Source organism: Gossypium raimondii, chromosome 10 (genome assembly GCF_025698545.1).
Source record: "Gossypium raimondii isolate GPD5lz chromosome 10, ASM2569854v1, whole genome shotgun sequence".
NCBI classification, from domain to species: Eukaryota; Viridiplantae; Streptophyta; class Magnoliopsida; order Malvales; family Malvaceae; genus Gossypium; species Gossypium raimondii.
In genome coordinates this window covers 10038736-10110279 of record NC_068574.1, presented here as the reverse complement: position 1 = coordinate 10110279, position 71544 = coordinate 10038736, and the positions used below count along the sequence as shown (strand labels likewise).

The window sequence follows — 71544 nt, the reverse complement described above, 5'->3', positions numbered from 1 at the left end:
TTATGAATTACCAGCTTGAATAAACCCCTAGGATGTTTTTTGACTGATGATAATGAAGAAAATATGAAGAGAATTCTAGATATTACAATATGGTCATATTTTTATGTTAGTAAAATTTGTTATTTTCCCATTTTACCCTTATTTCAACAATTCTCCTGATTTTTCGTAGCTTATGCCGCCCAAAATATCTTCTTTTGGGCTTATTTGCAATTTATGTCCCTCCTCATTTAACAATTGAGCTATTTAATCATTCTAGTAACTTTTACACATTTTTCAATTTAGTCATTTTCACTTAATTGACTACCCAAACATTAAAACTTTCTAACAAAATTTTAGTACCATATTACTAACATTTCATAAATATTTATAAAAATATTTTTGACTCAGTTTTACGAGATCGAGGTCTCGATACCTTGTTTTTACCCAATTTCTTTAATAATTTCTTTTTCTAACTAACCACTAAATCGGTAAAATTCTTCTATCTATATTTTCATACAATTTTCCTATCATATCAATATTCATGCAAAAATATTAAAATAAATTTATCTTTAAATCGGATTTGTGGCTACGAAACCACTGTTCCGATAACCTTGAATTTAAGCCACTACATTTTCAGTTAGCTCGTCTTATTTGGTCATTCTCTTCATACAAATGATTAAACTTCGAAGATAGACTTGAAGATGCATTTGACCAAAGAACGACCTAAAGTCTCTCTCATTTTTTTTCTTTTGAGGGGGAAAAGAATGACATTATGATAGGGATGCGTTTGGAACACGATCATAAGTTTGTCCAAGTGGCAGATTTTGCCTAAGGCTCCAGACAAATGGAGGAAACTTGGAGTTTGACTAAACCTTAAACACAAACAATCCAAGTTAGATCTAATTAAAGCAAGAAACAAATAAAACAAAATAATAAAGAAATTAAGAACAAAGAAAATCGAATTAAATTAGGATTCTTGAAATAGTGCCCAATTTAGTTATTGAGAGACTTGTTCTTGATGAAATTTAACTAAATAAGTTGCTAGTCAAGAAACACAATCGGTTAGAAGTGAATTGAAAGATTAAGTGCTAAAATCTAATGAAATCAAAGAAAAAATAGAAGAACAAGGTTTGACCAGCCAAGTTTAATGATGAACCAATCAATTGAATAAGAAAAAGTTTTCAAATTGAGATTAAAAAAAAACAAAACAAATTAGTTATTGGATAAAATTGAAAAAGAAAAAGAAACCTAAAGGCAAAGAAAGAGAAGGGAAATAAAAAAAAGGTCCAAGACTGATGAAACTACGGTTTCTTGAGTAAAAAGAAACAGTTCTTAAACTTCAAGGAAGCCCCCAACCAGATCTGAAAACAAGAGAAGAAAACGGATTGTCAGAATGATGAATTAAGCAAAAGAAAAATTGTTTTGTAACAAATGAATTCAAATAACAAGAAAAGAACTCCTATTTTTGAGTGATTCTTGATGAACTAAGATGGGTGAATGCCTTTTTTGATGTTTTATGACTTGAAATTAAATAAATCAAATATTAGAAACAATTTAACAAGAATAGAACAACAACTAAAAGAAAAGAAAGAAAAAAAATGGAAACGAAGGAAAGTGGCATATAGAAGTCCTAAGTAGCTTTGGAAACAAGATGAACCTAGAATCCCCTTCAAATAACTCTAATCTCCCCTCCAAGAAAGAAATCTCGGTAAGAAAAAGCTTCAAGATGATTTTCACAATTTAAAAAATTGTTAAAACTTCTTCTAAAAAAAACTCAAAAGAAATTCTTGAAGAGAATAACTCAAGAATTTTATTAACTCAAAAGAGAATAAAAGAATAATGGAGAGGCCTTTATATAGGCTAGCTAATTACATCAAATAAAACTCTTAAGTATACTAAAACTCTAATTAATTTAAACAAGAAGTAGTTTTAGTGGAACTAAACTTTCTTGTTGACTAAGAAATATAAAACTCCTAAACAACTTAAAATTCTTAAAATATCCTAAAATATGGAATAAATAAATAATAAAATATAAAACCTAATAAATAAAATATTGGCCTCGTATATAATCAAAATTAATTCTAAAATCAAACCCAATATGATTTAAACTCGAATTAAAGTCTAAAACTTGTAATTTCCCGTAATAACCTCATCCATAAATTCTAGTCGCATAGTCTTCACTAAAACAGTCATAACTTGAGCTTCCAAACTTCAAATCAGGTGATTTAAAGTGTGTTTCGAAGATAAAAGATAGATATTCAAATGTTATGAAAACATCTTAACCTAAAAAGGCTCGGATCCCATCCAAAAAGTAATTGCAATTCGACTAATTTTCTAAACTTGAAAATTGACAGCTTTGGTGAATGAATTTAATTAATTTTACCTCATCTGTGCATGTATCATTCCCCATTTCCTCAAAAAGATTCATCCTCAAATATTGTCTTTGGACAAATAAGACAGAATCTTTATCATAAGTTGAATGGTTTGATAGAGCTTCTCTCAAAGAATCAACAAATTCTTGAAAGAAAGAAACAAGTCCACTAAACAAACTCAAGTTAAGGGTAGTGAAAACATAATCATTTCTCTCCTCTGTACATGTTCTTTCTTTCTTTGTGTTCTCTTTTTCAATGTGAATTTAATTCTCTAACTTTACCTCATATGAATTTTCACTCACCGAAGTTAGACTATCAAATTGACTTTTGTCGCTCAAAGTCTCTTTCTTTCATTCTTTTATATGAATCATTCTCACTTCTATTTAACCACTGAAAAAAATTTTGAACATTGAATTCATCATCACAACCTTCTTTGTCACTAAAAGAAATCTAAACAATAGGAATAGGATCACATAGATTTTTTTCACAAACGGCGTCGACATAACTTTCTTGTTGACACATATCATCATCTTCATGGTAGTAGTAGAAGAAGACTCCTCAATATGCTCTGTGTCATACTTATGTTCCTCGATTTGCAAGGATCGTATGACTACTAGCGTCAAATCAAGTTGAGGAAGCATGGATGAGAATTTCAAGGATGTTTTCTTGAATGAATATATTGGAAATTCAGAGTCCTTGTGATCCTTTGCATCATACTATATGCACTTGCTAGCTCATTCTCTTCACTTTGTCATAAGTCGTTTAAGTGTGTGTATCTCATTATGACCCTTGTTCAAATGTCTTTCTTGACAAATCCATGAACAATAGAATATGTTTGGGCATTGGAAACATCATTTTCGTGCAAATTTGATAATCATATAACATTTATGCTTCGCCATTGAACCCACATAAGAATCTGAAAACACAAACACTCAAGCAAGAAAATTGATAAAGTAAAATTAAGTCTCACCTTTATGCACTCACAATAACAAGCAACTATTAGAGAAAAAGAAAATAATTTAAGAATCTCTCATTTGTAAAATTTAAAGAAGTAATCAAACTTAATATGAAATCGTGGGAAGTACTCTCTAGCAAAGTTGTCCTATAGCTCTAAGACGCCAAAGAAAAGTTCGACTCCAAACAGAATTTGAGTTGCACGAATGAATGAGAGGCAACTCATTTTGTACATATTAACACAAGAAGCAATAATGTGTTAATATGCGCAATAGAACAAGAAAAGGTAAAACAAATGAATGTTAATAACGAAATAATGGAAAACAACTTGAATTTTCTGTTTAAGGTGTTCCTGATGTGCTAGAATCAATAAATTTAAATTGTAGCCTCTTTATATCATAAATAACATATCTGGAATTTTTTACATGAAATTCAACCCAAAAATATTTTTTTATTTTATTTATTTTTCAAAAAATTCTTTCTATTTTTTGTGGGAAATATTTTTTAATGTACCAATGTGCCAAGAAACAATATACAAAATTTTACCGAAAAGAATGGTTTTTTGAAAAATTTTCTGGGTAATATTTTTAGAGGCTAATTGAATGAAATAAGAAAAATATTTTGTTTAGCACAAAGAAACAACTCAAAACGCCTAACTCTGATATCAAACGATAAGGGGAAGTAGACCAATATCATATTCAAGTTGTTCGACTCGAGAAATATTCAAATTTGCCTGAAAGAAGAATTAAATCAAATCAGAAATAATGGAAATAAAGAGAAACACAAAGCCTAAAACTAGGAAAAATAAATGTTAGGGTGAGATGGAAAAAATATTGGGTGGAAGAAAATGAAAATAAGATGGATGATGGAAAAACTATCCCCTTGATGAACAAAGTTTCACTAAAAACAACCAATGGTGATGAAAAGTCCATGTCCTATAAAACCCTTTGAAGAATGACATTCAACTAGCTCTACAAATGGCTCTAACCAACCCCCTATGGCTGAACACTAGTAAATTTGAGGGTGAAGAGTTCTCTCGCGGCTTCAAAGAGAAACAAATGAGAAAACCTACTTCTAAAATAAACAAAAGAGAAATCTTATAAAGAGAAATAACTCAAAGAGTTGAAATTTATTAATCAAGGTATGTCAATAATGAATAATGAAGAGATCTTTATATAGGCTACTAATTACAGCAAAATAAAACTCTTGCATATAATGAAACTCTAATTAATTTAAATAAGTAGTTCTAGTGGAGCTAAACTTTTTGTTGACTAAGAAATATAAAACTCCTAAACAACTTAAAATACTTACAAATATCATAAAATTTGGAATAAATAATAAAAATATAAAACCTAATAGATAAATATAGGGCTCATATATTATCAAAATTAAGCCTAAAAATTGAACCAAATATGATCTTGTCCATAAATTTTGCTAACACAATCTTTACTAAAATAATCATAACCTGAGCTCTAAGACTCAAATTTGAGAGATTCAAAGTGCATTTTGAAGCTAAGAGATAGAATTTCAAACTTTATAAGACATCTCAACCCAAAAATGTTTGGATCCCATCCAAAAAGTTTTTGCAAGTTGAATGATTTTCCAAATTTGAAAATTGGTAGCTTCGATGAATGAAATTTAATAAATTTTACCCTATTTGTGCATGTATCACAGTACTTTGAGCTTTGCCCATAACAATAAAAACTTCGAGAGAAGGTTCCACTGGGGCTAAGGCATGAGAATCATTAACATGAGCTATATGTTCTACAGAATAGGAACTAAGATGTTAAAGTACAAACAAACTTAGGACAACACTCTAGAGTTTCCACATGATTTTTCACAGGATTTCCGGCAATGGGTAACTTAGCATTCAAGTAATCTCGCACGTATTGGTGAACAAAATCTAAAGATTCCATCTCCTCTCTAAGCATCAGCTTCGCCAAGAGATCCTTTCAATAGGATGGCCACATAATATGTGACATGGGTGGAATGCCAATATTTGGCGTATAGAAAATCCTAGCCACCTCTTTTGGAGTCGCATTAATGGAGATATATGTATTGAAACAAAACATCCAAAAGTTACTCAATGACTATACCTTGCTAAATTTCACTTTCTTTGTTCTTAGGCGATTGGTATGTTGAAGGGAGAGGCTAAAGCCTTGCCGATGAATGGAATCCATTTCAAAGGAAAAGGAAAGTCTTCTAGCTTATTCTTTATCCAAATATAATTGTAAGGGGATAAAAGCCAACTTTTTTGGAGGGAAACCGTCTTGCACTTAAAAATTACTTACGCCATAAGAACCCTCAAAAGTAACAGTGAACATATACTTAGAGCTAATTGAAGAAGGGTTTTTTCGACGCTTTTTACATTAAATAAAAATAATATTAACAAACACTAAGTATCCCTTAATATCTATCTAGTGGCAACATTGTGCAATCATAGCATCTTTACCAAATTATGAATGAATGGGCAAATGAAAGTTCGCTTCAAAAAGATGTAATGGAGATAAAAAACCCCTTTCATCAGCCATAACTTCACTCATCTAGTGTGGTCTTAATGAAACCAATAACTCATATTTATAGTGATATGGCTTGAGACATCATAATAGCAATATGGTTGCCATGTCTTCTTAGTAATGATGTATAAATTATTCTTCACCTTCCACTAGAACATTGTCTACTTGAAATCTTGAAGGATCAACGACCATTTTGGAAGGCAGAATGACACATAATGAAAAGACAAAAAGATAAGAAGAATCAATTTTTTTAATAAAAGATAATATAAGATAATCAAAAGAAAAAAAAGAAGAGGTGCGAGCCTTAAAATCATAAAAGAGACCCTTTTATAGGTACTTGGGCAGGAAATTAAATCGACACACCAAGCAAAATAACAATAACAAAAAAATGATGTATTTTTAGAAACTCGCAATCAAAGACAAATGCGCATCCAAAAGAATTTAATATAAAGGCACAATTATTGAGGCAGTAATTACAACATTTTAAACTCTTTACAAGCCTTGCCAAGACCCTCAAGAGCCCCATCAAGGATCTGATTCAACCCAGATCAGTTTGTAATTATACCTCGCCAAACTACCTAACAACTATGCTTAAAGGGAAAACAAAATGAAGTTTGGCCTTGTGGCCTTGCCAAGAGAATAGTTCTTGTCTAAGCCTCACCTCACCAAAATATTACGTCATATAAGGCGAGTCCACATGATCCCCAAAAGATATATGGCAAAGAGTTCTTGTCAGCACTTGTTAATCCATTACTTCTCTAGTCTTAATGATGAACATATGGTCATCTCACATAATTCCCTCCAATTGACTCCAATAATGTCCCTAAGATGAAATCTCCTACTTTACCCTCCGCACCTATGAGATAGAGTGCTAATAGTTGGGACTCATGCCAAGTCGATCTCTATCTATAAATACCATTTTTAGCACCAAGACATAAGACAACAAGGGAATAAGAGACAAGAGAACCTATATAGCTAACACTTTGATAAATACACCCTTCCAACTCAAATAAACTACCATCTTTAGTGGCTTTCCACACCACTTACGATGTGAACCACCAGCATCTTAGTGGCTCTCCATATTATCTATGGTGTGAACCACCATCATTGTCACCTCTAGCATCTTAACTTAATTGTGATAACAAAAACAATCATAAGAACTAAACTTTAAATATAAAAATTAGTTTATTTGACAAAACATGAAATTTTTTATTTTTTTGAAAATGATAATTTTGAACATTTAGTATTTTAAATGTGTTTGATAATCATATCAACTTTTTACCTAATATCAATATTTCAACAAAAAAGTGTTGAATAAGATAGGTAAATAGTTAGTTACTTATTACTTAATTTTGAAAATTTTAAGTTGAAACCTACATTCGTTTGGTTGAGAGGTAATTATTACTTAATATTGAAAATTTTAAGTTGAAACCTACATTTGTTTGGTTGAGAGGTAAGGAGTTTGATGTCCCTTAAGCAAAGTTTCCAGTTCAAGTTTTGTAGGTGAAGAAATAGCACAAAGAGAGCTTTGTCTCCCATTTAGAGATCCAACTCAACTCCACTTTGAATTTAGTCTGAGCTTAATGTGACTATAGGATACATTAATAAGATTAAAATTAATAAACAAAAAAAATCAATTCAAAAACTTAGCATAACTTTTTAGCACCTAATTCTTTTAGTATATTTAAACACTTAAATTTCAAACTTGTGATGCATAACTAGACAAAAAAAATCACTACAAGGGACCAATTGACTCCAACAGTGTTCCTAAGATGACATCTCCCACCCTTCGCACCTATAAGATAGAGTGCTAATAGTTGAGACCCATGCCAAGCCAACCTCTCTCTATAAATACTCCTTTTTAGCACCAAGACATGGGTCAATAAGGGAATAAGAGACAAGGGAACCTATATAGCCAACACTTTGCTAAATACACCCTTCCAACTCAAATAAACTATCATCTTTAATGGCTCTCCACATCATCTATGGCATGAACCACCATTATTGTCACCTCTAGCATCTTGTCTAACTTAATTGTGATAACAAAAACAATAATAAGAACTAAATTTTAAATATAAAAATTAGTTCATTTGACAAAACGTTGAGTTTTTTTACTTTTTTAAAAATGATAATTTTGAACCTTTAATCTTAAATGTGTTTGATAATCATATCAACTTTTTACCTAATATAAATATTTCAACAAAAAAGTGTTGAATAAGACAAATAAATAGTTAGTTACTTATTACTTAATATTGAAAATTTTAAGTTGAAACCTACATCTGTTTGGTTGAGAGGTAAGGAACTCGATGTCCCTTAAGCAAGGCCTCCAATTCAGGTCTTGTGGATGAAGAAATAGCACATAGAGAGCTTTGTCTCTCGTTTAGAGATCCAACTCAACTCAATTTTAGATTTAGTTTGAACTTAATATAACTACCGAATACTTAAAGGCTCTTGCAATATTTAACTGTACTCAAAATTAATATACAATATTATATTAATAAAATTAAAATTAATAATTTCACCAAAAAAATTAAAATTAAAAAAAAAACCAATACGAAAACTTAGCATAATTTTTTAGATTTAAACACTTAAATTTCAAACTTGTGATGCATAACCAGAACAAAAAAGAGTCAACAGTACAAGGGACCAATTATAAAGGTCCCTTCTTCACATCTTAAAGTTGAAAACCTATTGACGTAATTCTCCTCAATCAAATTATAATTTGACTTTGTAGTTTGCACCCAAAAGAAAACAGATGAAAAAAAGTTTTTGTAACACGAATTATTCCTTTCACAATATCAATTGAAGTATTAAGCAAAAGTGAGTATAAATTTGCCTGCCGAGATTGAATCTTGCCTTCAGAAACCTCTCAAAAGTTGAAATTTCATGAATGAGTACTCAAAAACTAGGGTATGTGGCAAGCATGATTAATTGGCAAGGGTGGATCACTAAATGAACCGTTGATTATACGATGAGCAACCCAACGATTGGCAGCCTCAGTGTAGTGGACACCATCCCAGCTGATAAAGTCGGAAGGGTTTTCACAAGAACCCGCATAGATTTCAGTTCCATTTATGTTTTGTTTGTGGCCACAATATACTTGAATCTCGTCTTCATGAAAACCGCAGCAAATATTTGCAGCTTCAACAAATCCTACCAACCGAAACAATTTTGTATTAAGTGTTGAGAGCTAAATTTAACATTAACTGACAAAAGAATAAGGCTATTTGTTCGGAATAGGAAACCATTACAAATATTAAGACTAAATTAAATATGATAATTTACCTTGCTTTTTTGCATTGCCAATTAGTTCATACTTTGCAGCATAAATATCCACATATGTGAGAGCAGCATGTGGTAACTCTTCCCTAAGTTTGATCACTCTGGACTTAAGCTGCCTATTGAACTCCATGGAATAGGCATTTTGGGCTTTTAGACAGCCCTGCTCGTCAAGTTCTTCAGGCTTAATATCATGATAATGAAGACTCACAGGCAAGCAACCAATTGGACCTGTATTATGTACCCAAAATGTCCTTGCCCCATGTTCATACAGATTCTGCTTATTACAAACAGGTGATTTTCATTAGAGTTCTACTAAATCAATATGTGTCAAACACGAGTACTAAGACATAAACTTACTTGAACTGCTTTAGCTAGCTGATCAACAATGTCTGGAACTGATGCATGAAAAGCTGAATCGTTCTTCTTTCTCAAACCAGCAGCAATGTCATTTTGGCCAATATCAAATATATAAAGAGCCTTGGAGAAGTCCTCTGGTCTGGGGAGATTACGGCGATGTCTGGGGTAACTTCGATTGTAGAAATGGCCGGTTCGATCCTTGAATTGGTCGAATTGTACAATCTGGATGTCAAGTGAGAATGGACTCACTCCATTTAAAGACATTGACTCATTTTGTGGCCTAATGGTTGATCCGCCAATGGCAAAATTAGCACCATATCTGAAACTTGTTCCAATGGAATCCAAGTAAGGACTCAAGTGAGGCAACCCAAGGTGTTCAGCTGCAAACATAAAACAACAAAAAAAGAACCTCAAATCATTGATCTGAACAATTAAAAAGACTAGAGATTTTGCTTGTTATGAAATACATAGAGAGAAAACCGAGATAGAATTTACCGATGAAGTCGATAATGAGACGTCCGTCACAACCCCGTCCGACCGGCCTACCGAAGAAAGTCTCGCCACATGGTTTCCCAGCAGGCCAAAATGCAGCAGAGCCACCACCAGTATCAGAATTGGAATCACCGAAGTTATAAACTGCTCCAAAATTACAGGTTTTCAAGTCCTTCAACCCCACACTTTCCACACTCAAAACTGAAAATACAGCAATAATAATACTAAATACTTTCACATTCTCCATTGCATCAAAAGTGAGTGATGAACATTCAAAGGACTAAAGTGCAGAACATATATAAATATTAAATCCAAATCAGAAAATGTGAACAGTGGGCGCAAATTATTGTATAATATTTAATATAGTGAAAGTAAAGAAAGCAGAAGCTATTATTTTAAAAATCACGTGTTGCATACAAACAATTAAGCTGCATGTATGTATCTTATGGCTCAACAATTGGTGCATGTTTTTCTTTTTTTATTAAAACAATCGCTGAAGTTGTCATGTACGTTTCTTCTCTTTTTTTTTTCTATCTTCTGTTTATATAATTTTCAATATGTTAATAATTTATAAGTGTAATACCTAAATTTTACCCGGCCCAAAATAATAAAAAGTCCATTATTTTTTTACATGTCCGGAACAAAAAAAGAGAGCCCAGAATACATGGCCCAATTTAAAACAATGGAGGCCCAAATTTCAATGGCCCAAAACGGATGAAACCCTAGGGTTTCTGATCTTCAACAGCGCCGCAACCGAGCCAAGCCGAATCCTCCGGATCTTCCCCGATTGTCACCTGCACAAAAATAGAAACAAACAATATATGGAAAAGGAAATCAAAGATTTGAAAATCAAATCAAAAAGGAAACAGATATTGTTTCTCCTTTTTATTTTTTCATTCGGCTATAAAATAGCCATTGTAACACTGTAATAGGGATCCGATTTTCGAAATAAAAATAAAACTACAACTTTCACAATATCAGGAGCAAAACAATCGAATCAAAAGGTTGTTATTTTGTAGTTTTTATTTATTCTCTATCGTTATTTTTTTACTATTATATACATACTGTTAATAAATAAAGAAAGGAGAGATACAACCTCTGTCTTGAGTCCTAGATCACCGTGGACGGTTGAGGGTGTCGTCTCCGATGAAAGACGACCGGAAGCCGAAAGGTTTCAGTGCTTTTGGGGCACTTTCGTTGGTGTTTTGTAGGATTTAAGCTCAGATCTAGGCTCAGGGGTCAAGAAGGTTGAAAAGGAAATTTTTTACTTTTTCCGGCCACCGCAGACGGTGGTGCCGGCGCCGGGGATCGGCGACCGGCACGGTGGCCGGTGACCGGCCGATGACCGTCCGATGATCGGCCCATCGCCTGAGGACAGGAAGGTTGAGAGAGTTTTTAAAAAAAAAGGGTTTTTTTGTTTTTTAAAAATGTTTTGAAATGAAATTTTTGACTTAAATTTGGCTTAAATAGGCCAATCAAAACGGCGCCGTTTTGGAGAGGGAGGATCCGCGCGTCGACCCGACCCGGACCCAGTATCCGCGTGTTTTTGCGCGGAGGGGAAAATTTCACTTTTAGCCCCTCCGCCTTTAAGTGTCTTTATAATTATTTTTTTATTTTTTTTAAAATTCGCCCTGTAATTTATTTTAATTTCAATTTGACCCTCCTTGAACGACACCGTTTTAGAGGAGAAGGGAAAATTGCCCTTCCAGCCCCTCTATGTAATTCGCGCATTCAATTTGGTCCTCCAGATTTTATTTATTTGCGGATTCGCATTTTTTTTAATTTCTGTTCCAATTTAGTCCTTTCACATATTTTTCTTAAAATTAGTATTTCAAATAATTTTTTTTGAAATTATTGTTATTATTATATGAATATATATAAATGTTTCTTTTGTATGTATTTATACCTAAAAATTAATATTTCTTGTATTTTTTTATACATGTTTTATTAATTTTGATACTATTTAATCATTTTAAATTTATATATTTTCTTGGGTACATGTATATTTTGTTTGTTTATTTCAATCATCTGCTTATTAATTTAGGTTTACATATTTTTATCTTGTCCATTTATTTAATATTCGTAGTCCATTATTTTATTTATTTGTTCATATATTTGTATTATTTTTATGCTATTGTAGTATTATTGCATTATATATTTAATATAGCATAACATTACATTTTTCACTCTTTTTTTTAAAATCAAACTTTTTCAAAATGGATATTCTTTTAATTAAAATAAAAGCTCATTATTGGGAATTCAACACGTTGTGTCCTAACGTATTGGATGTGGCGCATTGATTTCTCGAAATGAAGATTTTTTTTAAAAAAAATCATAAAGGAAATTTTCCGAGTTTGAGATTCTAAAGGAATTGTGCCCTAACGTATTGGGTGTGATTTCTTAAATCTTGGATAAGTTGATTTTCTTTTAAAGTAAAGGAAATATTCCGAGTTTGGGATTCTAAAGGGATCGTGCCCTAACGTATTGGGTGTGGTTTCTTAAATCTTGGATGAGTGGATGTTCTTTTAAAGTTTTATTGTTTAAGTATTCTGACCTAATTCATTTTGGAGGAAATTAGAATGTTGTGCCCTAACGTATTGGGTGTGGCGTTTTTGCTTCTTTGAATCGAAAAGGGTCTTAATATGCAACGCTTTAAGTTTTTTAAAGATTATATTTTTCCATATTCTCGACCTTAAGACACTAATTAATTAACTAGGTACCAATTTTGGGCGTTACGAGGGTGCTAATCCTTCCTCGTACGTAACTGACTCCCGAATCAGTTTTTCTAAAACTCATAGACCAAAGCCGTTTTTTTTAGGTGATCCAATCACACCCTAATAAAAAGATTGGTGGTGACTCCCAATTTTCATTTTTTCGAAAACCTAATTTTTTTTATTTTTCAAAAAAAATAGTTTCGACAATAAGTATAGATTTTTTATTTCTTTTTTAAAAGCAGATTTTGACTTTTTATATGTTAGTGTGCTGCTCCTGTCGCATTTTAATTATTAACTTTATCACCTATATTTAAGATTTTTAATGAATAGACTTGTTATTCTGTCCAATTCGAAGATTGATTCGGAAAGTGAGAAGATTTGGATAAAAATATAGTATTGAAAAATAGGTTTGGACAAAAACAATAATGTTCATTTAGAAAATGAGTCGGATCTTGGATAAGGCTTTTTTAGCCCAGGCCGAATTTGTAAAAAGAAAAAACTTACATTGTTTTCTTGTTGGTTTGTTATCATTTCACTATTATGTAGCTACTATTTTGTTATTATTGTATTGATATTGTATAACTCTTATTTTATTCATAAATTTACAACTATTTTAGAGGCATTTGCTTGTTATGTTGCACCTATATTAGTATTATTTAATTATAATTTTTTAATTTATTTTCAATTTGTTGGGAAACATAATTTTAATGTTTTTAGTATTTTTGATGTATTATATTTTTAAAAAATTATATAAAAAAATTAATATGGTCAGACCGAGCTCAAATTTTAGCACTTTTTATCTGGACTGAGTTTGGGCAAAATTTTAAACTCATTTTTTAAACTGGGCCCAAACCTATCAAACAGGTCTAAACTTTTGTCAATACTCGGCCTGGTCCATAGATATATCTAGTTCTAAGTAGATAATTTATCAAAACCTTTTAATTTTATAAAATAATAAATATTATTTTGACAGCAATTTTACTTATCATATATAATTTAGAAAAATAATTTAAGACGGTGGGATTTGAACTCAAAGTTAGTATTTAGTATTCTCATAATGTATTTTTTTAATTTCACAAATGACTTAAAAAATTACAATGTATTCTATTTATTTTATATATTTATTTTTTAATATTTTACTATACTTTATAGAATATCGTGAATCAACTTGTGATCTTTATCCAGTTTGTAGAGCTTAAAACCTTAATGAGAGTGTAATAAATATTTTCTATTGAATCTAAAACATTATGATTTTTAATAATTCAGTTTTACTATTTAAATAAAAAATCATATTTAATTATTATATAAAATTTTCATCCGTGGTGGTTGTGCGATAATAAAATATTTGTATATGTAATTATGCCGTATTCTATAAAAGAAAAATTGTGTCTTATTCTGTATTACGAGGTCTACCTATAATCACGGCGCAAAAGCTTGTAAACGCCTTGGTATTTGGTATAATATATGCATTAGAATAATACTAACATTTGATATACGCAGTCTTTTAGAGTGAGTTTGGATGGGCGATTGAGTGTGGTGCAGTGTGTTTAGTTTACTTTTTGTCTCACGCTACAGTATCTAATCTCACCGCCCCCGCTATTTTTACACTAACCGCAGGTAAACGCACCGCCCATCCAAACTCACCATTAGTCTTAAAAAATAGTACTTAATTAATTAAGTTTTATCACATCGGTACTTTCTTAAGAGAATTTTTTTTGTTTTAAAAAATTAAATAAATAAAATAAGAGATAAATCTTAAAATTATACATTAATTTTGACCTAACGTGCAATTGTACATATAAAATTTTAATTATAGTTCAAATATATATTTAAAATTTTAATTTTAATTTAATCATACGCATTTAAAGAAATAAATATATCACTTTATTTTTATATTGGATAAATATAATTATTTATGTATGCAATATATAAATATAAAATGATATTATATCAATAATTATGTTAATAATTTACAAGAATTTGATCAAATCAAAATTTCATGTGTAAAATTACACAAAATCAAAGTTCATATATATAATTGCTCCTTAAACCATGTTTATATATGGTTTTGGGATTTATCCCATGAAATAAATTATGGCGTTTTAAAGAACAAAAACTTAAGCTGCTAGTAAACAGAGGCGGATTTCTGGGGAGGAAAATGGAAATTTTACCATTTTAGTTCTTTAAATTTTAAAAATTTTAAATTAGTAAAAGGTAAAATTGTACCTTATCACTCAAAATGATAAAAATTAGATTTAATCTTTTAAAATTATAAAGATATAAACAATTTTAATTGGGTCTCCTAAAATTTTTTCCTAGCTTCGTCCCTGCTAAACAATTTTGAGTATTAAGTGGTAAGTGATCCTCCTATTGAATATTTTATTTTTAATTTTTTAAAGAAATCAATGTAATGAATACTTTAGAAAGCACACCATAATATGTAAATTTTATTTATATAATGTTTTTATTAAATGGTCGTCATTGATTTGTTATGAAACTTGTAAGTGGATGACTATAGGGTTAATCCTTGCCACGCCTGTCGGTGGGATTGATCTCAACTTTGTGTGGGCGTCACCTATGGAACTAAAAGAGACTATTGTTTTATCAAGGACATAAAAATTAAAAAATAAGTGCAGTTTCTAGGTTGAAAATGTCTACAGTAAAAAACATACAATGTCTAAGATTTGACTTAAGAGTGAAGGCTAAAAATGATCGGTACAAACCCCTACAAGTTATTTAAAATCTAAATTCTACCCAAAATACCTAAAATCTAAAGCTTAAACAAACTTAATTTAAACTTGAACTCTTGAAAAGCTTAAATAGATAAAAGATGATCTAATTTAAAGTCTAATAATAATAATATAAAATTTAACTTGTGCAGGGTGTTTGCCCCCAAATGTAGTGTCGTGCTAGTCGTATTGTTGTTAAGATTTTATTTTCATATTGTAATTCACCAAAAAAAATTAAAAAAGTATTAAACTTAATATCTAAAATTAAAATTTTAAAAATCTGGCTTAAATATCTGCAATCTGAATGAATAAAATCTAAGTAAAGAATTGAATCTTTAAAATTTAACTAGTGTGGGCGATGTATGGGCTGTAAATATTAGTTTAATGTATTTTTAAATGTGAAAAATTCTAATTGTAAATTCCCTCCCGTCTGTCCCGCTCAGGAGTTCAAAGAACAAATAAAAATCCATGTTGGTGCGATGCCAGGATCCGCCTTCTATTGTTCTTTGAATTAGGTGCATCGACGAATACCCAGAAAAAGAAAAGGAAAGAAATGAGTTGGAATTCAGGGGGGAACCATATTCTCATAGAGTGCGGTACAGCTGCAATGGACTGGTTGAGGCATGGTTGGTGGTGGAAAATTTCATGGGTGGATTAGGATTATAGGAAGAAAGAAGACAGATTGAAAAAGCAGAGCCTTGAGGTTGAGGTGTGAGGGAAGGGCTAAGGGGGGAAGGATGGTGATGGGTTGGATTTGGAATGTTGAAATGCTCTTTCGCTTTTCTTTTTTGTCTTTTTTGAACTTTTCAAAATATTACCAGTAGAAGATTCCTTCTAGAGAATTTGGATGACTGATGATGAAGATTTCAAGCTGCTGCTACAATTTAGGGAGTGGGAGATATTTTTATTTAATTTAATATTAATATAAATTTTTATTTAATTATTTTTCTTTTCAAATTTTTAAGGACATATGTTATTTTAATTGGCTCCAATGATTTTTATTTTTTTTACAAATGTAATAGTAGGAAGCCAACATTGATTATAGAAGTAAAGTTTAGTTACTTGATTCTACGAGAAAATAGTTTCTAATTTAAACAAAACATAGTTTAAAGATCTCTTGTTAAATTAAAATTAAAATCTAAAATCTTGGAAATTTAGTTTAAATGTCTGCAATCTGAATGACAAAAATCTAAATTAGTGTCAAAAGCTTAACATCTAATTAAATGCTTAATATCTAAGATTATAATCTCAGAATCTAATGTTTGAAGATTTTATGATTTAAGTTCAAAATATTTTTATAAATGTGTAAATGTTGAGGTAAAATTTGTTAGATTTTTCTTTAAGTCAATACTAAATCAACAAAATATATAAACATCAAGGGCTAAATTTGTTATTATACCAATTAAAATTATGCACAATTGAAGAAAGACATTAACTTCGTGATTATTTGTACTTAATTGCTCACTTTCAAAATTGACTAGGATTAAATTGCTCCAATTGTTTTGAAAAGGATTGATTTACTCAATTTCAAAATTGAAAACGACATCTTTTACTTATAAAATATCAAATCTCAAAATAAATAAAAAACCTAAGATATTTTAAATCAACCCCAAATTTTCTAAAAGATACTAACAATTAAATAATGAACTTAGAGTATGTTAACTTAAAATTCTAATAAATAAAAGTTGTCTTGGCTCAATTGGTAAAGGTGGAGACTTTGAGTCTCAAGAGTACTTAGATTTGAGATTTATCATATACAATTTTATATGTAAGTCTTCAAATCTCTTCGATTATCATGGATAAATTTTAATTTTGATTTGATTTTATATTATAATGATTGAAGTGCATTAAGAGTATATAAATTAGGTATTAAATATAAAGTTTTTAATTGGATGAATCTAATATTGTCTATCTGAAATTGAATCCTAAAGTTCTGCTTCTATTTTCTTCCATGGTTTGCTATGTAGCAAGCTATTTTTGTATAATATTTTTACAGATATCAATTTGTATATGTATGTCAAAATTTACCTTCAAATTATTCTCATTGTATTTAAATTTATAATATATGCTTTGCATAATTTAATTTTAAAATGAATTGTTTGTGTTATGTTTTTTTAAATATTACAAATTTACAAGTTAAGAATTCATTTTATGTAAATTTTAATATATTTGAGTTACGATTATTTTTTTTAGTGAATTAGAAGAGGAGGACAAAATTTTAATAGCAATGCCATTAACACGAACTCAAGTCACATCTGAAATGGTGAACATATTGACTATTAAGTCAACACACGAGATCTACACGGTCATAAAAAGTATTTAATTACTTAAACTTTTTATCTGATTCTACCAAATTAACAAGCAAATAATTGTACCTTGCGCGTTGCACCCTTATTTCTCATTTTCTTTCATTTTCACGAAACTTTTCCATTTTTCTTTGTTTTTTTCCTTTTTATCTTAGCCGGCTCTACTGGGTTCTCCGATCTCTGACGGCGGAGCACCATACGTGGTAGCCTGAAACTGCAAATTTCTTTTTTTATTATTATATTTTGAAAGCTTCTGTTTAAGTTTGTTTTATTTTTAGGACTCCTAACAAATTATTGTAAAAAAAATACTTTTCAAATCTGAAATTTCTAGACCTAATGAGGAAGAAGGGAGAAAGAAAAAAAGAGAAAGAGAACAAAAAAAAGGAATGTGAAAAAGAAAGGGAAAAAAAAAAGAAAAGAAAAGGGGGTCATGGCACCCTGCACGCCCGAGAACTGGTGGTCCGATGATGCGTTATTCGTCAGGGGCCCCGTTTATTGCGTGCGTGAGGGAAAGTAGGGCCGAGAGGCTACCTTTTTCTTCTTTTTCCTTTGTTTTTTGTTTTCTATTATTTATTTTATTTAGGGTGTCTGACCTTTTTTTGGTTTTTTTTGCAGGTTATATATGGCGTTCTTTAATCTTGCATTAATCTGTTTTACAAATGTGTTTAGTTCTCTTCTTTAATCTGTTATTTGTTCGATAATGCTCTCAAAATGTGTTTGTTGTTTTACTCTTTTGACCTTTTTACTGCTCTTTGTACATTATTGTACTCTCAATTTCGATTAGTTGAAAGTTTGCATCTTTTTTATGTATTCACACTGTGCGGCGGTTAGGGTTTAGAAACTCTAGCCTGAAAATGATATGGGCTAGGCTTAACTGGTGGGCCTTGATCAGGTTAAAATTAATTGGGCTGGGTCAGACCCAAATCCGAAATTAAAAGGAAAAAAGAAAAATCGGACCCCTAGCTTGGGCTCTTTTCTGAAAAATGGGTTGCAAGGTTATCAAATTTAACAGCCGCAAATCTATGGTTGAGTAGGGGTGTTTATTCGGTTAACCGGTCGGTTAACCGACTCGAAATAATATTAACCGAATTAACCTACCTTTTAAAATTTTTAACCGTTAACCGAACCGAAATTTTTTTAAAAAAAATTAACCAAACCGAAATATTTTCGGTTAATTCGGTCGGTTAACCGAATTAACCGAAAATTATATATTTTTTATTTTTGGTTAAAAATTAATCGAATTAACCGGATTACTCGAATTAACCAAATTACCCGAATTAACCGAATTGAATCACTACATAATTAAATTATTTTTAGACTTTTAGACTTTAGTTTTAGTTTTAGTTTTAGAATTTTATTTTTATTTATTAAATTATTTGTAATTTTTATGATTGGGTTGGGTTGTGTAATTGGGTTGGGTTGAATACTTGGGTTTGGATTGGGTTTAGGTGAATAGTGGGCCTATTTATATATTATAATTTTATTTATTAATTTTTTCGGTTAAACCGAAAAAATTCGGTTAACCGACCGATTTCGAACCGAATTAACCATTAACCGAAAAATCAAAAAATAATTAACCGACCCCAGACCGAAAAAATTCGATTAACCGACCGGTTAACCGAATTCGGTCGATTAACCGAATTTTTTCGATTTTACTCGAATTTTGAACACCCCTATGGTTGAGATTGAACATGCAAATTTAATCAATAAATAGTTCAGATAATTCTGACATTGCTCGCAAGAGTTGGAAGGAAGACCAACAACCTAAACCATGGAACTCCAACTTTGATGATGATGAAAGGACCGACATTTTTATCAAAATTGATAAGCCTATAAATTTTAATTTATTTCGGGTATTTTTTCTCTTATGTTGTTTAAGTTTTTTATTATATTATTTAAACTCGTACTTTATTTATTATGAATTTATATGAATAATTGGATAAAAAGGAGTTTGAATTTTATTTTTATTAAGTTTTCGTGAATTAAACTTTTAACACAACATTACTTTAATATTTTGGTTAAAACTTGAGCTACAAAATTTTGTTCTGAGCCCATAATATACTGTTTCGAAAGAAATTGAAATATTTAACTGAAGTTATCTTACAACTTAAGCCCAAGAAACATCAAGAATGCACCCAAAAATGGCTTGAAAGTTTACACAAAAATTTGTCAAGAATCTAAAAAAATTCTACATTGTTTAATTAATGGTACTTTTATATTTTCTCCATTGTATTATTTTTTCCCTATAAATAAACATTATTAAGTTAAAACCTAGGGGGAGACCAGACCTATTTAAAGGTCGGGTTACCCGTCCATGTAACAACCAGTTTTTAGTAAAATTGGAATAGTGGTTTCGGGATCACAAATCCGAGTTAGTAAGAGAAATCATTTTAATATTATGGCATGGTCTGCATTATGATAGGAATGATGTATGAAAATTTCGTTAAGAAAATTTTACCAATTTCATGTTTAATTGCTAGAAATGACCAAATTGCATAAAGTGCAAAAGTTAAATTATAGTAGCTAGAGGGATCAAATAGCTATGGAATTCAAAATTTGAGGTCCTTATAAGGCAAATAGACCATTAAGAGGAGTTAGTAGATATTTATGATGATTCATGCAAGGAACTTTGAGTAAAGAAAAGGACTAAATTGGAAAGTGGAAATAACAAAAGATGATAATTAATTAAATAACAAAAAATCATTTTTTCATCATCTTTCCCCAAATTATTTTCATGAAAACCCTAGCTAAGAGAAAAGCATTCAAGCAAACTTACTTGTCTTAATTGGGTAAGCATTCTTGTCCCATTTTTAGTAATTTTATATTTTCGATATCGTAATAACCCAATCTAGCTATTTTGGAGATTAATTTACAAAGTTAACAAAGTATTAAAATTTTTCCATGGGTGAATATGCTGAAATTTTGAAGTTTATGGTAGAAAATGAAAGGTTGTTAATAGATAAACAACTTTTGTAAAGGAAATTTTATGAAATTGTGATTTATGGACTAAATTGAAAAGATGTAAAATTCATGGAAATTTTTGATTTTTGAAATAAATGCACTGTTATTGTTATATGAAAAATTCGCTAGGCTTGGAATAAGGATTAAATTACATGAATTTCATTTTCCGAGCCTAGGGATGAAATTGGAATTAATCAAAAGTATAGGGGAAAAATGGTTTTTTTTCTTAAGATGTGAATTGGATTGAATTGAATATGAAATGTATTAAATTGATGTAAAATTTATTTATATAGATTCGGAAAGACCAAATAAGGAGTTAGATCGAGGAAAAGAAAAAGTGTCGGATTAGTAGCTTACGAACACGAACATTGTCGAGATAAGTTCGTATAACTAAATTGTGTATATTTACATATTTGAATGAAAATTATGTGTATGTGAGTTGTGTAATTGCTATGTATATGAAATTTGTCACATATTCAACAAAACCCGGTAAATATTAAATCTCGTTTGAATACATGAAATTCGATTAGATACAGGGTTCCCATATTGGTTGTGGTCTTGCATATGTTACGAACACACCATAGCTCGAAAGAGTGTCCCATTCTTAGCTCTTATGAGCTTCCCGTTATATGGTTCTTGCAAGTTTCCTATTATAGCTCTTCGGAGCATCCCGATAGGTTGTGATCCTGCATGTGCTGTGGACATACCTTAGCTCTTATGAGCTTGTAATGGCCCAAATTCAAAATTATCGGAATAGTGGTTTCGTAACCACAAATCTAATTTAAAGAGAAATTTATTTTAATATTTTTGCATAAATATTGATATGATAGGAAAAATCGTATGAAAATATCGATAGAAAAAAAAATTTTACTGATTAAGTGGTTAGTTAGAAAAAGAAATTATTGAAGGAATTAGGTAAAAATAAGATATCGAGACTTCGATCTCAGAAACTGAGTCAAAAATATTTTTATAAATATTTGTGAAGTGTTAGTAATATGGTATTAAAATTTCGTTAGAAAATTTTAATGTTTGGGTAGTCAATTAAGTAAAAAGGACTAAATTGAAAAAAGTGTAAAAGTTACTAGAGGGATTAAATAGCTCAATTGTGAAATGAGGAGGGACATAAATTGAAAATAACCCCAAAATGAGATATTTTAAGCGCATAAGCTGAGAAAAATCAGAGAATTGATGAAACAAGGGTAAAATGGGAAAATAACAAATTTCACTAATATAAAAATGGGACCAAATTGGAATATCTAGAATTCTCTTCACATTTTCTGCACTCTCATGTCGGAGACACATCACACTATCAATCTCGAGATCTCGGTACATAAAGGAACTTTATTTTGGAAATCAATGGCATGTATAAGCTAGTAAATTAGATGTTAATGTGAAATGAATGTATGGTTAGCTATTGGTATGGAAAACCTAAGTGTACAAATCCGGGTCCGTCAATTCATATTCATGTGCGCACATTTCCATTTCAGAGAGCACACTCCCGCGAACCTCATCCTTACAATGGATTACCACCCAAAGCTAAATCCTCAGAATATAAACTCACGAGTATTGTCGGGATTACCACCGCACTAAATCCCTACAACGACAATTACTCTAATGAGCTTGGATCCGAATTACAGTCAAGCTAAATTGAGACCCTAATTCGGATTACCCATCCGGCTAAATCCATTTTCCACATATTCTTCGGAGGGCTATATCAGATAGGATCACCCGTCCGCTAGATCCTTTTACCGTCAATTCCTTTTCGAGATCCATCGAATTTTCCTTTCATTCAACCGATTTATTTCCTCTTTTCATCCGAATATCAATACTTCATCAGTTATCATCCAATAAACATCCAAATCATATTCACATCAATAACAAACATTTCAAGCATTTATGAATATAATTCAAGTTACACGAACTTACCTCGATACTTGTTCGTAACCAAAAATCTACTAATCCCAAACTTTTTCTTTCCCTCGATCTTGCTTCGTATTTGAATTTTCCGGATCTAAATAAATAAATTTAATCATTAATCTAATACATTTCATGTTCATATGTAACTTTCTCTACAATTCCATTATTATTTAAAGTGCATTCAAAGCTGCCTCACTGAGTCACAGTCACTAAATTATTTATATCTTGAGCTACGGAACTCCAAATTAAGATCCGTTAATTTTTCCTGAAACTAGACTCACATATCTTCTTATCATAAAAATTTCAGAATTTTTGGTTTAGCCAATAAGTACAGTTTATTCTTTAAAGTTCCCCTGTTTCACTGTATGACAGTTCTGACCCCTCTTCACTAAAAATTAATTATCTCACTGTACAGAATTAGGATGATGCTTCCCTTTATTTCTTCAGAAAATAGACTCATTAAGGATTCTAACCATATAAATTATAACTCATAATAATTTTTGTACAATTTTTAATGATTTTCCAAAGTCAGAACAGGGGAACCCGAATTCATTCTGACCTTGTCTCACAAAAGTTATTATATCTCATGATTTACACTTTCATTAATTAAACCATTTCTTCAATGAGAAACTAGACTCAATAAGCTTTAATTCCATATTTTATTCATCCTCTAATTCGATTTCTACAATTTATGGTGATTTTTTAAAGTTAGAGTACTGCTGCTGTACAAAACTGTTTTAGTGTATGATGTTAATTACCATTTTTCCCTAAACTTTTAATAAATGATAATTTCATCCCTGCTCAATTAACCTCTCAATTGAGCTGATTATTCTCAATTAACACTTTATCCCATCACTTTAAACTACCTTATAACCTTTGGAAATCAGAATTTCAGCACTAAACTTTAATTCCAAACATTTTCACAATTAGGTCCTACAAATCAATTTCTATTGGAATTACCTAATAAAATCATCTCACAAACAAATTAAAGCTTCAATTTCATCCTATTTCATCATAAAATTCCAGCACATATTCATAGAAACTTTCAAATTCATTCATAAAATCAAAAACTAATGAATTTAGTAATAGGACCTAGTTGTAAAAGTCTTAGAAACACAAAAATTACAAGAAAAATGAAAGGATTAACTCACTTGGTGCAAAAATTATGAAAAAACAGCTTGAAGAAATCCTTAGGACGTTTTTGGCTGATGGGAATGCAGAAAAATAAAGAGAATTCTAGATATTCCACTTTAGTCCTAACTTTTAAAGCAAATTTTGCAATATTCCAATTTTACCCTTAATTCTTCAATTCTCCTGATTTTTCTCAGCCTATGCCGCCCAAAATATCTCCTTTTGAGGTTATTTTCAATTTATGTCCCTCCTCATTTCACAATTGAGCTATTTAATCCCTCTAGTAACTTTTACATCTTTTTCAATTTAGTCCTTTTTACTTAATTGACTACCCAAACATTAAAATTTTCTAACGAAATTTTAATACCATATTACTAACACTTCATAAATATTTATAAAAATATTTTTGACTCGGTTTCTGAGATCTAAGTCTCGATATCTTATTTTTACCTAATTTCTTCAATAATTTCTTTTTCTAACTAACCGCTTAATTAGTAAAATTTTTCTATCGATATTTTCATACGATTTTTCCTATCATATCAATATTCATGAAAAAATATTAAAATAAATTTCTCTTTAAATCGGATTTATGGTTACGAAACCACTGTTCCGATAATTTTGAATTTGGGCCATTACAACTCTCCCCCCTTTAAGGATTTTCGTCCTCGAAAATCTTACCAGTAAAGAGATTCGGGTATTGTTTCCTCATTGCCTCCTCCGGTTCCCATGTCGTTTCTTCAATCCCGTGCTTTTGCCATAATACTTTCACCAAATTTATCTTTTTATTTCTGAGCTCCTTTGTTTCCCGTGCCAATATCTTGACCGGTTCTTCGTTGTAAGTCATATCCGGCTGAATCTCCACTTCTGTCGGAGAAATAACATGTGAAGGATCTGATCGATACCGTCGTAGCATGGACACATGAAAACATTATGAATTCTATCGAGTTAGGTGGTAACGCTAATCGATAAGCGATCGGTCCAATTCTTTCTATGATTTCATATGGCTAGATGAATCTTGGACTCAATTTACCCATTCTACCAAACCGAGAACTTTCTTCCAAGGAGACACTTTTAAGAATACCTTATCACCCACCGAAATTCAATCTCTTTTCGCTTAAGATCAAGATATGATTTACGACGATCGGAAGTCGCTTTTAGACTATCTCGAATCACCTTGACTTTTCTTCTGCTTCTGGATCAAATCCACCCATGTATCTTCTTTTCATCGAGCTTTGTCCAATATAACGGTGTTCTACATTTTCTACCATACAAAGCTTCATACGAGCCATTTAATCTTGGATGATAACTATTATTATAAGCAAATTCTATCAAAGGTATATACTTCTCCCAATTACCTTCAAACTCTAATATACAACATCAGAGCATATCTTCTAGTACCGAATTATACGCCGAGTTGGTCATCTGTCGAGGATGAAATGCGTCTTTGAAATACAATTGAGTACCCAAGGCTTCTTGCAATTTGTCCCAAAAACGATATGTAAATCGGGGATCTCTATCTGATATAATAGAGATTGGCATTCCATGTAGTCTGACAATCTCAGATATATACAGTTCAGCCAATTTATCTAGAGAATAATCCATACGTACCGGGATAAAATGTGCTGATTTTGTTAATCGATCAACGATCACCCAAATGGCAACTTTCTTCTTCGGAGACAATGGTAATCCGGACACAAAATCCATAGTGATTCTTTCCCACTTCCATTCCGGTATAGTAATTGGCTGGAGCAATCCTGAAGGTACCTGGTGTTCTGCTTTGACTTGTTGACATATTAGACATCTTGATACAAACTCAGAAATATCACGTTTCATACCTGGCCACCAGTACATTTTCTTCAAATCATTATACATTTTATTACCTCCCGGATGTACGGACATAATACCACTGTGCCTCGTGTAAAATCTTACATACAAGCTCAATTCTTGGTACACATACTCACCTCACGAATAACAAACAACCATCAACCCTAATTTGAAATTCTGAATCATTACCTGACTCACATTGTACCCGTTTAGCCTGTAGCTTTTCATCATTTTTCTGAGCTTCATATATTTGTTGCAGAAATGTCGGTTTAACTCTCAACTCAGCTACGATTGAACCATCATCAACCAAAGACAATCGAGCATTCATAACTCGTAAAGCAAACAGAGATTTTCGACTCAGAGCATCAGCTACAACATTAGCCTTACCCGGATGGTAATCAATAACCAAATCATAGTCTTTTATCAGTTCAAGCCACCTACGCTGTCTCAAATTCAGATCTTTCTGTGTCATCAGATATTTCAGACTTTTATGATCAGTATAAATATGACATTTCTCACCATACAAGTAATGTCGCCATATTTTTAATGCAAATACAATAACAACTAATTCAAGATCATGCACCAGGTAATTTCTTTCATGTGGCTTAAGTTGTCTCGAAGCATAGGCTATAACTTTACCTTCTTGCATCAGCATACAACCTAAACCATTTAATGATGCATCACTATAAATAATAAATTCTTTACCCGATTCAGGTTGTACCAACACAGGTGCTTTCATCAACAAATCTTTCAATCGATCGAAACTCTCTTGGCATTCATCGATCCACTCGAATTTAACATCTTTACGTAATAAGCGGGTCATCGGAGAAGCTATCATAGAGAACCCCTGTACAAATCTTCGATAATAACCAGCTAAACCAAGAAACTTCTAACCCGGATACATTTTGGTGGACTCCAATTGACAATAGCTGAAATTTTACTCGGATCTACTCGATGCCTTCTGCGGATACAATATGTCCAAGAAAACCCACTTTTGAAGCCAAAATTCACATTCTTGAATTTAGCATATAGGTGTTTTCTCGTAGAATTTGCAACACAACTCTCAAATATTACGCATGCTCATTTTCATCTCGGGAATAGACCAGGATATCATCAATAAAACTACCACAAACCTTGTCTAATGCGATGCGAATATCCAGATTCATTAGGTCCATAAATCTGCGGGTGCATTAGTCATTAAGCGGCATAACAAGAAACTCATAATGCCCATACTTGGTTACGAAGTCGTCTTGGTACATCGACTCCTTTACCGTGGCGATAGTAGCCGATCGGAGATCAATCTTTGAAAATCTGGTGGCACCCTTCAATGGTCAAGCGGATCATCAATCCGAGGCAATGGGTACTTATTCTTTATAGTGACTTTGTTGAGTGTCGGTAATCAATACACAATCTTAAGGACCCGTCCTTCTTCTTCACAAATAGAATGGAGCACCCAAGGTGAATAACTTGGTCGGACAAAACCACATCAACAAGTTTTTGCAATGCGTCTTTAACTCCTTTGATTAGTAGGAGCCATACGATCTGAAGCTATGGAAATTGGAGTAGTTCGAATCGGATCTATAGAAAATTCCACTTCTCTTTACGGTGGCAACCCGGTAATTCATCTGAAATACATCGAGAAAATTCACGGACAAGCGCCTTTGCACATATCTTTGGCTCGGATACCTTAGTGTCTAACACATATGCCAAATAAGCATCACACCCTTTTACGATACACCTCGAGTGTCATCATCGAAATCACATTAGATAATTCCTCTGTCTCATTGATTTAACCAAGTAATTCTCCATTCGGACACTTGAACAATATATTTACATTTACAATTTACTTGCATCATCTTGAGTTAGCCAATCCATACCCAATATCACATCGAACTCATCAAAGGGAGTAACATCAAGTCGGTAGAAACAATAACCTCTTCTGAGTCAAGAGACAATTTTTACAAATTTTATCCACTAATACAAAGCGGCCGGGGGTTCGAGACTTTAACCACAAATTGATGGGTTCAATAGATAAATTTTAACAAGTGCAAGTTTAACACATATATATGAATGCGTAGAACCAGGATCAATCAATGCAGTTATATTAGTATCAAGTAAAGAAAAAGTACCAGTAATAACATCATGTGCTGGGGCCTCTTCTCTAGCATGGATGGCATATGTCCTAGCAGGTGCTCGTGCCTCAGGCCTGCCTGCAGTATCTTTCGTAATTCCTCGACTACTACTGACATCACCAAATGGTCGAGGTGGTCTACCCCTCGAAACTGGATTACTCGGCCTCGATGTTTGTTCAACTTCTTTTCACCTCTGCATTATTTGTATGGTGAAAATGTCATATTTATACCGATCATAAAAGTCTCAAATATTTGATGACACGTAAAGATTTGAATTTGAGACAGTAGCAGTGGCTTGAACCGATAAAAGACTATGATTTGGTTATTGATTACCATCCGGTAAGGCTAATGTTGTAGCCGATACTTTGAGTCAAAATCTCGCTTTGCTTTTACTTGCTATGAATGCCCGATTATCTTTGGTTGATGATGGTTCGCTTGTAGCCGAAGTTGAGAGTTAAACCGACATTTCTACAACAAATATATGAAGCTCAGAAAAATGATGAGAAGCTACAAGCTAAACGGGTGCAATGTGAGTCAGGTGATGATTCAGAATTTTAGATTGGGACTAATGGTTGTTTATTATTCAGAGGCAGAGTATGTGTACCAAAGAATTCAGAGCTTGTACAGAAGATTTTACACGAGGCACACAGTGGTATTATGTCCATACATCCGGGAGGTAATAAAATGTATAATGATTTGAAGAAAATGTACCGTGGCCGTGTATGAAACGTGATATTTCTGAGTTTGTATCAAGATGTCCGATATGTCAACAAAGTCAAAGCAGTAACATCAGTACCTTCGTGATTGTTACACCAATTACTATACCGTAATGGAAATGGGAAAGAATTACTATGGATTTTGTGTCCGGATTACCATTGTCTCCAAGAAGAAAGATGCCATTTGGGTGATCGTTGATCGATTAACAAAATCAGCACATTTTATACCTAGACGTATGGATTATTCTCTAGATAAATTGGTTGAATCAGATATATCCGAGATTGTCGCTACATGGAGTGCCAATCTCTATTATATCGATAGAGATCCCCGATTTACATCTCGCTTCGGGACAAATTGCAAGAAGCCTTGGGTACTAATTGTATTTCAAGACCGCATTTCATCCTCGTATGATATGGCCAATCTGAAAGTGTAATTTAGGTACTAGAAGATATGCTCCATGTTGTATATTAGAGTTTGAAGGTAATTGGGAGAAGTATATATCTTTGATTGAATTTGCTTATAATAATAGTTATCACCAAAGATTAAAATGGCTCCGTATGAAGCTTTGTATGGTAGAAAATGTAGAACACCGCTATATTGGATGAGCTCAAGAAAAGAAAATCCACGGGGTTGATTTGATTCGAAACCAAGAAAAGTCAAGGTGATTCGAGATAGTCTAAAAGCAGCTTCCGATCGTCAGAAATCATATGCTGATCTTAAACGAAAAGAGATTGAATTTCAGGTGGGTGATAAGGTATTCTTAAAAGTATCTCATTGGAAGAAAGTTCTCCGATTCGGTCGAAAGGGTAAATTGAGTCCAAGATTTATCTAGCCATATGAAATCATAGAAAGAATTGGACCACCGCTATCGATTGGCGTTACTAACTTAACTCGATAGAATTCATAATGTTTTTCATGTGTCTATGCTATGACGGTATCGATCAGATCCTTCACATGTTATTTCTCCAACAGAAGTGGAGATTCAGCCGGATATGACTTACAACGAAGAACCGGTCAAGATATTGGCACGGAAACAAAGGAGCTTAGAAATAAAAGATAAATTTGGTGAAAGTATTATGGCAAAAGCACGGGATAGAGGAAGCGACATGGGAACCGGAGGAGGCAATGAGGAAACAATACCCGAATCTCTTTCTGGTAAGATTTTCAAGGACGAAAATCCTTAAAGGGGAGAGTTGTAATGGCCCAAATTCAAAATTATCTAATAGTGGTTTCAGAACCACAAATCGATTTAAAGAGAAATTTATTTTAATATTTTGCATAAATATTGATATGATAGGAAAAATCGTATGAAAATATCGATAGAAAAAAAATTTTACCGATTAAGTGGTTAGTTAGAAAAGAAATTATTGAAGGAATTAGGTAAAATAAGATATCGAGACTTCGATCTCAGAAAACTGAGTCAAAAATATTTTTATAAATATTTGTGAAGTGTTAGTAATATGGTATTAAAATTTCGTTAGAAAATTTTAATGTTTGGGTAGTCAATTAAGTAAAAGGACTAAATTGAAAAGGTGTAAAAGTTACTAGAGGATTAAATAGCTCAATTGTGAAATGAGGAGGACATAATTGAAAATAACCCCAAAATGAGATATTTTGGGCGGCATAAGCTGAGAAAAATCAGGAGAATTGATGAAACAAGGTAAAATGGGAAAATAACAAATTTCACTAATATAAAAATGGGACCAAATTGGAATATCTAGAATTCTCTTCACATTTTCTGCACTCTCATCAGCCAAAAACATCCTAAGGGTTTCTTCAAGCTGGTTTTTCATAATTTTTTCACCAAGTGAGTTAATTCTTGCCTTTTCTTGTAATTTTGTGTTTCTAAGACTTTACAACTAGGTCCTATTACTAAATTCATTAGTTTTGATTTTATGAATGAATTTGAAAGTTGCTATGAATATGTGCTGGAATTTTATGATGAAATAGGATGAAATTGAAGCTTTTGTGAGATGATTTTATTAGGTAATTCCAATAGAAATTGATTTGTAGGACCTAATTGTGAAAAAGTTTGGAATTAAAGTTTAGTGCTGAAATTCTGATTTCCAAAGGTTATAAGGTAGTTTAAAGTGATATAATAAAGTGTTGATTGAGAAAAATCAGCTCAATTGAGAGGTTAATTGAGCAGGGACGAAATTATCATTGTTGAAAGTTTAGGGGAAAAATGGTAATTAACACCATGCACTAAAACAGTTTTGGACAGCAGCAGTACTCTAACTTTGAAAAATCACCAAAAATTGTAGAGATCGAATTAGAGGATGAATAAAATATGAAATTAAAGCTTATTAAGTCTAGTTTCTTATAAAAGAAACGGTGTAAGAAATGAAATTGTAAATCATGAGATATAATAGATTTTGTGAGACAAGGTCAGAATGAATTCGGGTTCCCCTGTTCTGACTTTGGAAAATCATTAAAAATTGTAAAAAAATGATTATGAGTTATAATTTATATGCTTAGAATCCTTAATGAGTCTATTTTCTGAATAAATAAAGGAAAGAATCATCCTAATTCTGTGCAGTGAGATAATTAATTTTTAGTGAAGAGGGGTCAGAACTGTCATACAGTGAAACAGGGGAAACTTGAAAGAATAAACTGTACTTATTGGCTAAACCAAAAATTCTGAAATTTTTATGGTAAGAAGATATGTGAGTCTAGTTTCAGATAAAATTAACGGATCTTAATTTAGAGTTCTGTAGCTCAAGATATAAATAATTTAGTGACTGTGACTCAGTGAGGCAGCTTTGAATGCACTATAAATAATAATGGAATTGTAGAGAAAGTTACATATGAACATGAAATGTATTAGATTAATGATTAAATTTATTTATTTAGATCCGGAAAATTCAAATACGAAGCAAGATCGAGGAAAAGAAAAAGTTCGGGATTAGTAGATTTTTGTTTACGAACAAGTATCGAGGTAAGTTCGTGTAACTTGAATTGTATTCATAAATGCTTGAAATGTTTGTTATTGATGTGAATATGATTTGGATGTTTATTGTATGATAATTGATGAAGTATTGATATTCTTGATGAAAAGAGAAAATAAATCCTGTTGAATGAAAGGAAAATTCGATGGATCTCGAAAAGGAATTGACGGTAAAAGGATCTAGCCCGACGGGTGATCCTATCTGATATAGCCCTCCAAGAATATGTGGAAAATGGATTTAGCCGGACGGGTAATCCGAGTTAGGGTCTCAATTTAGCTTTGACTGTAATTCGATCCAAGCTCATTAGAGTAATTGTCGCTGCAGGGATTTAGCTCGGACCGTAATCCCGACAATACTCGTGAGTTTATATTACGTGATTTAGCTCGACTGTAATCCCATTGTAAGGATGAGGTTCATGGGAGTGTGCTCTCCAAATGGAAATGTGCGCACATGAATATGAATTGACGGACCCGGATTTGTACACTTAGGTGTACCCCTGAATATCCATCGAAATTCCAAGTAGTTCAACGGGATAAATATGGAAAAATAACAAGGAAATGGAAATCATGGAATTGATGAGCTCATCAATCATTTATCTTTGTAATGAATTTGTATGAGGTTGAGTTTGTATGTGATAGGTATATGTTTATGTGAATTGGATCTGTGCTTGTGTCATTAAATGATGGATGTATAAGTATGGTAAGTATAATTCCTGTTGCATGAACTTACTAAGCACAAAGTGCTTACCCTGTTTCTTTTTCCCCTGTTCGTAGAGTTAAGAGCTCGGAGGTCAGATTTGGTCGGAGACACATCACACTATCAATCTCGAGATCTCGGTACATAAATGAACTTTATTTTGGAAATCAATGGCATGTATAAGCTAGTAAATTAGATGTTAATGTGAAATGAATGTATGGTTAGCCATTGGTATGGCTAACAAATTTTGGTTTTGGTATGTGATGAAATTATCTTATGAATATGATAAATCTATCTTGAAAAAAAAATTCGGTAAAATCTGGTAATGCCTCATACTTTATTTCGGCGACGAATACGGGTAGGGGGTATTACAGAGCTTCCCAATTATAGGCTCTTCGTGAGCTTCTCGTTAATTGGCTCTTTGGAACTTTCCGATATGGCTAGCTTGAATTTTCCGATATATGGCTATCCGGAGCTTCCTAATTAATGGCTTTTCAGAGCCACCCGTTATAGGCTCGCACGAGCTTCCTAAATATGGCTCTTATGAGCTTCTTGTTTTAGCCCGGATAAACTTCCCGTTTAAGTGCTTTTATAAGCACTCTCGAATGTGAGTTGACGGATTTACCATATCGTACACTTCGTGTGTACTACCCATGTATCCATCGATATTTTAAATGATTCAACAAGTAAAGTTCTGATATGAGAAATACTTGAAATACAAAGATATAATATGTACATGTTCATTGGATACTTGAAGTGATAAATACATGTATGTGAAAATTGAATATTGATGAGCTCATTCATGTTTCTTGGTATTTATGTGAATTACATAACTAACATGTTTGACGAGGATGTATGTGTGTTTAGGTTATTGATTAAATTGTTTTGGATGTATTTTGTATGCTTACTTTAAATGAATATGAATGGTAAGTTAATTTCCCGTTATACGAACTTACTAAATATTAAATGCTTACTCTATTTTCTTTCCTCTGTTTTATAGTACTCGGAAGCTCACAAAGATTGGAAGCGGGTCGGAGCAAGATCACACTATCATTTAGCTCATTTTGATATAATTAGTAAAAGTTACTTTTGGTATAATGGCATGTATAAGCTAAGTTAAGCTAAATGGTGAAATATTTTGGTTGTAATTAGCCATTGGAATGGCTAATGATGACATATTTTGATGTGTATATGTAAGAGACTAGGTATTGTTTGATATGTGTGTGCTTGGACTTGTTAGATTGGTGTACTAGGTATAATTATGTTTAAATGAGTATTTGATCATTTTGGTAAGTTGGGTGTCTGAATAAATGTCATGATATATCATGCATAAGATGTAGTTTTTGACTTGATTTGAGGGTTATAAATTGGCTTGTGAATATGCTTAAATGTTTTTGTAGGTGGAAGACAAATTAGGTGAGAAAAATGGCCTTCAAAATGACCTATTTTCATCCACACGGACAGAGACACGGGGCGCGTGTCTCAGTCGTGTGTGACACACGGTCATGCACACAGGCATGTGGTTTGGCCGTATGTCCCCTGCATCCTTAAAATTTAAAATTAGAATGTCCAGGTATTTTCACACGGACAGAGACACGGGAGTGTGTCTCAGCTGTGTGTGACACATGGCCTAGCACAAGGGCGTGTGACTTGGTCGTGTGACCCCTACACCTAATTACTGCAAATTAAATTGTTCATACAGCCTAACACACGGACGTGTGGCTTGGCCGTGTGACCCAAGCCAGAGGGTTACACGGGTATGGATACGGGTTAAGACATGGTCATGTGCCTTAAATTGAATGCCCACACGACTTGGCCACACGGGCATGTATCCCCTACATCTAAGAAAATTTTGAAAATTTCGCGAAAAATTTTGTGAGTTTTCGGTTTAGTTCCAACTTGTTCCTAATGCATAAATTGGGTTTCGATGGCCCATATAAGGGACATTATGATTGAATATGATTGTTTTTTGAAATGAATAATAAATGTTATGAATTAACTGTATTTGACCTATAAAATCCAGTAATGCTCCGTGACCTTATTCCGGCTACTGATGGGTTAAAGGTGTTACAGTTCAAGCCTAAAGGTCTGCCTGAAATTTGGAAGGGTTTAGGTAAAAATATTAGGCCCGAAAATGGGGTTGGGCAAAAAAATTAGGTTTATTTAAAATATGGGTCGAGCTTAGGTTTGAACATTAAAGGCCCTAGCCTGGCCCATTTTTAAATTTATAATATTTTATGTTATTTTTATATATTATATAATTTATAACACATTTAAAAAATAAACCTATACGAAATATATAATACTATTTTAATGTAAATATTAAAATAATATTAAGATGATTATATAAAAAAGTTATAAAATTATAAAATATTAAATTAAAATAATATAAATATTTGTTTAATTTAAAAATAATATGGGTGGGTCTAAAATGAACTTCGATTAGTCTTTTATAAATACGAGCAAGCTTGGGCAAAAATTTAGGCCCATGTTTCAAGTCAGGCTTGGACAATCATAAAATATATTAATATAATGTTTAGGCCTGACTCGACCCATGAGTACCTTTAGGAAAGACAATGATATAGTTGTATTTAGTTTTATTTTACATTTGCATATTCTTTTTCCATAAGTTGCTAAACTTCTTTTTATAATCAAAGGATTCCAAAGTTTTTACTGTAAAAGTTTATGAGATCTAATCTGTTCTGTATTCATGTATCTTCCTTTTAAATAATAATATTTAAATCAGTTGAATATTGGATCTATATTTGACGACTTAGAATATTTGCATTTAATTGTTTTATTGCTTCTATTATTTTTATGAATAACATAGTTGTATATGCCGCAATATGCAATTCACTATTATGGGGATTCATGACTTACTCTATCTTATTACTATTTTAAAGATAAATTAATATAATGTGAATGCTAAATTCCAATTTTAATTGGGATTTGATTATCAATGTAAAAATAAATTTTAATATGCTTCAATAAATTGGATATAGTTATCGACATCACGCCTATTAGTCAATCTCTCCTTCCTTTTTAATAATTAAGAGGAAACTTGTTAAATTTATTTTCCTTCTTAACAAACAATCCTATATTACATACACACGCAACTGAGTTCATTTAGCCTATATTTCACACACACTATAACAAATTGCATACTTCAACATACATAATAACTATACTATTCGTCAAAAGTACAGGAATAATTAAGCAATTATGGATGTATCAATTCTAATTAATAATACAAATATTATAAACCATCGAATACATATGCTATACTCAACAAGGCTGAGTATTCCAAAGATATGTAAATACCAAATAATAGAAATTAAAAACAAAATAAATTTCGCAAACTTGAACAACCAAAACTTCAAAGGTTTTTTTTTTTACTAGGAAAAGAGTTTAGCACCTAAGAATGTCTATTTATAGGGCAAAATTCATTTAACAATCAAAATTGACATATTTCTACCGCATAATTCAAGGCCGTTTTTTGGGTATCTTCCCAACTTGTTTAGGTTTGAAATGTTGAAATAGTTGATTAGATATTTTAATTTCATTTGAAATGGTATATTATGAGTTTAAATTGAAATTTTTTAGTTTGAAAAATAATCAAAATACTCGAGCAGAGTCAAGGTTGAGACTCTAAGATCAAATGTCTAAGTTTGAGCCCACTTTATATAAATAATAGGTATACTCTATCCAGATTGAATGGATTTTATTCAAAATTATTTTGGAGTTTAAGCTTAATATAATTTGTGCTAGTGATTCAAATATATAATCTTTGTAATTATCTATCAATATTATTCTACTTTTTTCCTCTTCAAAGAAAAAAAAAAAAACACTAGAAGTACACAACCGATACCTTCGGTCAGCCCAACTAAAGTCATTGGTGGGCCAAAATAGGAGTCTAGCTTGGCCCATAAAATTACCATCTTTTCAGTTCAACGACGATTTCTCTCAAAATTTCTTGAATTGAATCCTTTTCTCGTATTTGTTCCTTCTCCAGAAAATCAGTGACAGGATAAAACCATTTGTTTCGATTTAAACGCTTTAAAGATTCTTGGTTTTCTGATATAGATTTTCTTTTCTTGGGACTTCTTTGTTTTCCGCGATTCTGTGGGAAAGTGAGAAGTTTTTTTTCTGGGATAGAAGATGAGTAACCCATCTGCAGGAGCCTCTTCAAAATCAAAAGTCGGTTCTTCACAACCTTCAGAAACCTCTTTCAAGCGCAAAAGAGGAGTGTTTCAAAAAGATTGTAAAACCGATTTTTCTTATTTATACAAGTTTTCCTGCAAATTTTCTTTTGATTTTTCTTTTTCAATGATTTACATTTTCTTTTTCCTTTGTTTCTTGTTACAGTGCAGCATATGATGTATGGTTTTGGAGATGATCCTAATGTAAGTATCCTTCAGAATTTCAACATTGAGCCCACTAGCCTATTTTTGATGAACGCTGTATCCTCTGTTGAATTCTTTGACGAGCTTTGTATCTTTTATTGCGTATGATTTCATTTAGAGTTGGTAGCCATTAAGTTATTTCCCCGATGTTTTTTTTTTTCCATAACCATGGATTTTTTAACCTTTTATACTGTGATTGTTTTAAGAGGGCTAAAGCTTTGAGTTAAAGTGCATATTTGCAAGCACTGTTCTTTGGACTCGGATGTGATTGTTACATACGGGTTATATTCGGACATGGATATATCAAAATTTTCTAAGCTTTACCATGTCTTTGGAGGGTTATATCTCCACACATATGTTTGAATATGTGTTGAACATGAAAAAGAAAAATGAAAGGTTGGAGCAACCTAGGTTGCAGCTTTGCAATAAGTTGCTCAAAATATTTATCCTATGAGTAAGGTTAATTCAAAGAAGCTGCTCTTAGTTATAATATGTTTTTCACAATTTCTTTGCTTGCTATATGTCTATATTCTATTAATCAATGATAATATTTGCATGTTTGTAATTTCAAGCTAAAACAAGGCACCATATGATACACTTTTCTGAGTTGAGAGGATAAAGTCATACTATATTATTTAGATTAGGGTGTGAATGTTGCGTACAGATTTGTTTAATTTTTAAAAGTTTTTCCATGTTTTTGGAAAACCCTTGGAGGATTGTATCCCCACTCATGTCTGAATATTCATTGAACATTAATGTTGGATATGAAGTTCTCTAGAAAAATGAAGAGTGAAAAAACATAGAGATCGAAAGGAGGAGTACGATTACAATATATAAAGTTCCGGATCTCATTCTATGGATGCTTCATTGTGAGAAAGGTTCATTAGTTGCCTACATTTGCCTGCTTATATGAACTGTAACAAAAGTGATGCATTTGCGATTGTATAATTTATTTGATCATAATTATGAATTTCAATTGTTGTGTTTTCAGCCACTTCCGGAGACTGTGGCCCTTGTGGAGGATATTGTGGTGGAATATGTAACAGATATGGTGTTATTTTTAATGGTTTGCTGATTTTGATTTTTTGGTTTGATGGGATGGCATTGTTGGTAACATGTTTGTTATTTTTCGAACCATCTTTAGGCACATAAAGCTCAAGATATTGGATCAAAGAGAGGAAAGCTATCGGTCGAGGATTTTCTATATCTCATTCGCAAGGTAACTCACACTGTACTTTATTCGGATTTGAGTGTGTGTTGAATATAGATTTATGTTCGGCATGGGTATATTTAATATCTTTTAAGTTTTTTCGTGTATTTGGAGGGTTCTTGGAGGGTCATATCCTCTTACTCATGTTTGAATATATGTTGGACATGAATGTCGAGCACAGACGGTTCATACGAAATGAGGAATCAGAACAATATAGTTTTAGTGGAGTATTTGCTTACGTATTGTGATACTTGGAATTTCTATATATTTCCATAAATTGTTTAAACAAATTTATTTGAGATTATAGTCCTGAGCTATGTTACTTGGGACTTATGTGTGAGTGTCAGGTGTGAGTTTGTGTCCGACAAAAGCATTTCAAATTTTTAGAAATGTTTTCAATGTATTTAAAGAGTTTTCAGATAGTCATATTATCGGACCCTAGTTTCTGACTTGGGTGCTCCAAGAAAAAGAAAATGGGTCATAGGCCTTGTTCTTGAGTTAGTTTCCAATGGTGGAGATTGCGTGTGATATTTTTATCACTTTTCCTTTAAATTAATTATAACAACATGGGGTAGGTAGGTAAACAAGACATGTATACTCGTAGGCTACTCGGTTTTGGTTTGCTAAAAGGAAATCAACTTTGGCTAAATAATTGTTGACGCAAGCTCGAGTAGTTGAATGATTTGAATGCTTTACTCAAGTAGCTTATGTCCTAATCTATTTTCTTAATTAGTAATATAAAACTTGATTCAAATATGAGCATAAAGAGTAGATTCTAAAATCAAGCATGAGAATATAGCTCATTACGAGCGAGTTTGATCAAACAATCTGAATTTTAGCTTAAAATGAGTTTGAACTTTAAAAGCAAAACTTGATGGATCTTGATCCAAGTTTCGAATCTTGAAATCCAAGCTTCTTATAGCATGAGCTAGGCTGGAGTACATCAGAGTAATCACTTTGATCATGCAGGACTTGCCGAAACTAAATCGTTGTACTGAATTGCTATCAATGCAAGAAGAGCTGAAGCAAGCAAGGAAGGCATTTGAGGTTGATGAAGAAAAACTGGGTACATTAGAGTAGCCTTTATTTTCTACTTCTGGCCTGGGTCAAGGCTCTACTGCATTTAGCAATGTAAGAAATGCTTATATACTGTTTTTGTTAGAAGCTGGAACAATATGATACTATTGCTGTATATCTCAGATACTGTGTGTATTGAAAATCTATGTTGTTTGTATTCGGATGTGTTAAATACGGATGAATATAGTTGATATGAGCATATTCAAAAATTTTAAAAGATTATACCTTGTCTAGATATCTGTCAATGCGGATATATTAGAAAATAATGGTCTATCTATAATACAAATTCCAAAAGATCACCCGAAAAGTGAGAGAGTTTGGGAAAAGTGAGAGGGTTTAGACAAAAATATAAGCCCAAAAATGGGCTTAGACAAAAAATAAGTCATGTTTTTAAAATGGGCTAGGCCTTGAATATGATTTTTGGGCCTGACTTGGTCTGGCCCGAATCATATGGCTAAAATAATAGGCCACCCTTTCTTTTCTTTTCCCGATTTCTTCGGCCACTCTCCTTCAAATCCCTAATTCTAATCCATAATATTAACACCTCCAAGTCCCTCTCCACTCCAACACCCACAGGCCACCACCATCATCGTTAACCACTCCGGTCATCATCGGTCCATCATTGTTCACCAACCACCACTGTTGTTTCTTGATAGAAAACCCGAAGGTAACAACCCTCTGTTTTTTAACATTTCCACCATTTTTGAACTTTTTTTCTTTTATCTCTCTGTTTTTTTGTTTATGCTTCTTGCTAAGGTTGATTTCCTTGCTAGAGTTTATATGGTTTGTGTAGGGATTGTTTGTGGAGTTGTTCTTATGACCCCAAGTTTATGTAGGTTATGTATATGAGGACTAAATAGCAATGAAGAGGGGGTTTTATCTATTTTGAAATAATCCAAGTTTTACGGTGTCAAAATCTTAATTCTTCCCGTCAGCATCTGAATTGTGTTTTATATATGGTTTTATTTGCAAACATCTGAAGAGAGGCATGCATGTACTCCCTGCTTGTTGCAAAAAAAATAATAACACGAGACGGGCTGGGCCAAAATTTAGTAAATATAATTTGATTTGAGCTTGAATAAAAATTTAAACTTATTTTCGGACTGGGTCTGAACCTATTAATTGGGCCTAAATTTTTTGTTGAATCTGGTCCGGCCTTTGACACCTCTACAATTATTTTTTTTCCGTATTAATCTACAATGATCATCTGAATCCCTTAAACGACGTTGAAAAGGTGCCGTTTTATCACACACCAAAAGAGAACAACAACTTTGGTTAAACGTTGTCGTCTGGTTGAATTTAAACAGACATAAGGAAAAAAAAAAAAGGGTGTCGTTTCCAGGCATCAAAGAAGTGAAAGCAGAAGAAAACGCCTAGGCAGCAGCCATAACAATTAACGACAGCAATGGAGGAGGCAAGTGAAGAAAAGAAAGGAGGCGGCGGCGGAAACAAAGAAGGGACCGATTTGCTGGGACCTCCAACCTTCTCGGAACTCCCAAACGGCAGGCTCAAGTGCGTTGAAACAGGCCACGAGATGATCGTCAAAGACAAGGATTCCTATGCTCACAGTAAACGTTGTCGTTTAGGCCTTATCGACTTTGCTTTGTCTCACTCTAAGCCCCCTCTCAACATGTTCAAACAAGACCCTCTTTCCCGGTAAATGAACCGACAAAAACCCAATGCCTTCCTCTTTCTTTTTATTACATTAATTGAATCTATAGCTTTTTTTCTTAGCCGATTCTCTTTTTGTTAATTATTTTATCTATTTGTTTATGTTAAATGAAGAAAATGGTTAACAAAGATTGAAACTTTTAGCTAAACTAAGCTATTTTGTGATGACCCAGAATCAAATAAGTCGAAAAACTTTATGTTTTGGGTCAAATATTTTCAAGTTGAAAATAAGGGTTTTTGGGGGGAGTTACAATATCCTCTAGAAATCTACATGTTTTAAAGCATTTGGCCGATTACCAATGCCAAGTTTCTGTCCTGAGTTTCCAAATTTTCATTATAGAGAATTTTATTAGGGTGAATCTAGAGGTATAATAGAGATGAGTCCAGGCTTATCTCGAAATTCAGAGCTCGGCTTGAGCTAGATTGGGTTTCTTGTTTAAAACTCAAACTTGGTTCGAGATAAAAGTCGAACTGTTCGAGCTTACTCAATTAGGCAACTTTACCTAGTAAAAAGAATGAACTCTAGTCTCGTGTTTGACTTCGAGCTTGATTATTTATGCTCAAACTTGAGTTCAAGTTTGAATTGAAATTTTTAATACCATTTAAAAATAAAGAGCTCAATTAGAATCACGAGCTATTTGAGGTAAGTATTAAGATATTCAAATTCGGGTATCGAGCTAAGGTTGAGCTCAACTAAACTATTGCTGAGCCAAATTTAACATTTTTTTGAGCAAACCTGAGTAGGTTGTGAGCATTTGTGTTTCATTACACCCCTATGTGAATCTTTTACATTTGATTAGTGTCGTCATTCATGTGTTTCTGCAAATATGATTGATTCTGAGTTTCTATTTTATTGTTTATCAGTTCGAAGTTGATTTGTAAACTAACTGGTGATACCGTCAATAAGTCTGAGGAACATATTTGGAAGCATATCAATGGGAAACGGTTTCTCAATAAATTAGGTTCGAATTGAACTTTTCGGTTATTTGATTTGTAGATTGATTGGCATACGTTGTGTTAATTCTTGGTGAATTCTTATGAACAGAGCAAAAGGAAATGGAGAAGGAGTTGAATGATGAAACCATGTGCGAGGAAGGTGAGAAGAAGCCAAAGAAAGTAAAAAATAAGAAGAAGAAGAAGAAGGAAAAGGAAAAGTTAGTTGAAGAAATTATCTCCGAAGTTAGAGATTCAGCTGAAAATGAAAGTGAGTCTGAAGAACTTGAGTTCTGGATTCCCCCGGTTGGAGACCGTTGGGACTTTGATGACGGAGGGGATCGATGGGGTTCTGGTTCAGAGTCAGATGAAAGTGATGATGAAAACGAACCAGGTGCGGTTGGACTCTCCTGTATAAAGCAGATATACATTTTGAAAAAAAGTTATGCACTTTGTAGTTATGTGTGTGCGCGCTCTAAGTTATTCTCAATAAGTTATTAGAATTTTGTTCGGGTTATGTGAACTTTGAACAACTAAATGAATCTTTTACGAGCACAGTTTATTTTTGTTGGATAACTTGTTGGGACTAAAAAATCTGGTATCCTTTGGCTGCTGTGTCCTAATTTAGAAAATTATGTTGAATCATCTGATTTTATTTCTGGTCTCTTAATTTCAATGTATTTCTTCCATCAGAGGCTGTGGTTGAAGAACGCAAAAAGGAGTCCGAAGAGCTTTCTACAAGGTACAATGCTTCATTTAAATCTTGTTTATGTATATGTCCGCCATTTCTGAATAACGTTTTATACTTTCATTTCTTCTTCACATTGATGCATGGCAAACCAGCTTTTTTATTTTTTTTGGGATTATTTAGTTCTTGTCTGATGTTGTAGAGCAAAGAGAATGACAATAGAAATCGGACCGAGCAGCTTTGCATCAAGGAAGAAGAAGAGTCGGAAAAACACAAGCAGCTAAGTTGCCCTTATGGCTTGTGAAGGCGAGTATTTTTGGCATGTAATTCAGCTACAAATTTTTCAGTTTTTTGTTTGGCAAAATAGAAAGGCAAATTCCCAAAGCCCTTTGGATTAAATGGTTTTAATTGTAGTAAATTTGACTTGCTCTTTTGATTTACCTTAATCTACTTTTGCTAGTTTGTGGATGCTCTCCCTTTTCGTATTTTCTCTCTATTTTTTTTTTCAAAGATTTCTGCAGGTTTGACGTTGGGGAAAAATATGTATTTTTTTTTATGCAAAAGAGATTGCAAATCAAAGTAGGAGAAAGGAAGGCTGCAAATCCAAAATCCCAATGTTTAATATCACACTCTTTTTTTCTTTTTCTTTTTTTTTTTAAATAATCTCGTTACAGTTTTAATCATATCTAAGGTTTAGAATTAACTATAGTCCCTTACCAACCCATAAATAGGAAGATAATACATTTTAGTATACTTGAGTCCACGTCTTTTTGCATTGATAATAATATATATACCAATCGAATTAAGACATGATATAATTAAATATGCTTAATGTCTCGTTTAGGTAAATAATGCAACTGAACATACAATGAATAATGTTAAGTTAAATTCAAATAGTAATAAAATTTAAAGTAAACCATCAACAAGTGTTGGTGCTGTGATGAGGCATATTCTACTTTTAAAGAAAGAACGTGGGTTCAAATTTTAGAGATACGTTGTTAAGAGAGGGGCAATCAAGATGTTACAAACATCTTAAGGCGGCAACAAATGACTTTTAACCACCTACTTTTTTGAATCGTTAGCATCTGAATTCATATTTAATAATAAAAAAATTATTTATAAAATGTAAAAGCAATATAAGATTTTAGGGTTAGTATTTGATAGATTGGTAGTGTATTTTTTTTATTCTACAAGTAGTTTTAAAAAATTATGTCTCTTTTTAAAAAAATATTTTACTATACCCATAAAATACTTGTCAAGACAGTGTACCAAATATTATTTAAATTTTTTATTATTTGTGAATGAGGTAGGGAGACCAAAAACATTAATTACGTAGCCAAGACCTTAATCCACTTGGGCTTGGCCTAAAATCATTCATTACTGAAACGCATCGGTTTAGCTCTATGATAACAAATAAAGGGAAAAAAAAAAGAAACTGAAAAAAAGCACAAAGGGTTTTTGGAAGCAAAGCAGAGCGAAGAAAACCCTTCACTGTTATTCACTCTGTTTTCGCCAATGAAGTTCCTCTTTCGATTCATTTCCGGTATAAATTCCAAAACTATACAAACACCAAAATTTTCTTTTTACGACTCGATTTCTTATCTCGTTTCTTGAATCTTTTGTTGTCGAAAGCAGGTCCCAACAGGACTCTGCTTCGTTCACTGGGTCGCCGCCAGTTTTCGGATTTAACTGGAACAAAAGCCAAACGAAACTATGCTGACAATGTCTCTGAGTACAACACTGTCCTCGCTTCTCTCAATGCCAAACGAAGGTTCTGTCGTTTAACTTGTTGCTTTGTCCGGGTCTTATTTGATGTCTTTGTTTATATATGGTGTAGTTTTTGCTTTACTATTTTGTTTTTAATTTCAGAAGCAAAAAAGGACAGGAAAAAAAACTGGATTTAAACATAATATTTTTGGAAAAAATATAATTTAAAGAATTTTTTACTTTGCATTTAGAGAAAAAGAAAGTATGATTTTACTTTTGAGTACATTCCCTTTGGTTATTTGTTCATAATTAATCAATTATGTGGTTGTGGACACCAAGTTCTGTTCGGTTTAAGTTGTTTCTTATTTGATTGCGATCCATTGATTTAGCTTTGATCCAAATTGTCTGGCGGTTGAGAATTCCGTTATGACACTGGTTTCTTTATAGAAACTCTAAAGAGGCAAATGAAAAAGAAAAAATAGACTATAGGCTTATTTGTTTGTGAATTGGATATGGCGATGCAGGCATTTTTTGTTGAGGGATGTTTTTGATGATATGATGCTGGATGGGGTGCAGCCAACTAGAGATACTTTTGAAGCTTTGATTATGGGAACCATGAGAGGGTCACGCCTGCAAGATGCTCTCTTTTTCAGAGATGAAATGAAGGCCATGGGATTAGTCCCTGAGGTATGTTTCCTTTCTATCCTAACTAGTTCTTCTTTGCAGCGATTGCCTATGTTACTCTGACTCGGGAAGAGTCAGATCAAATCTGTTATTGGTTTGTTTTTAATATCTACTTTACCATACCAAAAGTAGCCATTTCATTCTTTATCGAATTATGTGTTAATTATTTAGAATGACTCTGGAATTTTATTTATGTCATAGGTCTCTTTGTACAACTTTTTGATCTCAACCTGTGGGAAATGCAAGAATGCTAACCTCGCAATTCAGGTATCCCTCTCTTTTGTTTGTGAGATATTTTATTTGTTTAATTTTGATATTCTTTTAGTAGCTCAAGATTGATATTTCTATTTTCTCGCCAACCTCAAATTATTCAACCTAGTTGTTAATTGTTATCTTTCATGTAAGATTCTGGAAGAAATGAAGAGATACAATGTGAAGCCAAATGGACAAACTTATGTTTGTCTTATTAATGCATGTGCAGCAGCTGGACGACTAGATCAAGTGTATGGTACTATGCCTTTGGGTGTGACTTTCTGTTTTTAAGTTCAATGACTTTGCTTGGATTCTGTATTCTATGGAATGATTGTTCCTTAGCTTATTTTGCACAGTGATTAGACTGAATTTTCACTTTGCAAAACTACTATCTGTTTCTTAATGACTGATCGAAGAAGTTTCTTTGATTTGGATAATTATTAAAGTAATCTGCATGTAAATGCTTTAGGTTAGCAATAGTCCGTGATATGACTGCTGCTGGCGGTGAATTGAACAAGTTCTGCTATGCCGGACTTATTATTGCACATATGAACAAGACACCTCGATCAGATGATGTAGCAGCCAAAGTAATTTTCAAACATTTTTCTCTACTTTGACAAGCGCTTCATCATTTTTTCTTTTCTTTTTGTAGTTTACTAATAGCTCTTTCGCCCCTCTAGATTATTGAGTTAGCTGAGCAGTCAAAAGGTTGGTCATCTGTTGAAGAAAGTGGAAATACTGGAAATACAATGCTTGGTATTTCTGAGGAAGAGTTGTACAACTTACCTACTGCTGAATTTGTTCATAGGCGCTTTTTCATATACAGGCAGTTTACCGTATACCATGTTGCATTTCACGCTTGTGCAGACCTTAAGAATGTAGAGGTAACATTTCACATCTTCTGAAAATCCGCTTTGGACCATCTTCTCTCTGGATTCATCTGTTTTGTGTTTCCAAAGCATGTTTTGTGTACTGTGCAAGTGTGATTCTTAAATCTTTACTCATATATTTATCCATGGTCTTGGTAGGCAACCGAAACTTTACTGGAGATGCTCAAGAAGGATGGAAAAGTTCCTGACACCTTTATTACCATGCAAATTATGAGGTATGCATTTTATTTTTGTCATTGATTTGGCCTTTTTAACGGGAAAAAGCTCTCGAGTTGTGACTATTTCCTTTTATTAATCCCTGTTTTTATTTTTGCGCCTTTTCCTTGTTAGATGCTATCTGCATGCTGGAAACATTGACCATGCTGTTCAAATTTTTGAGGACTACATGAATGGAGGAAAGCCTCCGGCTATGGAACTTTATGCAGTGAGTTTACAATACTCATTACTTGCTAAGATATATTCTTCTGTCAATATTTTTTGTTTTCTCTGTGCTCTGTGAATAGTTGTCCATTTGTTTCTTTTTTCTCTAATCCGGCAAAACTTGACAATTAACTAATGTCAAACATATAATTTGTCTTCACAATATGTGTGAAGTTCACTTTATATATGGCAGTGAGGATAATATAAGACCACCTCAATTTTTTTGTAATATTATGTGGCTAGCTTGCTCATTGTTACCATGTTCTATTGTCATCAGTGACCTTATCCTATGTTACTTGAACTTGTGCATGAGTGTTGGATGAGTGTGTGTCCAACATAGGTATTTTCTAAGTTTTCCAAGTCCTTTTCATGTATTTAAGGGTCCTAGGAAGGTTATATCTCTATTAATGTGTTTGCAGATTTGTCAGACGTGGGTGTCGGACACAAGTACTTCTAGAAAAACAAATAGTTGGAGCAACATAGAATATGTCTACTTGATAAAAAGACTGATTTGTAATATGATTTAACGTATGCAGTTCCATATAGTTGAAGTCGGGTAATTATTTACTGCAATATCTTTGTTTGTAGACACTCATTGAAGGAGCCATGGTCGGATATACTCCGAGAGGAATGGAACTTGCTCAAGAAACACTGGTATGTATGATGCTGTTTAATTGGCTCATTAACTTCCTGATCTCATGGTTGTCTCAGGCATATTAAAATCTTGCCGTTTCCTTGGCTCAATGCGTAGGTCAATATGACTAAAAGAAACTTCTTCTTGAACTCTAAATTCGGAAGTGATCTCCTTCTTATAGCCGCGGGCGAGAAGGTAAGCAAATATTTAAGTTACCAGACATTTTTCGGGAAGTATTTTACTGCCATCTTTCAATATGTAATAACTTTCTATGTTTTCCAACACAGACCGGTGGATATACGAATGCAAACTATATATGGGACCTGATGCAGGCTCGAAAAATTGTTCCATCTCTTCCTGCAGTAGAAGCTTACTACAGTGGCCTAAAAGTAAGCTTGCTATCTGTGAAAGTATTAGTTGTCTTTCATTGTTCATTATCTCCTTTCTGTTAGGTAGTGTGAGGAACAATCAATGGTTCTCAGTAGGGTCTGGAAACTGATTCGAACCATAGTATTTGCTTCAATTTTTTTTTTAAATTCAGTTTGATTTTGGTCTGAGTAATATTTTTCCCCCCTAAAATTACTGTTACTGCTTGGGCTGATGTCAGCCACAATATTAGTTGCCTTTCAATTTCATTGTTCAAAATCTCCATTTTCCTAATGTGAAGAACAAACAATGGTTCAGTTGAAGTGCTACACCATAACTAAAACCTGTCCAGTCCGATAATTTAACTAATGTGTAAATTTACATATTCTCTTCTCCTATATTACAGGGACGCGAAATACCAGAAGATGACCCAAGACTGCAATTAGTTACTCGAACCTTAAACAACCTGCGTGCCAGATTCGGACCCTCACTTGGGCGACCGTGATAGAATGAAGAGGAAAATATGTTTTTAAAGTAACCCATGGCCTTGGGTTTGATTTTCCTCCAAGTAATATTGCCTTTGCTGGAGTAGAACATGAGCCAAAATCTTCTGTATTCGTCTAACTCTATTTTATTTCTTGACTGATTCAGTTGATGTTTCAATTTTTCCCGAATAATATTTTGATCATCAAACTACTAATGAATACATATATAAAAAAATTTATTGTAGTATTTTGATTTCCTTGAGATTGAAAATGAATATCGTAGCTTGAACCCATTCATTCAGAAGTCTTGCATGGAATACATTCAACTATTACATGAACCTAATCTGGAATATTGACTATTTAACTTTAACGAGTTTTGAGATTTTTCATAAATTAGTTAAAAATAATAAAATACATGGAAAAAAATATTCTGAACCGTTTGGGTTGTGTTTAAATTTGAGTCATTCGCAAACTTTCACTACTTGAGCCAAACTTGAATCTTTTTAGTCAGACTTGAATAAATTGCAAGCAAAGATATCCCTTTTACCTCTTGGACCTAGTATTTACACAATCACATTAATCTGCTTGGGTCGAGTTTTATTATTATGCCACAATCACATTAATTTGATAAATTTGAAACTCGTGTGATGTGCATCATGCAGTAGCATTAGTTCTCACATACTTTTAATTCAAATTCAACTAAAAGAAAAGAGGAATTCACCATGATCATACTGAAGAATATATTCCACTGACATTTCTTAGCCATGAACATTGTTGGCAAACATCAAACATTTATGTTACAGTGCAAATTACACATTAAACTAAAATGAAAGGATAAAAGAAACAACATTTTAACACTGTACATTGGGTTTTCTTACTAAATTCAACAACTTAAGGGATATATTCATCAAAGCAACCTGATGAAAGTAAATTGGACACAATTATCAAATACAAAGTACAGGGTTCAAGAGATAGTTTGCATTTATATTAACCACAACAGCCACCGCTCTGAGCAACTGCTCCATCTCTTGCACCAGAAGGACCTTGGGCGCGACCATACCCGATCTTGATGCCTGAGGACTGCAGTAATTTCAAAGAAAAATGCCTTTTTGAGTAAGAAACTCAACTTGTCTCTTGATTAATGAAGATGGTTCAAACTATCTAAATCATGTTTTTCTTTAGTTGCAAGATGTAAGTAAGTCAATTTAAACAATGCTGATCACATCGAAGACAAACATCAGAGTTCTGACGAAAAGAAAATAATTAATTGAAAGTGACCTCGTCTCTCGATTAATGACAATGATTCTAGGTTCAAACCACATATAACAAGTTTATCAACCCCCTTACAGAAAGTCGAACTAGCTAAATCATGGTTTTCTTTAGTTTCCGGCTATAAAGTCCATTGAAACAATGCCATCTTCTATATGGAGAGAGAAAGTATCTTTGGTTCTAGACATCCCCTCAATGAAGCCAGGAGGGGCATATGGGCAAATGTATCATCAGTTCCAGACATCTTTTCAGGCGAAGCCAGGGGCCGTTAAAGGGAACCATGGTCCCCCTGACTTTCAAGATTTTTGATGTATATATGCAAGTCAATGGCTTAGATGTTAAATTAGCATTTGGCTGGCCCTCATAACTTCTCCTCAAAAGTCTTACATTCAACTATTACTTCTTATATCTATATGAAATTCTACTATTGTTTTTGGATTTAATTCTTTCATATAAATTAATTATTAATATTAAACTCGTTTACGATCTGCTTAAGCTCCAAACTTATTTCAAAGAAACGTCATCCTCACATTTGTTTCTTTCAATTTGATATGTAATAACCATGACAGAAAAATTGAATCAAATATTTATTGTTAGTAGAATATTATATTCTATTATATTAAGTGCAACTAAAAATATTTTGGTATATATTTTACCCGTATGTCTAATTAAAATGCAAGTTGCCCCCTTCACCCCTTCCCTCCTGACCCGAATTTTTTTTGCTTCAATAAAGTGGCTCAATTATTACCTCATTGGATACATCGAAGACTCCTTCCTGAATGTTCTGAAGGATTTTAGCAGCAGTCTTTATGAAGGCCTGCAAGATGATTCAGAATTTTAGTTAGAACTGCTCAGCAAAAGTTCAACAAAAGCCATGTTGCTCTGACTATTCATTTTTTCCCTTAAGCATCCAGGTCAAGATACTTGTATCTGACACATGCTCGGATCTCTAAATATATGGATCAACACTCGTTCTCAAGTCAAAGTAAAATATATTAAAGGAATGAAGAAAGCACTAAAAATTCCAATTAAAATGATGGCGCTAGATATAAAATTTTGATGTGCAAATTAGGGGGGAAAATACTTACCTCCTCAACATTTTGAGCTGTTCTAGCAGATGCTTCCAAGAACAAAAGCCCGTTTTCCTTAGCAAACTGTTCGCCCTCTTCTTTGCTAACAGCCCTCCTGTGAGAAAGATCACTTTTGTTCCCAATGAGCATGATTGTCATGTTAGGATTTGCATGTTGTCGTGCATCCTCCAACCAACTTGCTAGATGATTAAATGTTTCTCTCCTGGTCAATTTACAAATTTGCAGTTCAGATATAAGAAAATACAATACTCCAGAACTAGGTTTTATAAGCTTTGATAGTCCCCTATAATAGAAATAAATGAAACCAGTCTTAGCATTCTAACCGAGAGGAAATAAAAGTTGCTAAAATCCAAGGGTAAGAAAAGATCTTGAAGCAAAAGCTATAATAGTGAGATGCAAGAAACCTCAACTCATCTACACCTATTATTTAAGTATCCTTGCACATTACAACCTTGTTTTAAGGGTTTCACTAATCTCCAATAGTTCACAGATAACAGCAACTAATTCTGCACCGAATGACGATTCTGTCTCTCACCTGGTTATATCGTAGACCAGAAGAGCTCCTGCTGCTCCTCTATAGTAAGATCTGGTGATGGACCTGAAGGATTCTTGCCCAGCCTGAAATATAATCATGCATAAGCTCTGGCTCAAATCCATCAAAATGATGAACAATGAAATAGAAAATAAAAAAGAAGGAAAAGAAAAATAGTTGAGATAACTACGAGCTCAGTTAGATGTTAACAAGCTGGGCAATAGATGAGCTCAAGCCAAATTGCAAAAACCTTGTTCAAACTCAGCTCAAAAGTTTCAAACTTTAGCCTACCTTTACGAACCAATCACAACCCAAATATCATTCAACTAACATTACCATTTTCTGTTGGGTACACTTTCAGCATTTAAATTTGGCAGTGAAAAAAAAAGGCGGGAAAGAGAAGCATATAAATAGATGTAGATTCCCATTACAGTTTCTAAATCCCATCTCTCAACCATAAAATGGCTCCATTTTTACCTAGATATAAACATTTTAAAGAAAATCATAAACATTGGATTCCTTTTAATCTATCCATATATGGTTCTTAATGATATAAAATTTGAATCAAGACTTGAATTGTGTTAAAAGATGCTTAAGCTAAATGTAGTCTGCTTGCAAAAAGAAGAAGAATACACCATCAAGCATTTACTAAGCTTGTTTATGAACAACTTATTGAACTTGTTCGTGAACATAAACAAGTCACATTTATTGATGTTCAACTCATTCGTTTTCTTAACAAGTGTTAAAATCTGGTTCAAAACTTAATAAATGAATATATGACCCTAAACCAAACCCATTTATAAACTATTTACTGAGTGCTTTATTCATTTATAGCACTAGAGATAACATAAGCCATTGAATTCATTAATAAGCTAAGTTTCGACAGTTCCACATTCCTTGAGGAGGAAGCAAGCGAAAAAAGAATAAATAACCACCCAAGATAGTCTCCTCCCCATGAAAGAAGGTGGAGTTCCTACAAAAACAACTAAAAGATACCTAATGTCACCAAAAATATAATCCCCTGAAAAACAAGTCACCAAAAGCTTTCACTTTCACCTCCGTCCACTCTCACCATTAAGCCAACTAAAAGCCAATCAAATAGACAAACAAATAAAACTGCGCTTTTCGTCGAAAAAAGAATTTCAATTCCGACAAAACTCTACTCCAAACTTAACACATAATCATATTCTTTGGGGGCCCCTAGCCATAAGTTCTTCTAGACGCAACAGCCATAATTCCTTGCTTAATAACCAAAATCTTACGTAACACTCTTTGGCTTCTAAACCTAAATTATTCATATGCCAAAGCTAAAAATTCTAACATTTTAATACCCTTTCCAGCAGACACAACAAAGTGCGCGTGTGTATATATAAGGTTAAAGAGTTAGGGTTTTTACAGTGTCCCAAATCTGAAGCTTGATGGGCCTGCCATCTATGGTGACCATCCGAGCACCAAATTCAACACCGATGGTTAGATCATGAACTGGTTGGAATCTCTTGTCTGTAAACTGCAAAAGCAAACATGACTTTCCTACACCTGCAACACAAAAAATCAAATCAAATCCCCCAAAAAATTGAAAGCATTTCTAAATGATACTTAAAAAAAAGAAAAATCAAATTGGGAAATTTTCAAACAGAGAAGTAAGCTACCAGTGTCACCGATGATTATGTACTTAAAAAGATAATCGTAAGACATGGTTTGAGTGCGTCGTCGTATTCAAGGTTGCTCGTTCCCCTCTCTGAAGTTTTTTTTTTCACAATAAAGAGAGGGAGAGGACAGAGGAGTAATGTAGAAGAAATAAGAAAGATACGGTTCACTGTTCGTCGTTGCTTCAGTTTGAGTTTTCGTTGAAATTCTAAGGCTTTTATTTATTTATTTATTATTATTAATTATTTTCTTTTTACATGGACGAGGAAATTGTTGGGTATTCTATCGGAGCCGATTATAATTGTGATCGGATTAATCGGCTGAATCTATTCCATTGAAAATATTAGTAAGTTATAGTTTAAGGTAATTAGATTTTTTTTAAAAATAATTTTTATTCTTATACTTTTATACATATTTTTATTTAATCTTTTAAATTAGTTTCCTTTTTAGATAATTCAGCTTTTATCTCTCAATTAAGAAATAAAAATATTAATTTTAAGGTACTTTCAATTACAGCTACTACAATCACTATTGAGATAATGTACCAGGAGTACTCAGATTGTATTTTGTGTTTTCTATTAAAATGAGCAATTTTGTTCCTATAGATTAAGATTAAAAAGTAAATTGGTAATTTCTATTAAAAAATATTCATTTGTCTTGTTAAAAACTAATGTGGTTGATGAAATAACTAGACACGTCAAATGTAGCTTATGCTCATGTATAAGGATAATTTATTAACAATAAAAATGGATGAAATTTTTAATAAAAGGATCAATTTGCTATTTGATCAACATATAAGATTAATTTACCTATTTTTTAAGTAGGAGGAGCAAAATACAATTCGACTCCTAGTATAGGGGTCTCTATATTACTTCTACCTTCAATGATATTAATGTATCTTTGTCTCTACTTCAAAAGATGAAGAATAGAAATGGAGTTTAGAAGTACTAGTGAAGAAAAAGAAAAACTATTCAAAAGTGTTGTGAAAAGTGAATATATTCAGAGAGGGCAACAAAGTTGCTGATAGACTGGCAGTAATGGCACTTTCAAGGCCTTTGGGTAGGTATAGCTATATGCAACCCTCAGAGGAAATTCTCCAAAGATTACATGATGACTGCTCCGAAATGACATAACATCGTTTAGTCTAGTTATGATTTTATCCTTCTTTATGTACCAAAAAAGAAAAAGTGAATGGAACACAGTTTTAAGAATATACAAGAACAACTCATTAATTCATGTAACCAAAATATCATTAGATTAGGTAACATCACATTTCACATTACAATTTTAGACATCTAAGAAGCCATTGTAAAATAGTTAAAGACTGATTTACTATAGAAGTTGAAAAATTATGTGAAAAAGAGCTTTTTAAGTAAGTAAAACCTTAGTAGATTTGATTTCTAAATAGAGCAAACCTAGGAAAGCATTGGAAATTAGAAACGAGCAGGGGTATACCCCCTTTGCACATTGCCATATTGCTAAGGAATGTAAGGATTAATTAAGCGAGCAGTGGAAAGATAAATCATAAGAGGTCATCAGGGGATTGTAATTACATATTTGTTTATCTAATTTATTATTAAAGACATTGCTATTATTATGTTCAATCTTTATTTGTTTATTTAGTTCATTAATAATGTTGGGATCGACCCGATTAAGCAACAAGTAAAAAAAAATAGTAGAATAAATTGAGAATTTGAACACACAAATTTAACGTGGAAAAACCCCTTCAAAGAGGGTAAAAAACCACGGACAAAGATAATTTTACTATAATGGCAAAAGAATGAAGAGTACAAAAATGGAGATAAAAAACAAAACCTTGAAAACCCGAAAATAAAGAACCCTCAAAACGTAAATATAAAATTCTCTAAATGTGTTATGAGTTCTAATCTCTAATGGGTGTGTTTTCTAAGGTTGTAAAAGAACCTATTTATAGGCTAAATTCATAGGTCAAATAATAATAAAATAATCTAACTAATCAGAGTTTGATTGAAACAAATAAACAAAGTTTAATTGAAAGATTATTTCTCAAATTTGATTGAAATAGGAGTCATACTCAACAAATCTCCACCTTGACTCATATTTCCACAATGCCATCTTTGCTAAAGCCCTCCACGGGCCTATCTTGAACTATGCAAGGAATTAATTGAGTCGAATTTGTGCTTAGAAACTAGAAGACTTCTAGCCTTCGACTTGTACACTGCCAAATTAAAACTAATCCGAGTCTGATTTTCACGAACACAATGCCTTAACTTTTCAAAACCTACATCCAAAAAAGAACCTCTCTTCAACGAAACAGTCATACATTTTTCCCTCCTATGACCAAGTTGCCTCCGCTCCAAACGAGTTGACTTCGACTCCGTAACGAACGAGGAACGTCCGATTTCACTGGTCACTGTAGAACCTTCCAGAATATAAAGATTGTCGATTTTTTTACCTTTTAACAAAACAAGAGCTCCACGAGATACTTTAATATCACTAGAACTCGATGTTGCTTCTACATCCTTTCAAGTCTAAAATACTCAAGAAGATGAGATTCTTTATAAATCAGGTACATACTTGACATCTGAGAGTGTCCTAATCGTCCCATCGTGTATCCTAATTTTAACAGTACCAATACCAATTACCTTACTAGATGAATCGTTTCCCATGCGCACAACTCCACCTTCAACCGAACTGTATGTGGAGAACCATTCTCTATTGGGACACATGTGGAAAGAACATCTCGAATCTAGGATCCACTTGGACGTGAGCTTGGAGTTGTCGCTCATTGACACTAACAAGAAATCATCACCGTTTTCATCGGCCAAATTAGCACCAGCTACATCTTTCTCGTTACTCTCAGCAACTCTTTTATTTCGCAGTTTATAACAATCTGCTTTGACATGAACTAACTTTTTTACAATAGCGCACCTTTTGTCTCGTTTCTTTGATGCTACTAAAACAGAAGCTTGCCTATCTGCCTTGCTATCTAAACCAAACTCATTGTCGAGTTTGTCTCTACTCAATAAATGACCCTTCACATTTTCAAACGAGAGTTTGTCTCTGCCATAAATCAGGGTCTCCCTGAAAGACTTGTATGAAGGGGGTAAAAAGCATAATAATAGTATCGCCTGATCTTCATCGTCAATATGAACCTCAACGTTCTTTAAATCATTTAAAAGAGTAATGAATTGACTGATGTGATCTCTAAGAAGCTCACTTTCGTTCATGCGAAACGTAAATAGACGTTGTTTCAACGCTAAATGGTTAGCTAGAGACTTAGTCGCATAAAGAGTTTCTAACCTTTTCCACAATGCAGATGAGGTCTTCTCCATCAATACCTCCTGCAATACTGTATTTGTGAGGCATAACTAGATTGCAGACAATGCCTTTTCATCAAGCTCTTCTTATTCTATTTGATTTAGATTCTCAAGCTTTTTCCCGATAATAACTTTTTTCAAGCCGGTTTGAACTAGAATTGCCATCATTCGAACTTACCACAGATTGAAATTTGTCTCGCCATCGAACTTCTCAATTTCAAACCTTGTTGCTGCCATCTCTGAATGGGTTGATCTATGAAAATTGAACTAGCTTTGATACTACTTGTTGGGATCAACCCGATTAAACAACAAGTAAAAAAATAGCAAAATAAATTGAGAAATTGAACACACAAATTTAACGTGAAAAAACCCTCCAAAGAAGACAAAAAACCACGGGTAAAGATGATTTTACTATAATGGCAAAAGAACGAAGAGTACAAAAGATAGAGATAAAAAACTAAATCCTAAAAACCTGAAAATAAAGAATCCTCAAATCGTAAACTCATAATTCTCTAAATGTGTTATGAGTTCTAATCTCTAATGAGTGTGTTTTCTAAGGTTGTAAAAGAGCCTATTTATAGACTAAATTCATAGGTCAAATAATAATAAAATAATCTAAACTAATCGAGTTTGATTGAAACAAATAAACAAAGTTTAACTAAAAGATTACTTATCAAATTTGATGAAATAGAGTCATACTCAACAAATAAAGACATTGTTATTATTATTTTCAATCTCTATTTATGGGTATTAAATAAATTTTTAATAATAAATTTTATTAAATATCCTTAATCAAATATCATTATGGACTCGCACAAAAATGATGTATTGAGATTAATATGTGCTTGATAAATGATAAGATGTTATGGATATGAGATATTATATAACAATTCGTTTTTTATGGTGTTGGAAATAGTGGTTTTGGGACCTCAATTCCGACTAGTGAGTTTGTAAACTTATTATTTAATATTTACGAGTAAAATATAGTAATATAGTGAATCGAGATTTGATAGATTTTTATTACTTGGTCAGTTAGTCAATGTACAAGTAGTTTGTACCTTAAGTTAGTGGTTTTGGAAAAGGAGGTATCGGGACCTCGTTTTCATAAATTGAGTTTATAAATATTATTATTAAATATTTACAAAGTTATTATATAGGTGAATTGAGGTTTAGCCCGAAAATTTTGATGATTTGATAGTTAATTAAGAAAAAAGAACTCAATTGTAAAAATCGTAAAAATTAATCAGTATTGATTTTTATTAGTTAAAAATGCTTAAATCTCACATTGGGAGGTTTTAAGAGGCAACTATACATTTTTTTTAATGTGGTGGATGATTAGTTGTTACTTCCTTTAATTATTTTATCTTAAAATTATGTTAATTTAATATTAATAAATTTTAAAACATGAAAACAAAAGCATCACCATCTTCTTTTTTATCTTCCACCGAAAAATAGAACACCAAAACTTCATTTTTGAGCACTCTAGGTTCGGCCAAGGCCTTTGATGGTGAGCTTTTTCATTCTTATTTTTAGTAATTTTTATGTTTTTGAGATTGTTGCAATTAGATCCAATTAACCAGTATCTCCATTTTCAAAACTATCAAAGTTTTAAAAAGCTTCCATTGATGTTATTTGAAGTTTTTGAATGTTAATGGTAGGTTTTGATGCTTGGAAATGAAATAAGACTAATTTGTATAGTGAATTTTTGTTAGTTTTGAGTTTAGGGACAAAATGTAATAATGTAAAGTTTGATATAAAATTTCTAAAATATATGTATTTAGAGGGCTATACAGGGATGTAATTGAAATTGAATTGTAAAATAAATCTTGAATTTGAAAGATATAATAGTTTCAGTTTTAAGGATTAAATTAAATAAAATACAAAACTTGAGGATTATTCGATAGATGAACTTAAATTGTCATATAAATTTAGTATGCTGTTAAACGAGGGTTATAATTGATAACTGAACTAAATTATGATTTAGATTGGAGATTTTAAACAATTGGAGGATATACACAGAAAAAGAAAAAATTGCGGAATAGTTTTTGATGCCTTATCCGTTGTTGTTTTTGTCGTAAGTTCATATGAGACTTAATTTTAAATTCATAATGTAGTTGTAATACTGATTTGCCTTTTAGATAATATTGCTAGGTATATATATTGTTTCAAGATCAAACGGATTAATTCAATAAGACTTGAAATGTATGATAAATAGAAAAAGGAAAGGTTTGTTAAATTATTATGAGAGTACATTCAAATGATATATGATGATTAAATGATATAAATGGTATTAAATTGATATAATGTATGTAGTTGGTAATATCTTGAATGATATATACATATACTACTTGAAAAAATGTTATATATATTCGATTATATGTGGGATTTACCTTATTACTAGAGAATGCTACATCAGATTAATGATAACATGTGTTCTAAATGGATATGTACATTGTGTGAATGGAACGATATTAATGGTATATTGTTGACGACTCCGTTGTACGATACTAGATCAACATAACAAGTAAATGTTGGATTGATACATGATTGGAATAACTGATGAACTATCCTTGATACTGTAAAACGTCGTAACAGGTAGTTCAGTTTAATTAATTACTTCAATATGTTTAGTTATGAATTATGGTTAGTTTACTGTTTTAAATCTTATGAACTTACTAAGCATTTGAAATTCTTACTTTGTTTCGTTTTCTGACCTGTAGTTGACATTTGTGGAATTTGGCAGATCAAATCACTCAAGAGCTCACACTATCTAGCTTCAGTCTCGGTAGATCTTGATATCGTTTTTATTTCAGTTATGTGGCATGTATATAGTTTGTTTTCGAATCATGCGGTTGATGTTGTAAAAAGTTTATAATGGTATATATGTAATGTTCCTTGTAAAGGTTATGCGATATTTTTGATGGAATGAATGGAATATATATAACAGCCTGTTTTCAGTGAAATCAGAACAGTGGTTTCAGGACTACAAATTCGAGTCCGAAAAAAAATTTATTTTTATATTAATTCATAGTCTGCATTATGATAGAAATGTCATATGAAAATTTCGTAAAGAAATTTTTATCGATTACATGTCTAATTAGATGGAAAGGACCAAATTGCATAAAATGCAAAAGTTAAGTTCTAGCAGCTATAAATATCAAATAGCTATGGAATTCAAAATTTGAGGTCCTTATATGAGAAATAGACCATTAAGAGGAGTTAGTAGATAAATATGATGATTCATCCATGGAAAATTAAATAAAGAAAAGGACTAAATTGGAAAGATGAAATAATAAAAGATGATATTTTAATTAAATAAGAAATATCATCATTTTTCATCATCTTTCCCAAATAAAAAGATGGAAACCCTAGCCATAAAAACCTAAGCTCAAGCCAACTTATTTTGCTTAATTAGGTAAGCATTCTTGTCCCGTTTTTAATGATTTTTATGTTTTCGAGATCGTAATAGTTTAATCTAGCTATCTCGATGATTAATTTGCAAAGTTATTAAAGTACTAGGGTTTTTCCATGGATGAGTATGCATGAATTATGAAGTTTTATGGTAGAAAATGAAAGGTTGTTAATAGATAAATAACTTTTGTAAAGGGATTTTGATGAAATTATGATTTAGGGACTAAATAAAAATATGTAAAAATTCATGGAAAAATTCTAAAATTTATGAAATACATGGGCTACTATTGTTATATGTAAAAATCGGCTAGGCTTAGTATAATGATTAAATTGCATGAATTTCATTTTTCGAGTCTAAGGATGAAATTGTAATTAATCAAAAGTATAGTGGTAAAATAATAATTTTGCCAGAAGTGAATTGGATTGAATTGAATATGAATTGTATTAAATTGAGTTAAATTTACTCGTATAGATCCGGATAGACCAAATACAGAGTTAGATCGTGGAAAATAAAAAGTGTCGGATTAGTAGATTTTGCGTACACGAACACTTGTCGAGGTAAGTTTGTGTAACTAAATTTTATAATTTTATGTTGAATTTAATTGAATATTGTAATGTGTATGAATTGTGTAATTGCCATGTAAAGTACTGATGACATATCTGGGAAATATCCGACAATGTCCGACAAATATTAAGTCCTGTTTGAATAAATAAAATTCGATGGATACTGGCCGATTGGATGTGATCCTGTATATGTTGCGGACACACCACAACTCAAAAGATCATCCTGTTAATAGCTTTCATGAGCATCCCGATGTTTGGCTCTCACGAGCTTCTCGTTATATAGTTCTTGCGAGCTTCCTATTAATAGCTTTTCTGAGCTTCCCGGTTGGTTGTAATTCTGCATGTGTTATAGACACACCACAACTCTTATGAGCGTCCCGATATATAGCTCTCTGGAGCTTCCCGATTAAAGGCTTTTTCATGAGCTTCCTAATTAATTGGCTCTCTAGAGCTTCCCGATATTGGGTCGCTTAACCTTCCAGATATTGGCTCACATGAGTTTCCTGTTAATGGCTCTTCGGAGCTTCTCGTTACATGACTCACATGAGCTTCCTGTTATATGGCTCAAAAGAGCTTCCAGTTTATGTGCTCGTATGAGCATTCTTGAATATGAATCGACATAATACAGATTTTGTACACCTAGTGTGTACTACCCGTGTATCTATCAATATTTTCAATAATTCAATAGGTAAAGTCCTGACATGAGAAAATATATGAGTTCAAAATGAATCATTACCTGTATATACATGAAGTATATGAAATTGATATATGAATACAAGAAGTGGAAAGTTATGAACATGGAAACTTGATATTGTTAAGCTCACACATGTTCCTTGACATTTATATGAAATACATGTCTAACATGTTTGATGAGGATATATGCTAGGACTTTTGGCCATCTTGCTTAAGTATGCTTTATATGCTTACCTTAATTGTGGTTAAATGGTAAGTTAAATTCCATGTTATATGAACTTACTAAGTATTAAATGCTTACTTTTTTGTATTTCTTTTATTTTATAGTATTCAGAAGCTTGTAAAGGTTAGAAGCTGGTCGGAGCTACATCACACTATCCTTTGGCTCATTTCGGTATATATAACGAACTAAATTTTGGTTATAATGGCATGTATAGGTTGAACTGGGCCATTGATGACATATATGTGTTTTGGTTGTAACTAGCCATTCGAATGCCTTGTGATAAATATGTTTTGGTGAGTATATAAGAGTCTATCTATGGTTGATGTGTGTTTGAAATGAATGAGTGATGGATATCATATAGATGTATTGTTGAATGGTTGAAATGACATATTTAGTACAAAGATGTTTTATAAGTACTAGGTTAATTTGATAAAAATAAAGACTTGGTCATATGTATTGATATGTCATGCATGATACTTGGTATTGGCTTGATTTGGATATATTGTATCGGCTTGTGAATGTATTAAAGTGTTATTGTAGGTGCAAGGAAAATTTTGGGTGAGAAATATAGCTTGGAAATGGCCTTATTTCGTCCACATGGGCAGAGACACGGGCATGTGTCTCAGTCGTGTGTGACACAAGACCTAGCATATGGGCGTGTGACTTGGCCGTGTGTCCCCTACATCTTTAAAATTCAAAACAGAATGCTCAGAATTGATCACACGACCTGGCACACGGGCGTGTGGCTTGGCCGTGTGACCCAAGTCAGAGAGTTACACGGGTAAGGACACGGGCTGGGACACGGGTAAGGACACGGGCTGGGACACGGCTGTGTGTCCTATTTTGAATGCCCACACGGCCTGAGACATGGGCGTGTCTTTTGGCCGTGTGAATCACACAGCCTGACCACATCGGCTTGTGCCCCTACACATTGAAAATTTTTTGAAATTTTAAGAAAATTTTTCTGAGTACCTGGTTTATTCCCGACTTGCTTCTAATGCATATTTTGGGCCTCGAGGGCTCATATATGGGACGATATAATTCATTATGAATGGTTTCTGATATGAATGTTAAATAACATGAAATGTCTGTTATATGTTCTGTAAATTCTGGTAATGCTCTGTAACCCTATTCCGACGACATATACGGGTTAGGGGTGTTACAATATATGAATGTCTGGTTGATGTATTCTTGGTTTCGAAACATGTATGAATTTGGAGTTTGATTTTAGGTGATTCTTGAATGAAATGTTAAGGCATGCTTGTTAAATGACACTTAATAGGTTTGAGACCTCTTTGGTTAATATTTTTATATGTTAAGACATGTTTTGGCTTGTTAAAAAGGTAATTATTCATGGTAAAATGAACAATTGCAATATAGGATTTTATGTATGTTTGAGCTATATGATTGAAAGAGTATTGTATTTGTTGGATATTTTGATAATGTTTTAGAACTTGGTTGTGATGGTGCCAAAATAGCATATTGGTAGGCACTATTAGGATGTATTGTATCATGATTTGTCTTAAGTAATTGAAGTGTTTTAGGCAAGATTTTAATGTACTTAAATGTGTGTTTGGAAATGCTTAAGTGTTTGGGTTGAATTAATTGCATAATGGTTATTTTTGGTGTTACACAATTGACCACACGGTCGCATGTCACACACGGGTTGGTGACATGACCGTGTGTCATTGGTAATTAGGATGCGTGAGTAATAACATGGTTACAGTTAGTTATACGGTCTGGATACATGACCATGTGACTTAGATTTACATGGCTTTAGTTTTTTACGCAGTTTGGGTATATGACTATGTGGTACAGCACTACATGGCCTGGCTGCACGGCCGTGTGACCCTTATTTTTCATTTTATATTGTTCTTTTGTGTAAAATCTTAAATTAGTCCCTATTCATTTCTGAATTAATTTTAAAGCTTTTTTAAGTTAGATTTAAGTTTAAATTTGTATGCAAAACATTGTTTGTTTGATAGTATGATGATTTGAGAATTGTTTTTTTAAATACTTGAATTAATCTACATGTTCCGGTTCAGTTATTTACTGTAGCACTCGTAACTCGATTCCAGTGACGGAGAAGGGTGAGTGGTGTTACATATTAAGTCCGTACATAAGTATATATTGAAGAACAATATACTAAACTAACTTACCATGAGAATGATTTTTAGATTATTATGTAGCAGTCACGACAATTCTCATAGTGATAATAGTGTATATGATCCTTAGGCTTGAGGTCATTATAGTTCCAACATTGAGAATTGTATACTTTGACACAATCACACATCTTCTGTAAATAGTTGTACTATAAAATCTGTTGTTGCATATATCAAAATCTATGTAGTAGGATATGAATGATTAAAATATGATTCGCCCCTTTTACATAATGGGAGCAATATCTCAGGCCCCTTAATCAAGTGAGACTAGAAATGCATGATCGTTCTCAAATGAGTTGATATGAGATACCATGCTCATTTGTTTATTTCAGTATACTTAAGACTCAATAAATAAGAAATTGGACTACACAAGTGTGACTATTTCATGACTTGTGTTTAATTTGAATATCACGGACAAAGAGATATACTAGACGATAATATTATCATAGAAAGATTGTATCGAACCACGACTTTCTGTAGCTTGGGTAGCAATGACGTAATTCTAGAGCCATTAACTATTCTTAACATTAGAAGTATTTTAATATTACTTCTATTATTACAGGATCTTACAGGGTCACACCAGGGTGAAATGATTGGAATATGAAGAAAGATGAAATTATATTTAACTTGTCGTACATGTTAAATTAATTATAAAATGTCTTATAATTAATTTAATTTCACAAAGTTAAATATTAGACGCAATATGTGTGCATGCTTGTTGCACAACATATAGAGGATCCAATTAAATAATGTGAACTGAGTTTCACATAATTTTTATCGGGTAAATCTTCTTTACCGAAATTACTAAATGATTATTTTGTGAATTCCGGTTGAGAAATATTGTAAGGGTTGAAATAAATTAATATCTTTTTGGGAAATGATATAATGTTTTGAATGCAATCCCTATAAATCTTTCCATGTGATTAAGACTATCCAGAATGGTGATTACTAGGATTGGTTTAAGTTTTTATTTAGTAAAAATTCTTTACCTATCTGTAGAGTTATTATTGTGGCCATCTGGGTTATTTGAACATCACGTAATAAGCATATTATGGAGAATAAACCTTAATTAATGCAAGAGGTTGGCATGAGGATTTAGTCATTTCTTAAAGAATTCAGAAGTTATTTGTACAAGTTGGCCCAATTATAGTGAGGTGGTCTTCCTCAGCTAATCCTTATGTGAAAATCAATTTTGATGTTGCATTCAAAGTTAAGTCAAGACAATTAAGAACAAACTTTGTGATTAAAAGTGCTTATGGTCAAGTTTTGGGTAGTGGAATGATGATTGATTTGCACATACTTGATGCTTTCTCGGTAGAGGCGTTGGCCTCTATTCAATCCCTACAGCTTGCTCTCAATATGGGGTTTACTATGGTGGAGGTGGAGGGCGATTCTCGAACGGTCATTTTGAGGATCATGAAAGAAAAGGAGGATAAATCCTACATTAGTGCTTACATTGTTGATGCTCGTTTTTTAGCGAAATCATTTCTAAAGCCTATTTTTTGATATGCAAGCAGACATTGCAATAGAAAAACACATAAGATTGTGCAAGAGGGTTTCGAATGGATGCGAATGCTTACTAGGTAAAAGAGATTCCAGAAGTTGTAACAGTGACTACCAAAAAAATTGTCGCTAAAAAAAATCTGTTAATCTACCCTTACATCGATGGTCAAAAGTGCTATTCCAACAAAAAATTAACTATTGGCACATGTAACGTCGGTATACCCTTTTATCAACGAAATACATGATTGTCAAAATAGGTTTAAAGGTCTATACTGACTATTTGAGGGTCGCTAAAACAATAACTGTCGGATAGACATTGTTTGCTATGTTGACTTGATAATACCTGTATTGACGGTTTTCACCGTTAATAAAAGATTAATTATCTCTTTGAATTTATAGTAACAAAACTGTTAATATCTCTAGACATATAGTGACAATTTAAACCGTCGGTAAAGGATTGAATATTATCCCATTGCTAAAAATTATTTAATTTTGTTCAAACTAAAGTAAAAATATAACCCAAACATAGTCTTAATAAAATCCAACTAAGCGAAATTTATAATCCACAAAAGTCAAATATAACGCTAACATAGTCCAAATTACATAACCCAAACATAAACCAAATACATAGTCAAGACAAAAGTCATCAACCAAACCAAATATATAGTCCAAACAAAGTCTAAACATAGCCCTTCACATATTCCTTTGGAGTATCACTTGTATAAAATTGAAAATGTATATGTATTTAAAGAAATCAAATAGTGAAATTATATAAAATAATGAAGCTTGGACATAATTTACCATCTTCATCTTCATCAAGTTGATGACTGCAACTTGAAGATCAATTTCTCGGACGTTGTGATAAATTTAGACCACTACTAGCATCAAATACCTAAAAATTATTACAAAGAAAAGATAGATATTTAAGATTCATAATTTTGCATAAAATAATAAATAAAAGCCTAAATTATATTACCTCTCTATTGAACGCCCGCATAACAGTTACAACATTCACATTGTCGTCTGGAAACTTTGTTTGAAGTAATGTTAAAACATTACCTAAAACTTCCTTCAAATCTTGAACCTCTGTTTTTAACCGTTCTATCTTTTCATTTTGTTGGGATTTAGATGATGAAGGAGCGAACTTAAGAGATGAAGTGGATATTGTTCCCATACAACCAACAGACCCCTTTTTTCGACTTTTTAACTTGCGCATACACATCATCATTCCATGATTGTTGATCATTTTCAAAATATAAATATAATTACATAGAGTGGATAAAACGACAATTGAATCCAATAAATCAAATAAGCAAACCAAAGCTTTTCATCCTGAGCATCTTGAATTAGAGCAACATCAAGCTCATTTCAAAATAAGAAATATACAGTCCTATTGAACAATCTAACATCACAAGAACATAAGAAGATTATTTACATCTCATTAGCTCGAAGAGAAAGAGAGATGAGTTTTTTTTTTTCAAAAGTTGATGTAGAGATTTGGGGGCAAAAGCAGATAAAGGGATTTGAGGTTTTGGAGATAATCAAATATATTGGAAGAGACAAAAACAAAATAAGTAAAACTTACCTTCTCTAAATGAGGCGACAACGACGACAATGAAATCGGAAGAGGAAAGGGGTGGCAACGACAGTCGATGTGCTCCAACGACGGCGATATTTAGTGAAAGTGCTGAACGTAGGACAAAGAGGAATAAAAAAGTTCACCGTAAAAATATTGGTGAAAATAAAAAAGGGTTTTATGGTTTTTCTTAGAATTTAAAACCTATATAGACAGGTGAAATGATATACTACTAGATGTATAAGGTCTATTATTAAAAAAAAAATTTTACTTAAAATAAAATATTACGTTTGTTTAAAAATAAAAGAAAATGAGTTTTTTCCGAAAATATTCTTATATAAAATTGTCTGTGTATATAACATCTATACTGACAGATAAATTTGATTTGTCAGTATGTGTCCGTATAGATACGCAATATATGGACAGATAAAGTAACCTGTCGGTATAAATGTACTTTTACTGACAGAATTAACTGTCAGTATATGGCAAATTATTTGTAGTGGTGGCGGTTTTAAAATTTTAATTAATTACGTAAATCACCCATATTATATATGTAAATGATCTAAGTAAAAATTAGTAAAGTTAAAGAAAATGACCCACAAACATGCTACGTCAGCCACTTGGGGGCTTTAAAAGAATAATCTATTTATTTTCTTAGAGCCATTAAGAATGACGCTGTCATTTTTTTTATATGTGCCTATTTTTTTGTTTTTTAATTTAAAAAAAAATAATTTTATTGGATGGCTCCATTTAGACCATCGGTGCTCTATTTCTTTATTTAAAAAAAAAACCCTTATCAAACAATTAATTCACATTACCCACATGATTTTCATGAAAATTATTTTTAAATTGCCAACATTTCAAATAACTATGAATTTACATAATTCACAAATTATATTTTACAAAATATAATTTTACATTTGTAACATTCAAAATAATTTCACTTAACTTAATATATAATTTTACAATACGAGCAACTTTCTCAGTACTAATAAAGCATAATTAAACGATTTTGTTCAAGGCCAACAATATTATGTCTTACAAATAAAACATAATTAAATGATTTTGTTCAATATTGATAACATTATATCTTACAAATAGAAAAATGCAATGTTTAACCGCAACACGAGCAAGTCGATCCAACAAGTTTCTCAGTACTATTAAATTGTAATTCGGATGTTGTTGATATTGATGATCTCACCCGTGCAGTTCGATTTGGAATTCCTTAAAACTTTCTAACATCGCAATAAGCCAGGGAATCCCAAATAATCCACCCGTTGGTTGTATAACCAATTTGAACATGTTATTGTCCTACCACAGCCAACGGAAACACTTACATAACTAATTTGAACCTGTTACCGAATAAATAATTGGCATCTGAAAATAACCATTAAATTTACCGATGTCGGAGCTCCACCGGTTTATCATTAAACAAAACATACATTCAAATTAAAAAAGTTACTTAATTAACAAAAACACAAATACATAAAAAAAACGCTCCTCATCTCTCTCCCATTCATCCTCTAACAAAATATAATTAAAAAAAAATTCTTCAACTCATATTGATCTATCACCGGAGGTTATATATAGCTATTTGGTCACGCCAAAGAGAATAACTCCACCAAATAAAATATTATTTTTTATATTTAAATTAAAAAAAAAGGTGCAGTGCACTAGTGGTGCCATTCTAAATGGAATCACCCAATAAAATAATATTTTTTTAAAATTTAAAAAACAAAAAAAAAGGCCTAACATGTAAAGCAATGGTGGCGCCATTCTTAATTGCTCCACCAAAAAATAGATTTTTTTAAAAGCCCCCAAAATGCTTTTCAATTGAAGTATTTTCTTGTATTTATAGAGGTGGCACCATTCTTCTTGGCACCACTAAAAAATTAATTTTTTTATTCAGGTGGCTGACATAGCATATTAGTGACGCTAATCTCTTTACCTCGATCAATATTTACGTTACGTATATAATCTATAATCATAGTAAGGGGTGATTCTCTCTTGGTTTTGGGTGGCTTGGTTTTAAGCCGGTGAATCTCCCAATTTGAAGGCAGGACTTGTTTTTGAAGATGAAGGGACGGTTTCTTTCTTTGTTTTTGCTGTATAGTTTTTCGTTTAGCCATGCGCTGCATTTATTTTTGTTTTGTTTTGTAGCTGTTCCTAAGATGGACGTCCCTTCACTGCTACTTTCTCTCCAAAAAAGAAAGAGACTATTCAAAAGGTGTTTTGAACAAAAAAAAAGCAAATGTATCATTCCTTATTTACTACTTTCTCTTACCCAAAATTTCCTGTGAAGCGTTTAGAGAAAATTCCAATCATTTTCTTCTAGGTGAATCCAGTAAAGGGCAGAGTAAATATTTTGTGGAAGTGTTCTGCCTGTCTACTTAATCTTCTTTTATCATGGATTCCTAATGTCCATCACGGGGCTCTCGTTACTAAAATCTAAAACAATATTGAATAAGCCCCTCTCTGTTTTTGAGCATTAGGGTAGTCAAAATCCCAAAGGAATCAAGCTTGCTTTGGTGTTTAATACCACCAAACTTTTGATATGTTATAATATGATTTTTCTAAACATTTGCTATCCTTAATTCAAATATAAAAATAAAATTATTATTATTAGATTTAAATAATATAAATAAACCTCAAATAAATTTAAAGATTGGATTCCAATATTTGCAATTCACTGTCCTTTCCTCTGTAGCTAAAGAAATTAAATCAGAACATGACTTCTTTTTTGCCGACAAATATTAAAAGCAAAAATCAAATATTACTAGGAATGCTAGATTTGATTAAACAATGATTTTCTTGACGTTACCTACGAAGGAGCAAAGTATCAAATATCTTACTGCCACACGTAAAAGAACTGAATCAAGTAAAGAAGCAAACAACTGCACAGCCCATCTCATGTTTGCTGCTACCAAAGTCAGTTTATCCTATGCCCGACGTAGAGTCTTGAAGGATACTAAGATCAATCAACCTTCAAAGCTAAAAGCAAGGTTCCAGACAAGAAATCAGTGTGTGTTGGCTTGTTTCGAGATTTTAAATAAAGTTTCAATTTTAAGGCTTATAAATGAAATAAGTGCTACAAAAATTTCTTTTTGAAATAGTTGTATTTACCAAATACATTATATATAAAAAAAATGGACAGGTGTTAGGAGGTGGGACATGGTAAGATAACTTTAAAGTTGCAGACATCATGTTCACAATTTAATTGGATTCGAAGCAAGGAAGTAGATTCATGCAAGCTTTATTCCTTCTTCAATGGCTATATATAGGCTTCTTCTCATGGTACCAAATAGCCCCATCCTCTCTTCTGCAAACCATACCTTCTTTTTCTGTAATATTTTCCAATGGCTCATTTGACAAACCCTGGTCCATTTCACCCATCAATCCCCAGACCCCTCCACAATCCCGCTAGTGCTCCTGCGCCTGCTGCTGCTCAGCCGCAGGTCCATGACCATGGCGCAGCTCCAGCAAACCACAACCATGACCATCTTACTTCCACCACTCAGCTACGTACTGCCACTCCTGGTGCTAGCCAGCCACTCATGAAGAGTCCTAGTGCTACTCATGCACTCATCAGGGGTGACCGCACCGCTGGCATGTTAACCATGTCGGATGACCATGTGATGATGAATCAAATTTTGGCCACCCATGCACCTGATGGCCGAGATGTTGATGTTCGGCCTCTTCTCTATCTGGTCGAAGACATCCTGAATCGTGCCACCGAGCATGTCGATTTCATCATCAAGGTATAACATATGACGCACTTAAACAAATGATCGAAAAATGGTCACATTACTTTTGTTTTACTGCAGGGTACTCAGGCTCAAATCGAAATGGAAGAAAAGGCTCAGCAAGCAAATTATATAGCTATGCTTGAAGCTCTTACATTTACCATCGATAGAATCGCATGCGAGGTTTGTGAATTTATTTAGTAAAATCATATGCTGTGTTTGTTATTCAATTGTTCTAACATCTTGAGTTTGATTGCCAGCTATCCTACAAGGCTTTGAGAGGTTCCGACCCTCACGCCACGACAACCGCGATTTTCAGTTTTCTATCAAGCTATGCGTGGGACGCTAAGCTGGTGCTATCTCTATCAGCCTTTGCCTTGAACTATGGAGAATTCTGGCTTCTTGCTCAGATTTACTCGACCAACCAGCTTGCCAAGTCGATGGCGATCTTGAAGCAACTGCCATCACTTCTGGAGCACACAGCTCCGTTGAAACCCCGGTTCAATGCGCTCAACACTTTGATTCGGACAATGATGGATGTAACCAGATGTGTTGTCGAGTTCAAGGATCTCCCCTCGATGTACATCTCACCAGACGCGCCGGCATTAGCCTCTGCCATGACCCTTATCCCAACTGCTGTCTATTGGACCATCCGGAGCATGGTGGCTTGTGCAACTCAAATTTCTAGCCTCACTAGCATGGGTCATGAGTATGTTTTGCTGGTTCATCTTATGTGAAATACTTAATCATACATGGCCATGAGTTTTGAAGATTATAATTAGTTCGATTAAGATGGTTTGCTTCGAATTTCAGGTATGGCGTTTCGGCAACAGAGTCCTGGGAGTTGTCGACGTTGGCTCACAAACTCCAGAACATACATGAACATCTAAGGAAGCAGCTGAATTTATGTTACCAACATATCGGTTAGTAATTAGCCCCTTGAAATATACAGGACCGGATGTTCTTAGATAATGCAATTGCAAAAACCTGAAAAATTGATTGAAAATAACTACTCATGGACATTATTTTGATCATTGTTAAATTGCAGAGGAAAAGAAAGATGTTGACACTTTCCACATGCTTCTGAAGCTTTTTGATCCGAATGTGGCGCACATAGACAACATGAAACATCTAAAGGCCTTGATTTATGCCGGGGACGATAAACTGCCGCTTCTTGACGGTGCTACAAGGAGAAAGGTTGGCTGCCTTACTGAATTATAACAGTTTCCTCCTCCTTCATCTTTGTTAACAGGCGCTTACTGTCGGATATGTCTCAAAATCTTGTGGCATAGGCTGGCCTAGAGGTTCTGAGAAGGAGAAATGTGCTCTTGCTAATTTCAAGCCTCGAATTCTCAGGAGATGAGCTTGCGATTCTCGATCAGATATACAGTGACACCAGGATGCATGAAGCAGGGATGCAGAGCCACTATGAGGTGGTCTGGATCCCGGTTGTGGAACGTTCTGGTGTCCCATTGAGTGAGGAAACACCAACCAGATTCGAGGCCCTAAGAAGCAGCATGCCGTGGTACTCAGTGGAGGACCCTTTTCTCATTGAGAAGCCTGTCATGAGGTTCATTAAGGAGGTTTGGCACTTCAGGACCAAGCCAATCCTTGTGGTCCTAGATCCTCGAGGCAAAGTGCTGTCCCAAAATGCAATCCACATGATGTGGATTTGGGGAAGCGCTGCATTCCCCTTCACTAGTTACGAAGAAGAAAAACTCTGGAGTAAAGAAACATGGCAGCTCAACCTACTCATCGATGGCATTGACCCGTTGATCCTCGACTGGGTACATAGATGCACAATTTACTCATACGTATATGCATGCATACATACATACTACATGCAACTAACACGAGATTTTGAACTTAACCTTGATCAGATTAAAGATGGGAAATACATTTTCTTATACGGAGGGGACGATATGGAGTGGATTAGCAAATTTGTAGCCTCAGCACGCACGGTTGCTTCCGCATTTGGCATTCCTCTGGAGATGGTTTACGTGGGAAAAAGCAACAAAAGGGAGCAAGTGAAGAAAGTGGCAGCCATTATCAAAGAGAGGAAGCTTAGCCATTGTTGGGAAGACCCGGCAATGGTGTGGTTCTTCTGGACCAGGTTAGAAAGTATGATGTTTTCAAAGATTCAATTAGGCCGAGCCGATGACCTCGACCCAATAGTGCAAGGAATAAAGAAGCTGCTTAGCTATGGCAGAGAAGGTGGATGGGCAGTGCTTAGCGAAGGGTCTAATATTCTTGTGAATGGCCATTCCACAACTGTTTTGCCTACCTTGGTTGACTATGTTAAATGGAGAGGGAATGTTGCAGAGAAAGGTTTTAATTTGTCATTCATAGAGTACCATGATCAGCTTCACAATGTGGCTCACCCG

General features: G+C 32.9%; 6 protein-coding genes and 2 long non-coding RNA genes across 10 annotated transcripts in view; 5 read left to right on the top strand and 3 right to left on the bottom strand.

Annotated features, from left to right (window-relative positions):
- Positions 1–8512: 8512 nt before the first annotated feature.
- LOC105778398 (GDSL esterase/lipase At5g14450) lies at positions 8513–11360 on the bottom strand. The gene is made up of 4 exons (XM_012602089.2): positions 9956–11360; positions 9461–9840; positions 9107–9377; positions 8513–8974 (listed from the first exon to the last, which is right to left on the bottom strand). Exons 1-4 carry the CDS (start codon positions 10197–10199, stop codon positions 8727–8729), a joined length of 1143 nt encoding a protein of 380 aa, XP_012457543.1. The 5' UTR covers positions 10200–11360; the 3' UTR covers positions 8513–8726.
- A 6411-nt stretch (positions 11361–17771) lies between these two features.
- LOC128034146 (uncharacterized) lies at positions 17772–18511 on the top strand. Its single transcript, XR_008190254.1, has 2 exons — positions 17772–18214; positions 18317–18511. It is a non-coding gene; the product is annotated as an uncharacterized LOC128034146 (long non-coding RNA).
- A 17469-nt stretch (positions 18512–35980) lies between these two features.
- Positions 35981–38874, top strand: LOC105777289 (transcription initiation factor TFIID subunit 13). 2 transcript variants are annotated; one of them, XM_012600469.2, is made up of 5 exons: positions 35981–36288; positions 36393–36430; positions 37422–37469; positions 37575–37649; positions 38610–38874. In XM_012600469.2, the coding sequence occupies exons 1-5, from the start codon at positions 36186–36188 to the stop codon at positions 38718–38720; spliced, it is 375 nt and encodes a 124-aa protein (XP_012455923.1). In that variant the 5' UTR covers positions 35981–36185; the 3' UTR covers positions 38721–38874. The 2 variants fall into 2 exon arrangements, with proteins under 2 accessions (XP_012455923.1, XP_012455922.1); XM_012600468.2 differs by having other exon boundaries at positions 35985–36288; positions 37422–37481.
- A 360-nt stretch (positions 38875–39234) lies between these two features.
- Positions 39235–42477, top strand: LOC105777288 (uncharacterized). Of its 2 annotated transcripts, XM_012600466.2 has the most exons (6): positions 39235–39384; positions 40025–40373; positions 41253–41350; positions 41434–41715; positions 42015–42063; positions 42212–42477. In XM_012600466.2, the coding sequence occupies exons 2-6, from the start codon at positions 40123–40125 to the stop codon at positions 42291–42293; spliced, it is 762 nt and encodes a 253-aa protein (XP_012455920.1). In that variant the 5' UTR covers positions 39235–39384; positions 40025–40122; the 3' UTR covers positions 42294–42477. The 2 variants fall into 2 exon arrangements, with proteins under 2 accessions (XP_012455920.1, XP_012455921.1); XM_012600467.2 differs by lacking the exon at positions 39235–39384 and having other exon boundaries at positions 40012–40373.
- Positions 42478–43413: 936 nt separating this feature from the next.
- Positions 43414–47694, top strand: LOC105777991 (pentatricopeptide repeat-containing protein At4g35850, mitochondrial). Its single transcript, XM_012601530.2, has 13 exons — positions 43414–43552; positions 43645–43780; positions 44241–44403; positions 44602–44667; positions 44806–44903; positions 45122–45239; positions 45333–45536; positions 45681–45757; positions 45873–45966; positions 46551–46616; positions 46714–46791; positions 46884–46985; positions 47369–47694. Exons 1-13 carry the CDS (start codon positions 43525–43527, stop codon positions 47465–47467), a joined length of 1329 nt encoding a protein of 442 aa, XP_012456984.1. The 5' UTR covers positions 43414–43524; the 3' UTR covers positions 47468–47694.
- A 482-nt stretch (positions 47695–48176) lies between these two features.
- LOC105777990 (ras-related protein RABB1b) lies at positions 48177–52190 on the bottom strand. Its single transcript, XM_012601528.2, has 6 exons — positions 51989–52190; positions 51736–51875; positions 50343–50425; positions 49805–50009; positions 49465–49533; positions 48177–48527 (listed from the first exon to the last, which is right to left on the bottom strand). Exons 1-6 carry the CDS (start codon positions 52032–52034, stop codon positions 48435–48437), a joined length of 636 nt encoding a protein of 211 aa, XP_012456982.1. The 5' UTR covers positions 52035–52190; the 3' UTR covers positions 48177–48434.
- A 12292-nt stretch (positions 52191–64482) lies between these two features.
- On the bottom strand, positions 64483–65593 carry LOC128034115 (uncharacterized). Its single transcript, XR_008190215.1, has 2 exons — positions 64818–65593; positions 64483–64733 (listed from the first exon to the last, which is right to left on the bottom strand). It is a non-coding gene; the product is annotated as an uncharacterized LOC128034115 (long non-coding RNA).
- A 3133-nt stretch (positions 65594–68726) lies between these two features.
- The window catches only part of LOC105777930 (hypothetical protein), a 3147-nt gene continuing 329 nt past the window's right edge, over positions 68727–71544 (top strand). Inside the window, exons 1-7 of the mRNA XM_012601454.2 lie at positions 68727–69175; positions 69242–69343; positions 69421–69869; positions 69974–70083; positions 70209–70357; positions 70453–70947; positions 71041–71544. The exon at positions 71041–71544 is cut by the window's right edge and continues 329 nt beyond it. Of these exons, the coding sequence (XP_012456908.1) occupies positions 68774–69175; positions 69242–69343; positions 69421–69869; positions 69974–70083; positions 70209–70357; positions 70453–70947; positions 71041–71544 (2211 nt within the window). The 5' untranslated portion in view covers positions 68727–68773. The remainder of the gene's footprint in view (positions 69176–69241; positions 69344–69420; positions 69870–69973; positions 70084–70208; positions 70358–70452; positions 70948–71040) is intronic.

Coding starts and splice junctions, on each gene's coding strand:
- LOC105778398 (XM_012602089.2), bottom strand. CDS start 10,199: ATGGAGAATGTGAAAGTATTTAGTATTATTATTGCTGTATTTTCAGTT. Junction 9,841..9,955: donor TCTCATTATCGACTTCATCG/GTAAATTCTATC, acceptor TTATGTTTGCAG/CTGAACACCTTGGGTTGCCT. Junction 9,378..9,460: donor AGCTAGCTAAAGCAGTTCAA/GTAAGTTTATGT, acceptor TGTAATAAGCAG/AATCTGTATGAACATGGGGC.
- LOC105777990 (XM_012601528.2), bottom strand. CDS start 52,034: ATGTCTTACGATTATCTTTTTAAGTACATAATCATCGGTGACACTG. Junction 51,876..51,988: donor CATAATCATCGGTGACACTG/GTAGCTTACTTC, acceptor TTTGTGTTGCAG/GTGTAGGAAAGTCATGTTTG. Junction 50,426..51,735: donor AGCTTCAGATTTGGGACACT/GTAAAAACCCTA, acceptor ATTATATTTCAG/GCTGGGCAAGAATCCTTCAG.
- LOC105777288 (XM_012600466.2), top strand. CDS start 40,123: ATGGAGGAGGCAAGTGAAGAAAAGAAAGGAGGCGGCGGCGGAAACAAA. Junction 41,716..42,014: donor TGATGATGAAAACGAACCAG/GTGCGGTTGGAC, acceptor TTCTTCCATCAG/AGGCTGTGGTTGAAGAACGC. Junction 42,064..42,211: donor TCCGAAGAGCTTTCTACAAG/GTACAATGCTTC, acceptor CTGATGTTGTAG/AGCAAAGAGAATGACAATAG.
- LOC105777991 (XM_012601530.2), top strand. CDS start 43,525: ATGAAGTTCCTCTTTCGATTCATTTCCG. Junction 45,240..45,332: donor CAGATGATGTAGCAGCCAAA/GTAATTTTCAAA, acceptor TCGCCCCTCTAG/ATTATTGAGTTAGCTGAGCA. Junction 45,967..46,550: donor CGGCTATGGAACTTTATGCA/GTGAGTTTACAA, acceptor CTTTGTTTGTAG/ACACTCATTGAAGGAGCCAT.
- LOC105777289 (XM_012600468.2), top strand. CDS start 36,186: ATGAGTAACCCATCTGCAGGAGCCTCTTCAAAATCAAAAGTCGGTTCT. Junction 36,289..36,392: donor AGGAGTGTTTCAAAAAGATT/GTAAAACCGATT, acceptor TTCTTGTTACAG/TGCAGCATATGATGTATGGT. Junction 37,482..37,574: donor TGGAATATGTAACAGATATG/GTGTTATTTTTA, acceptor AACCATCTTTAG/GCACATAAAGCTCAAGATAT.